We start from the raw sequence: 72,089 nt of genomic DNA on the forward strand, positions 1-72,089 counted from the left end.
AGATCTACGTGAATTAATTGAATATTCGTAAATTTGGAATTGAATTGCTAATAATATTTTAATTGGTAACCAACGGGAATTGACATAATTAATATTTAAACCATTGAGGGAATGCGGATTCAAACTAATAGAAGTGTTTTTTATAATTTGATTGAATAGTTGTTAATAAATTAAGTTTATCTAAACTTGCAAAATTAGATAAAAACCATTACTTTGCTAGAATTTTAGGTTAACTTAATAGTAGGTAGATTAATTAATTAAAATTGTTCCCTGTGTTCGACCCTAACTTACTTAAACTACACTACAATCCGACTAGGTACACTGCCTAAGTGCATATTAGTTAGTTAAGTTAGTTAGGTTAGAAATTTAAAACTAGTATATACTTTTGTACACATCATAATTTAGTAGAAAAATACAAAGAAATAAATAAGACAATTAGATGATTGAATATATAAATAAAAATATTATATAAATATACATTTAAATCCAAAGAAAAAAAAACTCACATCTGTTTACTCTGCTTAAACAAAAAAAAAATTAAATTATATTCGTTTTCTGACTCTTTCTTTATTCCTTTGACACCATTTAACCATAAAAACTTGACGACAATTATTCACTAACCTACAATCATTTTGTTTTGACAAAGACGAATCATAAAGATGTTTCAAGTAAAACATTGATGTTTGGAGACTTACATTCAAGATTGAGTAATACACACAAATCATATATAAAGATCACATTAGAAACTGAATATAAAGAAAGAATAGAAAATTTTCATTTTTGTTGGTTGAAAGAAATAATTATATTACAATTACCATTGATCTAACATAACTCATTTCTCAAACTCTTTGTATTTAGATCGTAAACACTTGAGCTACATGAAAAGTTTTTATAAGAAATACTACTAATATTTAAAGCATAAACGCTTGAACTACATGAAAGCCTTTAAAATCACAATACTTTCAACAACATTACGATTTTTTGTAAGAAAAATATACTCATCTAGTTACATATATGTTGAGAGAATGCAAAAACTTATTGGAAATTTATAAATATTATAAATGCAATTAATTAAGGAAAATAAAATATTATTTGGGTTTCAAATCAATATGGTTTGAGAAAAACAAAATATCTCTAATCATATGATTTTGAATGATCTCATTTATAAGAGATAGATAGATTCGATGGAAGAAAATATGGTGGGGTGCACCTTTGATTTTAATTTTATGGTGGCATATGTAAGTAGAAGCGGTGGGCGGTTAATTCTTAAAAATGGTAAATAAAAAATAAAATTGCAAATTAGGGGTAAAATGGTTATTTGCAGGTTTTTAATGCAAAAGGCTTAAAGGTAACCGGTTAAGACCGTCTTGATGGATTTTAAAACCATAAGGACAAACCACATCAAGTTTTTAGAACTTGGAATCAAAAATACATATATGTCCATGGACCAAAATTATACTTTTACTCTAATAATAATTAAAAATTATTATTAACCGATGGTAAATTTGTAATTCTACCATGGGTTAACAACATAAACTTAACACCATTTACGTGAAAGACGAAATACACAACAAACTAAAGTATAAAGATCGTACGATTCAAAAAAAAAAAAAAAAACTAAACTTTCATATTACCCTAAATTATAGGACGATTTATGTAATCTATTTTCTACTCTTTATAATATAAAGTACAATATGAACATACAAGACCTTACATGAGACAAAGTATCAAGTAGTGGTACCTTGTCTAGTAAAAAATAGTATAACATTACTTTTTAATAATAAACCAAATTCATATCTCACCGAAAATGTGTATAGTGTTCAATAACTTTGAGCAACTAGCTATTTTGGAATAATGTGAAGAAATGGCATTACGATTTTTGATTTTGGATTATATCCCATGATTTACTAAACTTCCAAAACTTCTAATGTAGCTTGAAAATCACTTTCTTTACTAGATACAAAGATTATATCTCCTCGTACATGTTTACATTTTGTTTACATAATAACTATGGGTACATGTTTGCTCAGAAATCGTTAGAACAATAAGAGTCGATATCTCTCTACGAAAAAGAAGAATACAATTTTTCCAAAACTTGGTTGATATTATTATAAACCTTGTTCAAAAATTCTCAATATAAATCAAAGTCTATAGCAAAAAGACATATATATATCTAAGCATTACAAAAGTTGATTGATAAAATACGACAAGAAAATAAAAGCCTTTATGATATAATAATCCGAAACCAAAACCAAAACCAAAACCAAAACCCCTCATCAGCTTTTGAGCGCCACCCAACTGCAAACTTGACATGCACTGACACCAACTTCTGCCGCCCTGCGTGGCTTGTTTTTCCGCCTGCTTCCATTATGTCTAAACCCCGCAGATTTTGTTAACACATCACCATTTTCTTCATCTTTCACCATTTCCATGCTTTCTTCTTCATTCTCTAGAGATTGTTTCTTTCTCTTGCTTCCATTCTCCAATGAAGATTCGACTTTTGTGTCTTTGTTTTCATAATCCATCTTTTCCGCTTCTTCTTCTTCTTCATTATTTTCTTTCTGTGCTTTTGTCGGTCTTCCTCTTCGCTTAACTGGCATCTTTTCTTCTTCCCCACTTCCGTCCTCACGAGCCATGATTGAACTTTTCTTTGCTTTTCCTCTTCCTCTACCCATTTTACAAACACTCAAAATAATCCAACTTGTTCCTCGTAATTTCTGCAACAAAAATATATAAAAGATGACATCCATTAGAAACTAGAAAATATATTGACAGGACAGATAATCTTGTACTGCGTTTGACATGCATTGGACTGATAAAAATAGCCTTGGAAAGGTTGTCCAGTCATGTCTCGTGTAACAAAGATAGACTAAATGTAATAAATTCACATCATGAAAGTACAACTTATGTGACAAGTGACAAGTATATCATATTCTTTCTTGGATTTCATCATAAAGTCTGGATGTTGTACCTTTTTTTTTTTTTTTTTGAAGTATGACAAGCTTAACTAACACAAAAATTACTACTTGAAATCAAGAAATCATTGTAAAAAGGTGACAACAAGGATCAAGGACAAATCTTTAGTAGGACATTAATCATAAAAGTACAAATCTTGATGTTCTTCATTCTAAACCTTTGCCAAAGTTAGAACAACTATAAGTGAACTAAAACTGAGTCAACCCAGTGGCTAGACTCGAGTGGTAATCTGAATCCCGGATTCGGAAAATTTAAGGTCAACAAAGATTCAACCAAGTCGATAAGCAAATGCTAACTCTTCCATAGAAAAGTCAAACATTTGATTGATGAAAAATGAGCTTTGAAATTGATGAGAACTTTATTCGGTGTTACTTTAAACTATAAGGAATTTATTAGACCAAGAACATTTTGGAGATGAGAAACATAAACAAATCTAAGTCAAATCTTAGTACGAGAAGTCTTAAGTTTGAATCTTTTCGAGTAAAAATTTGATTGTCATCGCTATCATTAAAACCCCGTGAAACTATCAAGATTATCACAACTGTAACAGCTAAAATCAAAGAAAACAGAACTGGATTTAACCTAAACACTCCACCTCTAATCAATTAAAACGACACAATCAGAGCGACATGAAAACCATATAAAGATTGAATCTTTAATCAATCTAAGAACATAACAGAAGATAAGAAGGAAAGAGAGAACACATACCAGATGGAGATGAACCGATATGAAACCACCACCATTTGAATCTTTGAACAGACTCCCATTTCTGAAATACGATTTGATTGTATGATTGATTAAAGAAACATTAAAAAACCCATAAAAAAGATGATGGGTTTGCTATGAGGCAGATTTTTTGATGTAGAGAAATGAAGGGTATGTGATAAGTTATGTTATGCGTCAAAGATTAAATGGTCCGATCTGAATATGAAGAACTGGGGAATCAGATCAGAAAAGAATCGAAAAAGATTGAAGATTTAAGAAATGAATCAAGGGTTGTAGGGGGTTTTATCTTCCATTAAGGATTTGAAAGAGAGATAAGAAGCAAAGATAGAAAGGAGGTGTGAGGGAGTTAATAGAAGAAGTGAAGAGAAAGAAGGAAATGTGGGCGTAGAGTAGAAATATAGTAGAAAAATAAACGTATTGCTTTTCTATCTTTCAACATAAATATTTAATTAATATAAAATTGAAAAGCTATAAAAGCTATTAATATTTTATTGTGATTATTAATAAGCAAAATAACTCCTGGTCAAACTGTTAGCAAAAGTAGATGAAATCACTGAATTTTTTTAGGACATGCACTTGCATTCCTCAAAAAATTGATTAGTTTTGTTAGAAAATACCTACATAATAATAATAATAATAATAATAATAATAATAATAATAATAATATGGATAATTTTTGACATTTTGTATCAAATTATAATCTAAAAATTGTGATTTCGACCTTATTATTTTAGGTTCATGAAATCGGATTTAAGATAATTAAAAAAACACATCTGGATTTCAAGCAAAAACCCAAAATCAAAACACATAATACTTTTGCTTTTATCTAATTTTCTCGGAGACAACTATATAGAGTAACTTTATGTCAAGAAGATGTTACTTTGCAAAAACTTAAAAACATGAATTTATACAAAGATAAATAGTTATTTTCAATTTTTTGGCCGCAAAAAGTTGTATTTGTTGGGAACTTACGCAATGGTTAGGTTTTGGCGGGAAAGTAACAAATGGATACATAAACCGTCAATGGATCTACCTCTTGAAACCCTAGCAAGGGCGTTGTTCCTGAACCTCTGTGTTCCCGATGTCACTTTAACGTATACGAGCGTACACTCCGCACTTCCAAACTCATATTGTAGCTAAAGCTGAACTTTGCTTGTCTTCAGTTAATCCCAGTTATACCAAACGATTAATACTAAAATTAACAATATGTTTTGGAATGCAACCCTTAGACAACGGTAAGTAGACACAATTTATTATTCAAATATTAAGTAAGCGTAAAAAGATCAAGAAATTATTATTATTATTATTATTATTATTATTATTATTATTATTCTCAAACTACATGTACATATGAAAAAAAAGAATTTTCACAATTTAAGATAGGTTTTTTTTTTTTTTTTTTTTTTTTTTTTTTTTTTTTTGCTTTGAACTATTAAATTTATAAAATCTAAAATTATTGGATGGAGTTTTCTTGTAAACATCTTATGTATCCCTATAAATATTTGATGAAATGGAAAAATGATATGGATAGATTATTTTTTTACATGGCATAAGAGTACCTTGATTTCTTCTTTCAAACTTCTCAATTTCATCATCCTCCTTCCATCTATATGTTCTCCCTCTTTTCATGGATCTATCCAATACCAATGATCATTTGCCTAATACTGATCAACCTAAAACAACTTTATTCCACCCATCTCTCATCGTTGTCAACATAAATACATCATCCCAATCATCTCTAAATTAGAAAGTTAAATATGCCCTTTGAGTGAACTTTTCACAACCAATACTAGACCATATCAAGCATGAGATAATTTAATCTCTCCCCATGACTCGACTACCAACAAAGCCCTATAGTTATATTAGATGATGTTGTGCTTCAATGTATATATGGAACCATATTTACCGATACATTACATACCATTTTTGAAGCCGATGTTACCGTATAGATCATATGGAATCATCTTAAAGAAAATTCTCAAAATGAAAGTTCCAGGATACCTCATATTGAACGCCAATTTTCGCACAAGAATGAGAGAATGCTCCTAAAACACATTGTTGTGCATGATTTGGTGAGTAAATAGCACAATCATATAAGTCAAAGCTTATCTGTTCCTTTTGTCCTAACAGGAAAAACGATATCTTGGGACCCTCGATGATTTGGTGTTGACTTATAGTGTTGGATCCGACCAAGACTAAATTGATATGTTCGATTAGTAGTTTTTTGTCATTACAAATCGGAAATTGGGAAACAAAGTATTGGATAATGAGATTGATTCTTTCCAATCTTGTTTATCCACATGATATCTTGCAGAATGGAGGATTATATGATCACTTATCTTAGGACACAGAACTGAGAGTTTGACAACAACTTTGAGAGCTATAATTTGCTAATCAGTTTAGAAGTTATACTAGCAACTATAGTTACTAGACTTATCCAAGTGGGAGAATGTTGGATTAGGTGTCTAAGCCCATAACTATAATTGGTATATGCTTGAATTGATAGTAGCACAGTCCTTTTGGGTTGCCCTCATAACTAGCAACTAGACATAATGACTTTTGGAGAAAGATGTTGAATTTATTATTTGATTAAAAAATTGAAATGAATAATTTGTTAATATATTATGAGAATAACATATTAATTAGAAATATCAATATTTAATTAATATTTTAGAAATTATTTGGAATCAATTTTGGGATTATAAGTATTAATTAAAAGTGCAGGGGGGTAAAGTGCAAGTTTTCAATGGTTGAGCAAGAGGTTCTACAACCTTCCTAGGGAAGGAGGTGGATGGTTTCTATATGGATAATCTAAGGTTTCTAGATTATCCCATGTGGATAAATAAGGAGTTGGATAATTACCAATTTGAATTAATAATATTATATTCAAATTAGGGTTATCTAAGGCATCCTATCTGCACTATAAATAGGCCTCTACCCCTTAGGAATTTCGGCCACTGAAAACCTTAGAAGGATAGCCGAAATTCTCAAGCCTCTTCTCCTCTCTCCTCTCTCATCCTATTGCTTGGCGTGAACCACTAGAGGCGTGACACTTGTGACGCTTGTTCTCAAAGTTTCAAGAAGACTTGGATTCATTGTTATTACTATATAACAGTTAAGGTATGTTTTTCTTAACCCTAGTTGTTGATTTTGAAAATATACTAGTAGTCTTAGGGTTTTCCATTTGATGTTCAAAAGTTGTATGTTCAATTAGGAAAAAACATAGATAAAGAATTAGAGTTGCATGCATACATATGTTTTTGTTTGTTATGCTCAAAACCCACTAGTTACACCATTAAAGTTCCAATGTGATGATGGTAAAAAACATGGAATTATTTTTTTAGAATATGTGTTCTTAATACGGTATCTAGCCATTTTCATTTTTAGTGACTAAGTATTTCATCTCAAAACTAAAAAGCCATACTAAAACTTCAAATCCTTGATAAAATGACATTGACTCTCCTCTTACACGCTCACATCCCTCCTTCATTTTTGGCTATTTCCTATTCAAATGGAAACATATACCCATGATATCCTAGCTAAAAATGCATTCATACCTTACTCCACTCATATTTTATCCTAAAACTACACAATTTTAGGTGTTTATGTTTTTCTCATAAACTGAAACATGCCATTCATAAATTACTATTCTATTACACTTTATACCTTCATTGGTTTTCCAATTAATCATAGCCGATATAAATTCGACATGGGTACCAACACCATCATAATTTAATGTCATGTCGTATTTGATGACTAGTTGTTTCCATATGCTAAACACACATCCCTAAAATATAGTCTTCTTAAAGACCAAACCAAAAGTCTTATAATCTACCATTACCCACCACATCATCTTCCCCATGAAGCGTTGAAAATATTATAGCCCACCATTTGTCTATCCTCTACCAACCCTTGCTATTTATGACAAATCATCCCACCACATGTACCTCCAATCCACTTCTAACCCAATTCTGAAGCCTACTCTTTCATAATCCACTTTGCTTATAGAAACAACAAACCAAGGGAAACTTGTAGATTTTATAAACAACCCTAATAAGTGCTTTCACAATCCACTTTGTTCAAAATTTGGATGGATTATTGTCAAAATATAAGGTTGAGGTGACACAATCTCATATGTTTTTTTTCACAAATTATTTGTATTTTCGCATGAGCCCTATATCATTCTTACCTCATATATAAACCCCCTTGTATGATCATAATTTAGCACTTGTCATGCTTGATGAATATGATGCTCTTATTGAATATGATATTTATGAACCAGTACCAAATCATAATAATGTTAATATAAATCGATACAAGTGGATTTTTACTCTTGAATTTTGGCCTAGCGTTACTTTTTAGCTACACAAGGTTTAAATTTTGGTAAACATATTATCCTTATAGGTTGGCGTGGATTATGACAAGATGTTTAGACGAATAGACCTACAAAAATTATAGCATTTCTTAAATTGACTATTTCTAACAAAATACACCAATTTGGCATATCTTTTTTAGTACAAAAATTCATTCTTCTTGACAGTTTGTGTCATTTTAATAAATCTTATATGGGTTAAAACAAGACCCTTAGGCATGGTACCATTAGTTTGGCATATTCGTACCATTGATTGGTTTATTCATAGTAATTTGACAACTCCCTTTTTTATATACCGATGAGGGTCTCAAATAGCATATATTATATACAATTTTTCAAAGAAATATTTGGTCCTTTAAGTAAAATTTTAGGCACCCAAGTTACACAAAACCCTTGTGCCCCCTTTTCCTTTCTCAACAAAAATAAAAAGGAAATATATTTTGATTCATGCCAATATGTCGATGCACAATACTACATCGAAGCATGTGGATAATAATTTCAAGCTTTATGCCAATAAGAGTCCACCAATTAAGGAACTTTAGGTTATAAAGGAGAAGTGAAAGTGCTCTTTAATATTTAACATTACCAATATGATCCCAATGATATCTCTTATGTCGTCCAACATGTATGCATTTTATGTATAATCTTCGAGATTAACATGTATATGCTCTTAGACGGATTTTGCGGTATACTTGGCCTCCACTTAACACCATCTATAATGATGACTATAGTCACTTACAACGACATCTATTGGGGTTGGTACCCAAAGTCCTGACATTCACCTTTAACTATTGTGTTTTCTTAGCAGATAACTTTACCTCTTTATCCTCTAAACACCAACTGACACTCTCATGCTCCAATTTCGATGTGAAATACCACCATGTTGTTAATGTAATCCTTGAAACATGTTGGATTCTTAATATCATCATTGAAAACAATGTCCCATCACCGAGGATACTATTGCGTATTATGACAATGCTATTATACTTTAATTATCTAAGAATCATATCTAGCATCAACGGACAAAACATGTGGATATAGATATCTATTTTGTTAGAAAGACTGTTTCTCGAGGCCATGTTCATGTATATTCCTCCTATGTTACTCGTTTTTTCATATATAATTTTAGCTCGATTTTAGTATGTAAAGTAAGGGCTAAAGAGATTTTAAATAATGAAATAACATTTGCAATGTCTTTTCCAAATTTGTTTTACATCGGTCTAAATTCAGATTATGTTATATCACCCCTCATATTCCCTTCCAAATCTATGTTTAAAATTGGGACATGATTAAACAAAGGATAACTTGTTTGATATCACAAGCGATTTCTATATATAGTCATATAGATACACAATAAATATGGTAGCTCATATAAAGGCACATGGAAAAAAAATATAAGCATACACATTGTAATGATGTCTATTATAAGGTGTTGTTTGTTTTTAGAAAAAACCTTTTCAGACCTGTTATTGCTGCGCAACACACGCACAACACTTTTCATTTCGTAGTTGTTTGTTTTTTAGAAGTACTCGGAGTAAAAAACCTCCACGTGTGTTCTGTTTGGCGCAACACTTGTATTGCATCTTCCAACCTCTTCTTTTTCTTCTTCTTCTTTTTCATGTTGCCGAAATCTTATTTCATATTTTTTTTGTTTATTCTTGTTGTTTTTTTTTTCGTTTTTTTATATTGAATAATAATAATTTATTGATGAAAGGGAAATCTCCAATAAAGTTCTAAAATTTTAGCCCGGTTTATGTTTTAGTCCTAAACTAATTTTTGTTTACGAAAAAGTCCCAAAAACCGGCAAAAGTTTGCATTTTGATCCTTTTTGTCTGGTTGGAACCGGTAATAAATTAATTTAGGACTATTTCATAAATTGACCCAAAATACTGGGACTTTTCTGCAAAAACAAAAAATATTAGGGTTTTTCTGCAAACAAAAACCTTATTATTATTATATTAAAAATATAAATAAGTATACTACTTTTTAAATTTGTTATTATTAATTTATTAATAATACATATAAATACATTTAAATTAAAAAAATATTAAAGACATTTTATAAAGGTGAAGGTTAAGCGGATGGTAATGCTTTAAGCTTTGTAATCATGAATGTCTGTTTGTATATTCTAACTTTGTATATGGTCATTTCACATTTGTTATTATTGTTTTTAATTCAGAATATTAACATTTAACAATTTAAAAGAAGCTACTGGTTTTTCAAATTGTTTACAAATAGTGAGCATGTGATATGCGTGTATGTCTTGTGTGTAAGTATTTTTTAATTACCAACATGTGTGTTGCTTTTTTTCATCACTTTATCCTTGTGGTTTTTTGGAAACATAGCAGATATAATGTGATAAAGCAAAATAAATCATATTACTTTCTATTAAATAAGATATTTTAATTAATATTTTTGAATTTTGATATGGGCCACCAATGTAAATATTTATTGTGAATCTGTTGGATTTGAAAAGAAATCATTCTACTTTAAGAAATTTTATATACAAAGTGAGAAATCCTTTTATCTTAAACTATTTATACATAATTTTATAAATAGGCAACTTCTTTTAAATTGTTAAGTGTTAATATTTTTAATTGAAAACAATAATAAGAAATGTGAAATGATCATATACAAAGTGAGGACATACAAGCAGTGATTTCAATGCTTAAAGCATTACCATCACCACCACCTTCACCTTTAAATAATTTCTTTAATATATTTTTATTTAAGCGTATTTATATGTATTATTAAATATATTAATAAAAATGAATTTAAAAATTAGTATACTTGTTAATAATAATAATAATAATAATAATAATAATAATAATAATAAGGTTTTTGTTTGCAGAAAAATCCTAATATTTTTTTTGCAGAAAAAATCCCAATATTTTAAGTCATTTTGTGAAATAGTCCCAATATTTTAGGTTAGTTTATGAAATAGTCCCAAATTAATTTGTTGCCGGTTCCAACCGGTCAAAAGGGGTCAAAATGCATACTTTTGCCGGTTTTTAGGACTTTTTCGTAAATAAAAATTAGTTTAGGACTAAAACGTAAACCGGACGAAAATTTTAGGACTTTATTGGAGATTATCATTATTTTTTGCTGAAATATAATCACTTTTTGCTAAAATATAATCACTTTTTGCTAAAATATCTTTATTACAGTATTAAATTATCTTTATTTTTTGTTGAATTATAATCACTTTTTGCTAAAATATCTTTATTTTTTGTTGAATTATCATTATTTTTTGCTAAATATCATAAATTCTTGCCAAAATGTCATACATTATTAAATTTTTGGTATTAAAAAATTATTTTTAGTTTATTTTAATTATTTAATATCTGCAGCAGCATGCAGATGTTAAAAAACAAACACACTTCTTATTACAGTATACAACCGTTTGGTCCACCTCTCATACTGCAGAGAGTTGCAGAAGTGGTCCACAGACTTCATGAACTTTTACTTCAGAAAAACAAACAACACCTAAATATCTACTATTTTTTTTGTGTAAATTACCATCAATTTTTATCATATTAATGTTTTCCCTAATCATTTTTCCTCTTAGAAACACGGTTATTTTGATATACAACTTAAATTATGATCTATAAGTTCTTTATAAAATCTTGTTTTTGTGGTGCTCTTTAGAACCTAAAGATGGTTGTTTCCCTTGATCATGTTTGTTGACCGGTCCGGGCACCATCCTTAACCACGTGATGTGTTATTTTATGCACTAATTTTAAATTTATAAATACTAGTATATTCCGTGTTAATTAGTACACACACTAGGGAATGAAACTAATCGTATAATAGTATAGTTGTGGTAAGAAAATGATTGTGAACAAAAGGGGAACGAGAATGATTTACATCAAATAATTCAAACGCTAATTAAATTAATAATAGTACAATAAAAAAAAGAAGAGGGGGGGGGGGGGGGGGGTTAAACTAAATTAAACTTGCTTTAACACTTAATTAATCAAATGAAGTAAAGTACAAAATTAAAACAATAGATAAAAAGTACTTCCACTAGAATATGAATCCCCTTAATTTCTATGTTTGATTTATTAGCAGTTCGATGGATTAATGAGTTGATTACCGAATTGTAATATAAATAGTTATATTGGTTGAATTTCCTAGTATTAATAGTTAATGAACAATTAACACAAAGGTCATGCAAACCCGAAGTGAAATTTCGATGCAACTATTGCTTGAATCTTCAAATCCTTGCTCCAATAAACTCTCTAGCTTCGAAATTGACCTTAAAAGGATTTTTGGAAGTCAAAATCGAGTAAAAATCGCAACTCAAAGCTGCCAATGGCTTCACATCGATTAAGGTTGGAAAAATTGTATTTTTATAGTTTTCACGACACTATGACATGGCACGGTGATTGAGTTCCTTATTGCACACAAACACATAAACTTGCGCATGAAGAAAAACTGAATATTTCGTTTTGCTGAAGGGATGCAACACACCTTCTAAAAGGGCACGACACGTATTTTGCTGATTTTCGTGCTTTTTCACCCCGTTCTCTTTCTTTTGCATCACAATTCAATTTTAACTTTAAATAAACATTTCAAAGCATATTAAGTATAATGTATCTTAAAATATAACATTTTAATCAAATATATTAAGATAATGACCTAAAATATATAGTTAAATAATGTTATACCACCCCTTAAAGAGGCATTACCTTGTTGACCCTCATCATTCGTCGTATCCAGATCAAACTACTTTATACGGGTATGTATTCCACACATTCTAAATCGTATCGAGCTTAGCTTAAATCCTTATTTAGTTACTCATGTGAATACGAGCACCTAAAATGAATAACAACACTAAAACCATTAATAATATATTTTGAATATTTAAAAGTGGAAAATTTTCATTCAACTTATACATTTAATAATTATTGTAATTTTCTAAAGAACGATTTTTTATTAGAGAAGCAAAGTGTTTTTTTGTTGGTATATGCATTTTCGAAGTATTTAATTTAATGTGATTCCATAAGGTACGTAATTTCCAATAAAAAAATTGACCCAAAATCAACATCACAATATATTACAAACTATAATTACAACTTACTCCAATCAATTTTGTAATAACCTTTTCCGTATCTCTAGTCAAACTTGATTCTTTAAGCTCAGATAAAATAAAATAATATGAGTTTAAATTAAAGTTAAACTAATTTGGTAAAGGTTATTCACAATTTACAAGTACAAATAAGTAATAACCCCCTGTTTCAGTTTCAGTGTTTTGAACCGGGTCCGGGAGTAAAAAAAGGCTATCCGCAACACGGTTTATTGTAGCTCGTGATAGCGTGTTGGTGGACCAACCCCATTTTCAAATTCAAAAGCCCCCTTACATTTCCCACCTGTCGGAGACTTCAATTTCCTAAACTACCCCTTCTTTCTTTTCGCTTATGACGTGGTCATTTAAGCAACATCGAGGGTATTTTTGTCTTTTAAAGCAAGTGGAGCCCACAGACCAATGGTGTCTAGCTGTAATCTGAAGATATATTCGTTGCTTGTTTATTGAGGAAGATATATCACCGCCCCTTGATTTATGTATATGTATACAAACTAACGCCCTTCGTATTTCTATAGAATACATTGAGATCCTTTTAATACTCTCAAACACTTTTTTCGTATATATAAATACAAATCATCTTCTTGAAATTTTTATTAAAGAATGTTTATAACATAATTTAATATAAATGAAAAATTACTTGGCAATAAATGTTATACAAGGTTTAATCGGATTTTCTAAGGGGAAACGGGAAATTTTAAATTATATGGATCTAAATTCTTATATGGGTAAATGATACAAAAAACACTATTTTTACACAAAAATTCGATTTTGACACCGTATTATTTTTTGTGTTAATTTTAACACTGTGGTTTTCAATTGTTACAATTCTGACCACTTGACCGGTTAACCAGGTTATATGCTGATGTGGCATGCTGACACTATCTGCTGACGTGTCAAAATTAAAAAAAGTTTTTCTCATAAAAAACACTAAGTTTTCATTTTTTTCGATTTTGATACTAAGTTTAATTTTTTCTTTCAACTTTGACATTATGTTTTTTTCGTTTCAAATCGAACATTATTTTTTTCAATTTTGTTCAATGTTAACAATTTTCTATTTGAAACCGTATAAATATTTTTTAATACATTTAAACCGTATAAATATGTTTTTTTTTTCATTTAAAAACCATAGTTTTGTATAAATACATTTTTTACACTCAAACCATATCTTTATATATAAATATGTATTAGTTATATAAAAATTATATTTTATATTAAATATGCAACTTTAAAATATGTTTGGAGGTGTGTAGTCGATCAAAACTCAGATATCAAGTTTGCAATCCATCAAATTTTTACATCTTATTAGAAGATTATGGTTAGTTTGATTCTCGTGATATAACTAATGCTTTGAATGTAAGAAAAAAAAACACATTGTATTTAAATAAAAATGTGGTTTTTAAACGAAAAACATATGTTTATACGGTTTAAAATGTAATAAAAAAAATATATTTATACGGTTTCAAATGAAAAATAGATAAAATTGAATAAAATTTGATAAATGATGTTCGATTTGGAACAAAAAAAACATAGTGTCAAAATTAAAATAAAAAATTAAACTTAGTGTCAAAATCGAAAAAAAGTGAAAACTTAGTGTTTTTTGTGGAAAAAAAATCAATTTTGACACGTCAGCATGCCACGTCATCAAAACTGACACATCATCATGTCACGTCAGCATGTAACCTGGTTAACCGGTCAAGTGGTCAGAATTGTAACAAATTGGAAAACACAGTGTCAAAATTGACAAAAAAAAACACGGTTTCAAAATCGAATTTCTGTATAAAAAGAGTGTTTTTTGTGCCATTTATCATTCTTATATATACGTGATGTTTGTTCAATATGGTTATAGATGAAATGATATTGTTTTGGAAGTACCAGTTTATACAAAAATCTACAAAATGGTGAGGAAGGATCTCGATGAACAAATATCCATCGAAACATGTTAGGGAAATGAGGCTCCTATAAAGCTTTAGTCATGGTTTTAGGGAAATGAGGCCCCTGTGAAACTTTAGTCATTGGGGCCCTTAAGCTTTTTTTCATACAAAATGACAACTAAGTTTTAAATGTTATTGTGTTCATGGAACATCGTGTTTTTGTTATATAAACAGGTGTCTAATTATTAGATTGGATGAAAATATGTGACAATAGGACATGATCTCATGCAAAAGAAAAGAAAATCATATTTGCTGGGGAGTAGGGTTAAACTAATGCATGGTTTAGACTCAAAATCTTTAGGGTTTAGGTATTATTTATATATTCTTATTTAATTATATTTCGACTAATCAAATAATATATTATCTAACATGGTATTAAAACTCTAGGTTAAAATGCTATTTTTGACCACAACCTGTAACCACTAGCCCTCCACCTCCAACGACCTTCACTAATAATCGTCGGAGGTGCTTTCATTAGGTTCCATATTTTTCTTTTTCTTCTTTCTCATTCTAAATAATAAAACAGTTGTCAGAACCAATCCAGAGCCCGTTTATCGGCAAACAGTTGCGGATGCTTCTGCTTCCTCCTCGGATGGGGCCTGCCTCAGTGCCTCCGAGCTTTCTATCTCTTCCTCGACCGACCTCTTCTTCTTCTTTAGATCTCTTTTTCGAGTAATCATCTTCCAATGATGATGCCTCTCTCCGATGATACCTTCTTTGTTAGACAGCCTCTGATCTGCAATCCCCCCCTCTCTCTCTATCAACACTATAGTCGTCGATCTAGCCGAAATTGGCTCCGTCTGCTGCAACTTGAAACCCTCTTTCTTTCTCGTTTCCTTTCTCAAGAACCCTCTGCATTCGAATCCATGATTGTCGTCGTCGCTTCTACTCTTCTCTTCTTCTACAACGGAACCGCCTCCGACCACTGCTTCTTTTCTCGTTTCCTTCGTAGGACAGTCACTGTTAGCTACCATCTTCAGAGCTCGACCATCGTCATTTTCGTTGTCTTCATGTATTATTCTTTTTTTTTTCCACTTAATCGTTTCATCCTGATAAATTGTGAGGGGATGTTAGTGATTTGGGTTAGGCTAATACTCATAGGGTTTAGGCCCAAGGCCCTTAGGGTTTAGGTATTCTCTATATATATTTTATGTAATTATTGTTTAAGACATCAAGAATTTTATAATATAACAATACCGAGTTTGTAGGAAACAACTCATGGTTCTATATTTTATCATCAATGAATGACAATGAACGACAATGAACGTATGAAAACTATAGTAAGAGAAGGGTACTGACAACAAGAAGAATGAAATACCCACTTATGCTCTTGTAAGTGTCCAAAAGTTTATATTAGAAATTTAGCTGTGAATGTGAGGATACACGTTGAGGAATTTTTTTGAAGAGTAAATAATTGTTTAATAGGAAAACTGTAATCGATGTGGAGCACATATAAGACTTGGTGGAAGTATATATGGATAAATAGGATGTTAGAATTTTGGGTTTTGAATATCAATACAAACACTTGGATAATTCAAGGATCATGTATGAGAAGCACTTCCTAAAATCTGTGATTTCGACCCAATTTGTATGTGGTGTATATCACGAAATCCTGATTTGTCTTAATCCAAGAAATTCAATTTGAATTTACATGCCTAATTCAAATACAAAAATACATAATATCTTGCTTTTGTTGTGTAGAGACAATGGTTGCAAAGAGAAGACACAATTTTCCTGTATATGTTCAAGTCTTCTTTTATATGTAGAAAACGAAAATTTTAAGGGGTAAAACAATGCTTCTTTTAATGGACCCAAACATTGGGTTTTTTTAGAATATTTTATTGGGCCCATTTTCTTATATGGATTATTTTTAGGTGTATGATTTCCCCACACCTCGTAACGGTGCCCCCTTAACCCCGCTAAGGGTGATGCCCCTTAGAACCTCTATATGGTGCTTTCCCTGGACCCCCCCCCCCCCCCCCCCCCCCGTGTTCCCGAGTTCTCTTAAGTTATTCGAGTGTAACGACCCGACTCTTAGGTATTAATTTTAGTCTTAATATTTCATATTGAAAAGTCTACTCGACGAGTTAGATGCCCTGGCGAGTTCATGGAGAAGACCGCGTTCTGAACTCGTTATGGACATTACGAGTTCGTGGTGATGCCTTTTGGGCTCACCAACGCGCATACAATGTTTATGGACTTGATGAACTGGGTCTGCAGACCGATGCTCGATCACCTGTTCATAATATTCATCGACAACATCTTGGTGTATTCCAAGACCCGAGAGTAGCATGAGGAGCATCTGCAGGAGTTATTAGGATTTATGAGGCGGGAACGACTTTATGCCAAGTTCTCGAAGTGCGATTTTTGATTACGAGAGGTCCAGTTCCTAGGAAAACTCGTTAATCAAGAGAGGATTTTGGTCGATCCGGCCAAAATCGAGGTGGTTATGCAGTGGAAGGTTCTGAAAACTCCCTCAGACATCAGGAGATTTTTGGGATTGGCAGGGTACTACCGAAGATTTATACGAGATTTCTCCAAGATTTCAGTACCCCTCTCTCGTCTGACGAGGAAGGGGGTGGATTTCCGGTTGGCCCCGAGCAACAGAGGGCATTTTAGACCCTTTGACAATGGTTATGCGAGGCTCCAATGTTGACTCTTCCGAAGGGAGTTAATGGTTTTGTGGTTTATTGTGATGCGTTCATCACATGTCTAGGAGCAGTCCTCATGCAAAGAGGACGAGTGATAGCCTATGTATCGCGACAGTTGAAGCCGTATGAGACGAGATACCTTACTTATGATCTGGAGTTGGGGAGGCGGTGTTTGCCATCAAGATTTGGAGGCATTATCTCTATAGGGTCCGTTGTACCATCTACACAGACCACAAGAGCCTGAGACACATCATGGATCAGCCGAACCTAAACATAAGGCAGTGCATGTGGCTAGATGTAGTCAAGGACTAAGACTGTGAGATCCTTTACCACCCAGGTAAAGCGAACGTGGTTGCGGATGCTCTAAGCCGTAAGTTAGACAAGTCTTCCACTCCGGCGATATTTATGAGGATATCAGTGGATTCTCCACTTGTGGGCTTGATCAAGGAAGCCCATGCAGAGAGTATGCTCTGTAGAATTGGAAGCTGGAGAGGATTAGGGGTGAGAACACCCGGTTTGTGCAAGATAGTCGGGGATTATTGACCCGATGTGGTCGGGTGTGGGTTCTAATGTCTGGAGGGGCCAGATAAATGGTTATGGAGGAGGCTCATAATTCTGATTTCTCTATTCACCCGGGAGCCACCAAGATGTATCAGGATTTGAGTTTGACCTACTGTTGGCCGTGCATAAAGCGGGAAATCGCTTGATAAGTCGAGAGATGCTTGACCTGCAGGATGGTCAAGGTCGAGCATCAGAGGCCGCATTGCAAGCTGCAGCCTCTAGAGATTCCCATGTGAAAATGTTAACAGATCACAATGGACTTCATTACCAAGTTCTCGAGGACGACAAAGGGATTTGATGCTATATTGAAACACCCCAAAAATACAAGCCAAAATTTCCTTTTCAAAATCATTTATCAAACATAGATATCATTGCCATAGTGTAAAACTATAAAACATGTATCTCAAAAACTTATAAAATCTGATAAACATATAACAGTCTCATAACAAATATCAGAGTGAACTCTCAGGCTAATAAAATGTGGTGTGTGCCATGCCATCAGCTCGAACCATTCTCTTTACTAGCTGAAGTACCTGAAACCAAAATCGAAATTGTAAGCACGAAGCTTAGTGAGTTCCCCCAAACTACCACATACCATACAAAGCACATATAGTAAATACATAACTATAGGACTACTCCCAATTGCATCGGGACGAATCCCGACATCGGCTTACCCGACATCGGACTCCTGTCCGGTATCGGGATCACCCCGACATCCGACCGCATCGGGCATCGGGCTCACCCCGACATCAGGCTTACCCCGACACATACACAACATAACATATATCATAAACACTTAACATAATCACATATACTGCATCGGGCTTACCCGACATCAGACCGATGTCCGGAACATATAACACATAACACATAAACATGCATGAATCACAAAGACATCAAGCATTTATAACTACTTCTTGAGACCACCTCGACATCAGACTGAAGTCTGGAAACATATAAACTGCATCGGGATAACCCCGACATATTATACTACTTAAACGGTCCAATATTGGTGCCTTAGACCCGTTCCTACGGGAGGAAAACTCACCTCGTAAAGCTGACTATGAAATCTCGCGGTGAGGAATATCCGGTAACTGCCTTAACGTCTGTCCGGATATCAAAACACAATAATACATAGTCAATATCTGAAACTCCTTCCTAGGGCAATATATCCATTTTACCCCTAATCAAAGTCAACGCTCTGGTCAAAGTCAAGTTAAGGTCAACCCCAATCAACTTAACTCGTCGAGTCATCTTCCTACTCGATGAGTCTCTGAAATGTTCTAACTTGTGGTCTACTGGGTCAAATCGTCAAGCCCTTCCACTGACTATTCGAGTTCTGTCTGCAATAATCATTGGGACATTTCGACTCTACTCGTCGAGTCCTTTAGCTCCTTGGTCCTACTCTTATTCAACTTACTAAGTCACCCCTCCCTCTCAGCTCAATGGTCTCACTCACAACTAGAAAAGATTGGGGAGACTCGACTCGACTCGTCGAGTCCGAAGAACAACTTGGCGAGTTCCTTGCATGCTCAATCCATACAGTTGATTCTAATGATTCCAATGCTTCTAAATCATAGATCTGGACTCGTTAGACAAGCATTACACGTAAAGTTGCTAAATTTACGTTCATGCATGATGTTACGAAGCTAAAACACTTATTTTAAGCCAAAACAAAGGCCTACACCATATCATGGAGTGATAGCTGGATAAAGGTGGCAACTTTGAGCTTCTAGAGCTCATAAATGAATAGATTTGAAGTCCTTTCATTCCACAAGGTTCAAATCTTGGAATGACCTTGGAAAGGACCCATAAAGTGCAAATAACAAGTCTATAAAAAGATCTAAGTGAATGGAAACCAAGGTACAAGCTTTATACATTCAAAGGTTCTAAAATGCAACACAGCCTCTGGATCTACAACCTCTTCTTGAATCACCAAGGGTTTCCTTCCTTCTTCTAGCTTCAAAACACACAAAATGACAAGGAAAGCTTAAGAACACTCAATAGCTACTTAGGGTTTCGAGGTCAGGGAGTGGAGGTAATGGAGGCTGGGATGGGGGCCTGAAATGATGCTTAAATAGGGTGCAAACCCTAAGAATTAGGGTTTCCTCCTGATGGATCTACTCGCCGAGTCCATGCTTTGACTCTTCGAGTAGACCACTTAAACCTCGCGAGCAAGCTGGCATCTACTCGATGAGTTAGGGCTACCAACTTGTTGAGTAGCTTTTACAAAATGAACATTTAATGGATTAAATATGTACCAGGAACGGGGCGTTACAATTCTCCCCCACTTGTCTTAAACTTCATCCTCAAAGTCTGCTGAACCTAAAAATAACTCCGGGTAATGCTCCCTCATCTCCTCCTCGGGCTCCCATGTCCACTCTTAACCTTTTTGGTGTTGCCACTGCACCTTCACTAACTCCACCCTCTTATTCCTCAGCTTCTTCGTCTTGCGATCTAAAATCTCCACTGGTCTCTCGATGTAGTTCAAGCTGTCGTCAACCTGAATATCCTCAAAGGGTATCACTGCTGGATCATCCACTAAGCACTTCCGCAACTGAGAAACATGGAACGTGCTGTGGATTTGACTGAGCTCTGATACGCAACCCGACCTACCCGGGCCAAAACCCTAAATGGACCAATGAACCTGGGGCCTAGCTTTCCCTGCTTCTGAAACCTGATAACACCCTTCCAGGGTGACACTTTCAGAAGGACCATATCACATACCTGGAACTCCAAGTCCAAACGCTGCTTATTGACGTAACTCTTCTGTCGGATCTGAGCAGTCTGGAGCCTGCTTTAGACTTGCTCAATCCGCACCGTGGTCTTGAGTATTACCTCTATACTCCCTATGAATCTCTGACCGACCTCGCCCCAAAAAATTAGGGTCCTACACTTTCTCCCGTAGAGCATCTCGAAGGGAGGCCGATCTATACTAGAGTGGTAGCTGTTGTTATACGAAAATTACACTAGCAGAAGATACGTATCCCAACTGCCACCGAAATCTAGCACACATGCCTAAAGCATGTCCTCGAGAGTCTGAATCGTCCTCTCGCTCTGCCCATTCTTCTGAGGGTGGAAAGCGGTGCTGAAATGGAGACGAGTACCCATCTCGTCGTGAAACCGTTTCCAAAACCTGGAAGTAAACCGAACATCTCGGTCTGACAGCACTGAGACAGGCACTACATGTCGTGCCACTACCTCTCGCACATAAATCTCGGCTAAAGTCATCTACTCCCTCCGACAGGGTGAGAATCTTCGCCTCGCACAGGCGTTGCCTGAGCGTCTCAAACGCTATCTGCTGCTCAGGACCCCAACGAAACACCACCGACTTCTTGGTCAGTCGGGTCAACGAAACTGCTATCTTGGAGAAGTCCTGGATAAATCTCCTGTAATACCCTGCCAAATACAAGAAGCTCTGAATCTCGGATGTAGACCTCGGGACCTCCCACTGCATCACAACCTCTATCTTGGCCGGATCAACTAATATACCCTTCTGGTTGACAAGGTGCCCCAGAATCTGCACCTCGTGCAATCAGAACTCACACTTGAAGAACTTTGCGAAAAGTCTCTCCCTCCTCAAGGTCTCTAGTACCTCCCTCAGGTGTTCCTCGTGTTGCTCCTCAGTCTTGGAATAAACCAATATGTCATCAATGAATACTATTACAAACCGATCCAACATCGGTCCGCACACGCAATTCATGATATCCATGAACACGGCTGGAGCATTGGTGAGACCAAACGGCATCACCACAAACTCATAATAACCATAACGGGTCCAAAAATCGGTCTTCTACATATCATCATCTTTGACCTGCATCTGGTGATATCCAGACCGTAAATCAATCTTGGAAAACCAAGATGCTCCCTGAAGCTGGTCGAATAAATCATCTATCCTTGGGAGTGGGTAACGGTTCTTCACCGTTATCTTATTCAACTCCCAGTAATCTATGCACATACGGTGCGACCCATCCTTCTTCTTCACAAATAGGATCGGGGCTCCCCATGGCGAACTGCTCGACCTAATGAAACCTTTGTCTATCAGCTCTTGTAGCTGTTTAGACAACTCCTGCATCTCGGGAGGAGCCAACCGATATGGTTCCTTTGCTATCAAAGCCGCACCATGGACCAGGTCAATTTGGAACTCAACTTGTCTCTCCGGAGGTATCCTAGGCAATTCCTCCGGGAATATATTCGGATAATCTCGTACCATCGGTACATCGTCAACTGTCGCCTTACCCTTATCCCGGATATCCATGACATACGCGACATATCCCGCACAACCCTGCTGAATGTGGCATCTCGCTCTTGCTGCAGAACAGAAAACTGGTCCGTGCTGTGACATATCGCCCTGAATCACTAACTCTCCCCCACTGGGGGTGCAAACTCTAACCAACTGCTGCTCACAATCTATCACTGCCCCATTGAGGCTCAGCCAATTCATACCTACTATAACCTTATTCCCTCGCAGGGGAATAGGAACTAAATCCACTGAAAACCGCTCATCAAATAACCGTAAAGTACATCCTTTATGAACTCTCTTGACCCTGACGGTCATGTCATCAACTATCTCAATGTCGAGTGGACAATCAAGCTCCCCTGGAACTCTGCTAAATCGCTTGCTAAGTGCGAGAGACACATATGATCGGGTAGCCCCCGAATCAAACAATACCATAGCTGAAATGTTGTTCACTAAGAACGACCCTATAAACAAACACATAAACATGAGAAATAAACATTATCAAATACAGAGGTAAGAGGAAAATACATACCCGTCACCACGTCAGGATCTGCTCGTGCCTCCTTTGCAGTAAGCTAAAAAGCCCTGCTTCGCGCCGTAGGCGCCTCATCCCAGCCCTGACAGCTGTCTGTCATCCTCAAAGTGGCAGGAGAAGGTGTCACCACCTTCCTTGCTACTGCTAAGCTCGAGCACTGGGACCGCTTGTATCCCCTCTGATTGCACTGGAAGCAAATCAGGTCTGATGCTGGTGTGGTGGTGGTAATAGCCGTGCAATATCGACTTATGTGACTAGTTCAGACGCACTTGTAGCAACCTGAACTCCCTGCCTTGCACGCTCCCTCGTGCATCCTGTCGTATTTGCCACTACGACCGTGGCTCTGTTGGCTCCGAGATCTGTGATCTGATACCTTGTGCTTCTTGCCTGAACCCACTATCTGAACTCCCTCTGGCTTCCTCTTCCTCTCCATCTCTAAATCCAACTCTCTCTTTCTTTCTTTCTCTCTCTCTCTCTCTCTCTCTCGATCCCTCGCTATCATATCTTTCATCGTCTTGCAGCTGGATCGACTCACAAACTGGCGGATATCAGTCTGCAACATCTCATGATATCGAGCCTTTTTCATCTCCTCGTCCGCCACATACTGCAAAACAAGGAGGGCTCTCTCCCTAAACTTGGCGATAATCTCCACCACAGTCTCTGTCATCTGTTGGAGGTCCTGAAACTACCTAGCAAGCTGCTGCACCTCAATAATAGGTGCGAACTCGGCTCTGAACCGGGTCGTAAAATCAACCCATGTCATAGCATCCAACACAGTGTCATCTCCAATAGCTCTTACTGCCCTTCAGAAGATAGGGCGCGAGTCTAACCTTGTCCCCCTTGGGACATCTGCTGGTGCGGAATGCATTGACAACATCTGCCAACCACCTAGTACTAGCAATGGGGTCTCAAGCCCTCTCATAATCAGGAGCTCTACATGTCCTGAACTTTCTGAACGTAAGCATGCGTGACCCCATCATGGTCACCACCTCAGTGCGAAATGCAGCCAACCTCTCATCCATAAGCTCCATAATACCCTCCTTGATCGAACCGAAGATCACAGGAGTCTGCTCAAGTATGTTGCACATGATCTCTGAGGAAATGAACTTCCTAGTTTGCTCATCTAAGTGCTCAACTCCAGAGCATGAACCTGATCCCTCCCGTAGTGGCTATGGTGGTAGGATCCTTGGTGACGCCAACATAATGCTTGTCAAACAACTCAATCAAGGTGGTCTTGATAGATAGAAACACCTCTGGAATCGTCGCCTTGAAGGCCAAAGTCACCTGAGTAGTAATTATATCACAGTCTCCTCATCACTTAAACCTGGCCTCGCTAGACCAACAACACCTGGAATCTCGCACAACCACCATATTGAAAATAAACCAGGAACATGTCATAAAATCACATTATTCCCTAACACATCACTACTCGACTACTCACCCCTTGGAACCCGCGACTTCCTTGACATGCGTATGGGTTCTATGCTTCTAGTAGTACATGCCCATACTATCTTCCATACCTACCCGTATTTGTCTCGAAGGGTCGCCATGAAATTTCGGTAGTACGGGTCCATACTACCTTCCACACCTACACATAAATATTTGAACTTGTGGACTTAGAATGATCCATAATGTGTGAAATGAGATGATGGAGAAACTAGTTTGTTGGATCTCCACACCATGGACACCTTCTTCTTCTTTAAAGCACCACAAAACACCAAAAGAGCTTAAAATGTCAATAATGGAGGCTAGGGTTGGTTTTAGGTCGAAAGGATGTGATGGAGGATGAGAGTGAGCAAACCCTATCCATCACAACCCTTAAATAGGGGCACAAAACTAAAAAATCAGGGTTTTTTTTTCACAATAGACGGCTGCCACGTTTTGGCCAATACCCTGCTACATCGTGACAGCCAAAAGATGGCATGATTCACATTGGGTGAGGCAACATCATGGCCACCCAAAACACCATTTTTAAAATCTTAATTGCCAAAACACCAAGGAAGAATTTTCTTGAAACTGGTGTTACAAGGAATTATCCAAATCGACATCCATGGAAGAATTTGATTTCTGTTTTGGTGGATGAAGCCTAATTTCAATGATTTCGACATCACATAAGATCTAATTGTGATGTCGATGTGGCATATCATGTGTAATCGAATTTCCACATGGAGGAACTCCACCATTAACTCGTAGATCAATGGGTGTATTTCAGCTTTTGTTATTCAATCGATTTGAGTGTTTTTTTTATAATGTGATTGATTGTACCAGAAGTAATATCTTCTGAAAGTCCTTGCCACTCGATTGTCCATACACCACATTGATAACTATGATTATCCGCACGGGCTTCTCCTACTAGTATATTCGATGCTTTTTTAGGAATCGGTAACAATGAATTCTTTGAGGATTTCCCGTTTTTCAATAAAATGAGTGTTTTTCTCATAGCTTCCCTAGCCAGATCTTTGTGATCCTGGCTTCCAAGGTACTTGGTCATGCTGTAATCTGCCAATGGTTTTTCATACAAACTCACGATGAAATTGACCCTTAGAATCCTCTTGACTATGTAAGTTAGACCATCGATTGAAAATTGTTTGTTTAACAAAACTTCAAATTCGTTGGTTTAATTTTTCCTATATACTAATTGGTTTTCACTACTACCTCTTTCTACCATCTCAAGCTATAACCGCTAAGAAAACACATAGATTTTTTTTTTTTTTTTTTTTTTTTTTTTTTTTTTTTTTTTTTTTTTGCAGAAATCACTGAACTCAAAAATCCAAAATCAATGAATACAGTCAATGTTGTTGTTAATCGTTTGATGTTGTTGATTAGATAAACAATTCACATTGCCAATAAGGGCTGAGGCGGTGTACCGAAGACCCCAACAAATGGTGATTTGAATGACCTTCAAAGCATGGCGATTATAGCTACTAACAATCACAGTCATAAAACTAAGAATAATGATGTTGATATACATTTTGATAACAATAATCATCATAATAATGATAATGATGATTATAACTACTGACAATCACAGTCATAAAATTAAGAAACAAACCCAAAAATAACCTTCCTTTGGAAGTTATAAAACTAAACGAGGGTGTGCTTCCAATCCAAATGCATGAGTAAAACTAACGAATGATGAAATCACTTAATCCTTTAATTTCCACCTTAGTGCAGATCTTCATGAGAATAACAATCAAAATTTAAGAGCTGGAGTGAAGGTAGGTGGGTGGCGAACAAAAAACATAATCAATAGTTAAAGCAATTAAAGGAAGATCTCCATTATTTCCATCTTTAAACAAGGATAGTGGCACGATTTGAAGGTTGGAAGGCATCATCGCTGAAGGGAGGCTAGAGGATGGAGGCGGTGGCGAAGGGAGGTGTTGACGTTGGGAGGAGGTCGGGGCATCAGAGGTTTCAAGTGATGGATGTGAGATAAACTGGAGAGCGATTAGGTAAAAATGGGGACGCATCCCCTTTCTCTTATTTTAGACGTGATAACATATATGACCAAATAAGATAGAAAATTTAGATTCGGATATAAAATGAAGAGCTAAACTATAACGTCCCAAAACTCATAGATTTTTTTTTTATTTTTAATTAAACAAAACCATTCATTTCTTTTCTTCAGAAGATCATTAAAGTATCAAGAATGGTTCCAAATAAACATCATAAGTATATAAATCAAAAGTATGAATCTCTAGTGGATGCAATGCAATCATGTCAGAGCCCTCTTATTGCTACAAGATGTACCTGAAACATTTAAACTTAAAATCATAAGCACAAAGCCTAGTGAGTTTCCTAAAATACCACATACCATAAAAATAACGACCTATTTCGGCCTACCCCCTGAACGTTCTATTTCAACCAACGACCAATTTCAACCATGTGAATGCTATGATCCAATCATAGTCTTATAGTCGCTTTTGTTGCTACATCCTTGTTATAGTCCTTCCTGCCATGATCCAATGATGGTCTTTCATGCAAGTCACAAATACAAACAAACATGTAAAGAAACCTAGTGTCCTACATAGTATATTGAGAAGAATAAACTGCTCTATTGAAGTAGACTACACCACGGCTTGAAAAGACTGGTGCTACACACCACTTAGGGAAACACAAGTGGCAAAACCTTAATCTACTATCGAAAATTAACAATTTAACCAAAAGTCAACATGATCATAAGTCAACGGCCAGTCATCGCACCCATGGCCAACCACTGACCGTGTCGTGGCAGCCACACGACAAAATAGACATGCATGAAACCCGCCACCACACCGTGGAGATTGGCCAAAACAACTTAATTGATTAAGCTCCAATTCCGCTAAGCCTAACACTCATACTTCTAGGAGGCTTTTTAGCACTCAAATGGTGCATAAAATCCTTGCTTTGTGTACATGCATGTCACACCCAACGTTAGGTCAAAATGGTGAGAAATATGGTTAAAACCCTATGCATGACATCTAATCAACATAAAATTCATATGATATATATAAGACTCAAGGGAACTCAAGGATCCATAAAGTTGCTACATGTTACATAAACAAACACACTTAACTGAAAAGATTCAGACATGCCTCTTATTATGAGGTAAAAAAACATGCCCTTAGAAGTCTTTGATTCGGTTATGACTCATCTGATATACTTCATACTCGTTAGATTCAGGGTTGTGTCTGATCAGTCAGATCTAACTCAGTCAACAACTATCAAACAATTTTAAATTATATATTATATAATATATTTAATTATTAAATTATTTTATTATAATAATATATAATTTTATATATTAAGGTCATGTTTTAATATTTAAATATATATTATATATATATATATATATATATATATTAAATTATAAATGATTTATATATTTGTTACAAATATAAAACAGATGTTGATAAACCATTTTAAAAAAAATGGTAGAGATTTCATTGGTATTGAAAGTAGGGTAAATGACTTATAAATGTAACTATGTTTTAAAATTGATAAAAAAAACATCATTCAAGTTTGGTTAGTTAAAAAAAACAACATCCAAATAATGTTTTTGTAAAAAAAAAAAACACCAAAAAACTACCTACTTTCTTCAAATGCCATCTTATGGTAACCAATATTTACCGTTAAAATTAATTAAGGGAAAAAAAAACAAGTAAAAATGACTCCGGAGGATAAGCATGTTTCAAAATTGTTCAAAATACATCATCCAAGTTCGGTATGTTAAAAAAGAAAATACTATCCAAGTAAGGTATTTATACAAAAACACTAACATACTATACGTTTTGTTCAAATGTTACATACTGGTAACTGGCTCTTACATGTTAAATTATCACTTGACATAATTATTGGTGACATGACAATAATTTGTGACATTGAACCAAAGGATATATTCATCATTTATAAATCAATTTAGGGATTATTCACGAATGAATGACTTCTTTTTTCCCCATAGTTGCTACTTATTCTATTAATGGATATATTATTCATGAATGATCTCCAACTCAAGCTCACATATTTCAAGGACAGACAAAAATATATGATGATACAAACCCTTATGGATGTAGGTATCTTCTCGAATTTAGACATCAATCACAAACAATAATCCTGGAAAAAAAACGTTTGGGATTTGACCCATTTGAATCGTAACTTTAATTGAAAGCTTTATCATGACATTTTCTTATATTTTTTTTGGTATGTGATTCATTATATATATATATATATATATATATATATATATATATATATATATATGTGTGTGTGTGTGTGTGTGTGTGAGTTTGTGTATGTATGTATGTGTATATGTGTTTGTATATGTATGTGTAAGCTTTGCTGCTATGGGTAATATAATAATCATGAGCAATATACCTTTTTTTAATATATATTCCAATTTATAATGTGACTACAAGAGTTTCTTTAGAATATTTATGCAAATTTGTAGTGTTATGAAATGTACTTCTTGTTTGCATCTGACCTAACTATAGGTCATGACTAAAATGTAATGGATTGTAAATTGTTATGCATCTTCTAGTTTTTGTAAATTCCATTCCATGCCACTAATTAGTATGCCATGTCATCAATAATTAGGCCAAATCATCATGTAACCTACAAGAGCCGGTTATAAGTAGGTAACATTTGAACAAAAACCTATATATATATATATATATATATATATATATATATATATATATATATATATATATATATATATATGATATAGATCAGGTAAGAAATTTTTTTGGTAAGAAGCTAAGAAGTTTTTTTTTTCTACATAGTTTTTTCATGAACAAAAAAAATGAATCACTAGATGATTCATTTGTAAAGTGATTCACAAGAAAAAATTCTCAAAAAAATGTCTTTATGATTCATTTTTAAGTAAATTAAGAAAAAAATTCACTTTTATGATAGTTTTAGTGAATAACAACAAAATCATTATATAAATAAATCATCGAGATGTTTTTTTGAGAATTTTTTCTTGTGAATCATCTTACAAATGAATCATCTAATGATTCATTTTGTTTGTTTGCGAAAAAAAATATGTAGAAAAAAACTTCTTACCTTCCTACCAAAAATTCCCTTCTTATTTGATCTTGATTCTATATATATATATATATATATATATATATATATATATATATATATACACACACACACACACACACACACACACACACACACACACACTAGTTTATAACCCGTGAGAAACACGGTTATAAAATTAATTAAATTTTCATATTAAAAAAATTAAAATTATTAATTAATTATTTTAAATAATTTATTATTTAAGAGATATTTTTTTTGTTATATAAAATTATAATTGTTGATTTAAATAAATAATTGAAGTTATATTACCTTATAATCTGTATTAATTTTATTTTATTTTTCAATCTAATATCTGGAAGTAATATTGGAAACCGTACGTTTATTTTGAAGAATGTCTTTGACGCCTTCGGACAAAAGGATTCCTTTCATATTTCAAAGACGACAATTCCCGTTGGCTGTATGTTTTGCGATGACAATAAATAAAAGTCAAGGACAATCACTATCGAAGGTGGGGTTGTTTTTGAGATAACCAGTATTTACTCATGGGCAGTTGTATGTTGCATTGTCGAGAGTGAAGAGTAAAAATGGATTAAAAATATTAATTTTAGATAAAGATGGTAAACTAACTAATAAGACATCTAATGTTGTATTCAAAGAAGTCTTTAGAAATTTGTAATTTATAAAAATAAATCTCAATATTTCAATGTTTGTTTTTATTATTATACATTATCTTATCTACTTATTCATCATTTTGTTTTTATATATTTAGCAATTTTTATTTAATTAATGTTTAATGTTTATAACATTATTGTCATTATCATTTTATAAATATGTACATTTTTATTTTATTTATTTATATTTCGAAATACTTTTTTTATTCTTTATATATTTTTGTCTTTATGTTAAATTAATACTAAAAAACATATAATGTTTAACAAAATATATTATTTTTTTTAAAAAAAACCCATGTATTACACGGGTCTCACACCTAGTTTAATATAATTAGAGTGGAAAATTTAAAATTTAAAATTTAAAATTTAATAGATAAGCAATTATTAATTAGTGTAATTATAGTGGAAATTTAAATTTTGAAATTTAAATTGGATAATAATAGGTTGACAAATGACATAATTGGTGATATATAACATTAATGATGAGCTCTATTTATATGACACTTGTCAATAGGATATTAAACTTATTCTTTTATTAAAATAGGGATATATATATATATATATATATATATATATATATATATATTGTTGTTTTTTGTAAAAAAAAAAAAAAACTTTATTTGGATGATGTATTTTTTAACAAACCAAACTTAGTGTTTTTTGAATGATTTTAAAATATAATTACTATCTTGAATCATGTCCCCTTAATTAATTGTTAGGGGTAAATACCGGTTACCATTAGGTGACTTCTTTTTTTTTTTTTGGTACAAATGCATTCGCCAAACAATCAAACCATTCTTGAAATTCGCCTCCATTGCTTTGAAACACTTTCAGAGATTTACTCATCTCCTTAGAGTTTTTATCATATCCAAAAGTTGAGAAAAAGATAATATTTTTCTAGAAATAATTGTTCTTTGAGTTTGGTATAAAGTCTTCACCTTCGTTCTAAGAATCAAATTCTTTAATTCTAATCGGCTTTCGTTTATGATATCACAAAGACTTTTCCCCGGATGTTTATACGTTTAGCAAAGCTTTTGACGGTCTTTAATGTGCAAGAATCAAGAACAACAAAGTGGGTATGAATTACATTTGCAATATCATTTTGATCCATGTCAATTTCAAGAAGAAAATGATGACCATTCTTCAGATTTGACTGAAATCTTTAAATTTCAGTTTGTGGGAACTGTGTATACATCGAGAAATAGTACTAGCACCCGATTCCTGAAGTAGAATTGTGGGATTCTTATCTAATAACTTGATTAAACCCTCATTGCTTAAAATGAACTTCCTTAATTTATAAGTATACACAGTCTCAAGAATATCACACAATTTATACGAATTTTCCTCCAAGATATTGTCCTCAAACTAATTGTTTACAATCCCGACATTCATTAACACATCTAAAACCTTCATAAAATCTTCATTTAATAAGATATGTGGGCATGAAGCCACAAGCTTACTGACACTAGATTGAGCAAAATACTTAGCTTGAAGACAGTTAAGCCTTGATAGCAAAAAACCATGATCATATCTAAAAACTTCATGAACATCTATATAAATCTTTCCGATGTGACTGTGTTTTGGACCTCTAATACATTGGATATGCTCATATGAATGATTATTACAAGATGCATACATTGCTGCGAATTGGACCATATTGTTTGTCTTTATATAGAATTCTTCCTCATACGACATTGTTTGTGTCACAATATTTTTTAACAATGTGAGAACAAGTTTTTGAGGTCCTTTTTGCATATAAAAGAGGACCATAAACGGCTGCCCATCTGGATTCTAGAAACATGCATGCAGGCCCATCTAGAAACATGTTGAACTTCACGTATGCCTGTATTTTTTTTTCACATCCTTCTCCAAAATGTTGAAAATTTTCCAATATTAAATTTCCCTACTTCATGGCAGAACTAATGTGGGAAGTTGAATCAACTCCTAAATTCAAAAAGAAATCGTTGCTTTTCATCATAAAGATAATTGCTTAGTAGAACAAACTGTGACCATATTTTTATTAAGTTTTATATGACTCTCACGTGGAGATTCCAAAACTATTTATAGTGGATGAATCTCGATCGGTTTGATTTTGATATAGGATCATATATAACTTCGGTCGTTAAGCAAAGAAATCAGTCCTACCCTCTTCGTTTTCTGCCATTTTCTTTTCTTTTAGGCTTTTTACTTCATGTAATGAATTGCACAAGTTTTATTGATTGTCAGATTTTATTTCTACACAAGATAACAGTATAATTATCCAGTACAAACAGCACGCGATTTACATTCAGATGTTAACGTTCATTCACAAAAGACTCATCCCTTAATCCCTTAATAAAAGCCGCAACAGTTGCTTCTTAATCATGTAAATGGGAAATCATGCATTTGCCACAACTCATAAACACACATGGACATTTGATCAAAAATGTTTGAGCTTTCTTGATGAAAATCTAGCTGGCTAGCTAGCTTATCTTGGATGGGAAAAGGGTATCCGTAGAATCATTATCCAAATTTAAAATATCATCATCATCATTTAGATTCGTGGAGTTGTGATCATCATGTGAAGATGTGATGTCCGAGTTCTGGGACTTATTAGCTTTCTGTTGCTGATGCTGATTAAACATATTCTGAAGTTGCTTTGCTTGTTCTTCTATTCTCAACTGTAAATTCCTTTGAATCTGAGATTGGAAGCAGTTTTGTGGTCAAACAGACTGATTTTTAACTTCAAAATTGACATCTATTCTTTAAAACTTGTATCAAGAACGTGAGAATGAAACCAAAATTGTCACCATGACACTATAATTCATTAATTAAGTAATGGATTTATTTTAAGATACGGAGTGATCATAGATTCGTACCTCTAGCCGCTCATGAAGTTGTCTCTGGACAGCAAGTTGCATTTGCAGTGCATCCTTATATTGCATGCCACTGATGAACGAGTCCAGAGTTTCAGATAAACGTTAGAGAAGAAACGAAAAATTACTCAATTTTTAAGACAAAGATTGTAAAAATTACGTTATATTTTCAATTTGCGATATCGCATCCATGCTAGTTCTCTTCTCGGTATGATATATCGAATGTATGGGATGTTCGATAGCTCTTTTCTTAGTTTGACTTTGATCCTCTTGGAGTACTTGGTTCTTCTGATTTTCCAAGAGAATAATTGTAAAATGTCTAGGTTCAATGCCTTTTGCTTTCCTTCTTTGAAAAGTTTTTTGTCCTCCACCATTGATCAACATGTACAATGATAACATGACAAAGGGAATTAAAACGGCTAAGGTTTTTTATTAAAAGGAAAGATAAATTACAACGGAAAAAAAGTAAATTATATGACAGTTTAAGCTAATTTGCATTTTTGGTTTTTAATTTTTTTTTTTTAAAACTTGAATCGTCCATGTAATTTGGTTTTGTTACACACTTGGTCCCTACTAGACCTAAAAAAACTATATTACCCTCATTTTTTTTCTTAATCATAAATCTACTAAAATAATTATCATATCAAATTACCACTCCTTTAATCCCTTCCCCCTCTACCACCTTCCCTCCCATGTTGTTCCTCTCACCCGAGTAAACTACTACTGCTCACTACCTTCTGTTACCGAAAAAACCCAATGATCGGTAAGTGGAATGAAACCAAAATCGCATTATCAATAAACCGAAAAAACATCATTGATTGATCATTAATTGGAATCAAACCTAGAAATCACACAATCGAATCCAAAACTTAGTAACAAAATCATTCAAATTATGAAATCAAAACCATAAGTCAAACATAGAAATCAACCCCATAAATTTAGTCAAACCTGAAATCAAAATCACAAACCAAACACTGCAAATCAAACCAGAAAATTTATTCAAACCAAAAATTACAACCTATCACTAGAGCTTTTAGGAGACATTGTAAGAAAATCATTGTTTTTTGAAGACTCTGATGGGAGAGATGGTATCGTCGGAAACTATGGCTTTGATTCTCAAGCAAATTGTTGAAGACCCTTATTGTTGAGATGGCTTTAAAGATTTTACATGCTGATAAGGTTTAGTCAAAGGAGTTTGACGATGGACTTTCTGGTGGAGAGAAAGCAAATGATGTCCATGGTTTAGGTATTGTAACATCCCAAAAATAAGACCCAAAAATTTTATTTTTAAATTAATAAAATAATATCCCCAAAACATCGTCATAAATCCCAAGTGAAACAAATGTATCAATACATCATAAAATATCAGAGTTTCATGAAAATACGGAACAATATCGTGTGTGCACTGCAATCACCATGAACTCTTCCCCTTTGCACCAGAAGTACCTGAAACATAAACTGAAAACCGTAAGTACGAAACTTAGTGAGTTTATCCTAAATACCACATATCACACATATCAACATATAACGGCCCCACCTGATGAGTGTAGAGGGCCCCGCCCTAACTTGCATAATGGGTCCCGCCCACTTAGTATAACGGGCCTTGTCTTAACTCTCACAACAGGCCCAACCCAACATACAAATATACAAGTATAACAAGTAATAGCATACATAATACCCATTGGACCCGCCCACTAAGCATACAAACATATATACATGTAAGAGTCACACAGACATCTAACACCCTAGCATAATAAACCATGGGTTGGCTTCGGTGCCTTCAACATGCTAAACACGGTGAGGAAGACTCACCTCAAGCTACTGAATCACTGGAATAAATCTCTGGTTGCTGATCTGGTAAATCCATATGCTATGAATATCAACAATATCCAATTTGTTAATTGGATCTCAACCCATAATCATAGGTCAAATCTATTGGCCCAAACCAATGTCCAATGTATTTACTAAGAGAGTCCAAAATCTAATTGACAATCCAAGGCTCAATCTTCCAAATTAGGCCCAAGACCCACCATGGGCCTAAAATCCAATGAAGCCTAACAAGCTAGTCCAAGTCCAACACAAAAGTATGGTAGTCCAAAAACTCCCCAAGCAATGGAAGCCCAAAAAATGATCCAATACCGAAAACGTCTAATCCAAGCCCATCTGTTGAGTACGCGCGGCGTACTCATCTCGTATGCTAAGCGTACTTCACCTAGGGTTAGTACACACAGCATACCAGTTGGGTACGCCCAACGTATTCCCTAGTGTGCCACCCCCACTCCATTAGGCACTTAAAGGTTTAGCTCCTACTCCATACTCTCAGACCTTGTCACAAAAGATGACTTATCACGTAAATTTGGCAACTTTATGTACATGCATGGCTTAATAGGGCTCTAGAGCTCAAAAGAGCTAAACAAAGGGTCTTAACACATGCATGAGTTAATATACACCATAAAGTTTGCATTTTTATGCATAAAGGACCCCTAAAATGTCCATATCTAAAAGGTTAAGCTTCTAAAATGGTCTTATCTCACAAGTACCAACCAAAGGAACCAAATAGCCATAAACAAACATGTAACACCCCAAAATGCAAGCCAAAAAATTAATTTTTAAATACGTCCTTATAAAACCAACAGTGTAATAAAACATTTGTAATATCATTTCATGTCAAAACCAAAGTAGAAATAATCAAACATGTTATCATAAAACAATATCAGAGTGTAATCCCAAAGATCTCATGTGTGGAAAACCATAGTGTGATGCGCTGCGATCAAGCCGGCTCCTTTCCTTTAAACACAAAGTACCTGAAACCAAAACTGAAAACCGTAAGCATGAAGCTTAGTGAGTTCCCCCATCATACCACATACCATATAATCACATAACATACATATATTGTCAGGCATATCTGGGTGCCCGACCTACCCCTTCGGTCCTCTCGATCGGATACTGACTAGCATATCTGGGTGCTGGTCTCCCCTTCGGTCCTCTCGACTGGATACTGACTAGCATATCTGGTTGCTGGTCTCCCCTTCGATCCTCTCGACCGGATACTGACTAGCATATCTGGGTGCTGGTCTCCCCTTCGGTCCTCTCGACCGGATACTGACTAGCATATCTGGGTGCTGGTCTCCCCTTCAGTCCTCTCGACCGGATGCTGGGGACTATTTCACCCCTTACCACTACCACATAACACGTATCACATAATCTATTTAACATGGCTGGGCATGACTGCCCCTTCGGCCCTATCGACCAGTAACCTGGGGACTATCTCCCATACTATGACTAGCACATAGCATCATATCATATAAACACATAAATATAACACAGATAGTAGCAACCCTAGATGAATATCACAGAGACAATCATCTAATCATAAAATTCCTACTAGTGGGCCGATATTGTGGCCATAGACCCACTGCTACTAGAAGGTAGCTCACCTCACACTGCTGAAGTCCCGAAGACAAAATCCCACACTTGCTGAAGTCCCGCAAACTCGACCCCAGCTGTTGGTTGACAGATTCCCGAACTGTCAACACCAAAATAACACCCAATTAATAATTGGGTCCTAATACATAACCATAAGTACATTCTTTGGGTAATTACTATATTACCCCTAGCTTGGCTTATTCAAGCCCAAGGCCCAAACCATAGGCCCAAAGTCAATTAGGAATCAAAGCCCAACACATGGCCCAATTTTCCAAATTGGGCCTAGGCCTATACATGATCTCATTCTAAGGCCCAACATCATATAATCATTAAGGCCCAAACTATGGCCCGATTTTCCAAATTAGGCCCAAACCCCTTACATGGGCCTTACCTTAGGCCCATTAGATTATTCTAGTCCATTTGCTTGACTTTGGATGGCCCATTAATAACGCAATCATCAAGGTCCAATAGAAGGCCCAACAATACACCCATGTGAACTTAGGGTTTCACTTAAATGATGATTAGGGTTAAGTGTTTCTCACTTAACCCATTAAGGACTTAATCCATTAAGTCTATCATTCTTCTAAATAAGTCATATGGTGTGATTGGGCTTAATCACACAATTCCATTATTCCAATGGCACACAAGTGGGTCTCAATAAGTCCAAGCCCATAAATCCAATATTAGGGTTTTCTAAACCCTAATTAGGGTTTCCAACCCATCTTAGCCCAATAGGCCCATTAGTTAAGTCCTTGGATCCATTAGGGTCCATTAAGCCCATTAGACACATGTTTGAGCTTTTATGCCCATTAAGCCTCATTGGGCCCATTAGGGTTTCAAGGCCCATTAGGGTTTTAGTCCCTTGACCAAACATCCCCAAACTAGCAATCCTAACACGACTAAGCACACCGCCACCCGACACGGTGGCCGGTGGCGGCAGGAGGCGGCAGCCACCACCCTAAGGTGGTGTTTTTCAAGTTCTTTTAGTATTGCAAGCTGTGATTTACATTTTACAATGTTAAATATCAAAATAAACACACACTAAACAAATAAACACACACACAACCACCTTGTGGTGGCCAGCGGCGGCAGATGGTGGCATCCACCACCCTATGGTGGTGGTGATGCCTTTTCCGAGGACTCCTGCCATACACCCACGCACACATCGACTAAAACATGAACTTCTTCATTCCTTTACTCGGAGAGGGAAGCCAACCACCCACTTTATGGCATAAGCCGGCAGCAACAAGGTAATGGCCTCTATGGCGGCTGCCATGGTGGTTTCCACGCTTTTCTGGCCAACAACAAGCAGGCATACATGCACAGAGACGAGCTAAGCAAGGAAACGCACCCCAAATCGACATGTGATAACCCACACGAACTCGACAGCCCTTTGGGGTTGTGACCATGACCAGAGCAATAGAAGCGAGCCCTTGGCGGCGGATGGAGCAAAAGGAAAAGAAAAGAACGACGACAACGTAATGAGTTTCGAAACGGGCAGCGGTCACAGGCCATCTCCGGCCATACACGACATAACCGATGGTAACAGGTGGTGGAATGGTGGCCTTCGTCGACGAAGTAGTAGGCAGAGACGAGAGCTATCGAACTCGGTGATGCCATCGGCGGTTGAGGGGCTTCTATGGTGATGGCGGTGATCGGAAATGAAGGAGGAGAGTAGCGGCCTTGCTGATCGGGAAAACGGGGAAGTGAAAAGGGATGGTGGTGACCGCATTTGATTCTAGGTTTAGGGTTGCAAGTGACGGGAAAAGCAAGGACTTTATACCCGATTCCCAAACATTTTCCCATAATAACATGACTAGTCCCTCCTTGTAATATTTTTTCAAAACAAATCCCACATTTTCCAACTAGACCCCGCCATCAGAAAATCTTTCCAATCAAGTCCAAAATGTTACCATTTCTACCCTGGCTTTAAGAATCTTTTCCAAATCTAATCCATAATTTACACAACAACCCCTCACTCAACGAGTCCTTTCAACATAGTTCCAGAATTTACTCTTTTAACCTCAGTCACTCCAGATCCTTTCAAATTAAACCCAAATAATTTCCATGGAGCCCCTATCTCCATATATATATATATATATATATATATATATATATATATATATATATATATATATATATATATATATATATATACAAACTGAGTCTGAAACTTACACTTTTAATTCCCGACTTCCAAAATTGTGACAGTTAACTCCTCGAGACCATCACCTTGCAATATAATTATTAATTTTAGGGCTACTATTCATTCATTGATTTGTTTATTTATTTTATTAAATAAACAGGGTGTTACAAAACCCAATAGTAGATCTATACAAGGAGTTAACAAGTTATGGACTTTATACGTCAAAAGTCACGAAAAGAAGAAGCTAAATTTGGATCTCTAAGCTCTTCTCCAAATAAGGAGTCTTTAATCCGCTTCTGCCACTTCAAAATACACAAAAACACACCAATATGCTTCACAAGATCTCGAAAGCACCAAAACAAAGGCTAGGAACGAAATTAGGGTTTTGAAGATATGGAGGCTGGTCTAAAATGTCCAGTAGGTAGGTTTAAGAAGGTTAAATAGGGGACAAACCCTAAAAATTAAGGTTTGTCCCAAGCCAACGTACGCCCAGTGTAACCCCACATATGCTCATCGTATGTGGGTGATACCCGCAATCATGGTATAGCTAGTACGTTAAGCGTACTTATAGAGTATGCCCTGTGTACTAGCCAGAGGACCAATATTGCAAATATTTTGTTCAGTAAAGGGTAAAAGGAAACTTACAAGGTCTGAATGTTACAGGTATGGTTTAGGGATTTTTAGTCAGTGTATAGTTAAGAAAACCCAAATCGAATGAAGAGGAAGAAAACACTAGTGAAGGGGTCAAAATATAGTATATTTTTACCATTCCTTTGACAGCTTTAGTGAAGGCAGGTATGGAGGCAATCTGTGGGTTTCATAGGCTTATCAGCGATGACGAGATGTTAATGAAAGAGCAAGATGCATGGTCAAGGTAGAATAAAGTCGTGGCTTTTTGCTCTGATTACTAGTAACAGATCTAACGGTGGTGGTGGTGAAGGTCTGGAGGACACCAAAAGAAGCTTTAGGTGGAGTAGGTTTCTTTAATTTCAATTGGAATATGAGAGAAAGAGAATAAGATGGGCAGGAGAAAGGGTGGGTGCGGTGGGAAGAATAAAACTCAGGTGATGGAGGCTTATATTTATTAAATGATTTCTTTTAATGAGTTAAAAAAATATTAAAGTAATTGAAATAATCAGTAAGGGCATATTAATCATTTTAAGTCGAGTAAGGACCAAGCGTGTAACAAAACCAAAATATAGGGATGATCCAAGTTAAAACAAATCAGTTAGGGACCAAAAACGTAAATAACTCTAAACCATAAGGACCATTCGTGCAATTTACTAAAAAAGGAAAGACAAATATAAATTAAGAAAGTTATGTAGGTTAATTAATCTAGCTAAATGGCTAAAAAAGCTGAATACAAAAATAATATAATATCTTCATTATGCTAATTAACACCACAAACTATCAAAGTAGGGATATATCTATTTATCTCTTATAAAAGAGGTTATTCAAAATCACATGGTTAGAGATAATTTGTTTTTTCAAACCATATTGATTTGAAACTTAAATGACCTTTTATATCTCTTAATTAGTAGCATTAATTTTTTGCATTCTCTTATTATATAAGTACCTATATTAATATACTTTTCTTATGGGTAGACGTTAGGTGAAACAGGGAGGTCGATCGACGTTTTCAGAGTGAAATCGGAGATTGGAGAGCCGAACAGGAGAGAATCACAGAAGAGTGAAGTGTGGATAGAGTTTTTAGGTTTAATGGTGGTGGCGATGGCTTAGGGTTTTCAAAGAAAAAGAAGGGAGATAATAAGAAGAGAGTGTAGAAGTAAGGTTATAATTTTAGAGGATTTCATTTTCCTCCTTTAAAAACGTGTGTTTGAGTAAAAATTATAAAGCGGCATTTCTAGAGGACACAAATTTAAGATAAGCACCCTCCGTGTTTGTATTTTTTTGGACTAAAAACCAAAGATTATCAAGAGATAATTGAATAGAGCGTGTGAGGAATGAATGGGGGGTGATGAGCTATTTATAGGGCCAAAAAAGCCATATGTGTGTTGCGCACAAACAGGGTGCGCATCACGCCCTATCTTGGTTAGCAAGGGTACCCTCTCAGCGTGACATGTGTCAGGTAGTGGTTGGTGAGACGAGGCTACATACGTGCCGACATGCATGCGTGCTAAATGTTAGATTTTCAAAATTGCTAACTTCTTCATTAGAGATCCATTTTTTACGTTCTTTATATCCACGGAACGCTCCCGACGAGATCTACAACATTTGTTTAGACTCTGTCGACTAATTTGACTTTATTTGTTTTACATATACCCACTGTTAAAGCCTGTAGAAAATGAATAACTCTCTCATCCGACGTTCGTTTTTTACTGTCTTTATATTGTTGAACTCCTATTAACGATATCTTCAATTCGTGTTTAGATTGTTTCGGCTAAAAATCAACGATCTAAAATTCGATTTTTGAGTTGTATACACATGCTATTGGTTTAACGACTACTACAACTTTTGTTTAGATCATTAAGACTAAAAAGTAACCTACCAATTTTTTTTACGATGCGTGTTGTCGTATCGGGTCGAATCGCGAAACTTCAAATTATCGTAACTTCTTTGCTTTAAGTCCGATTTAGACGTTCTTATATCTCCGGAATCATTGTCATGACTACTTCATCTTTCATCAACGATATTCTGCCTAATTATTATTCTATTTCAGACGAGTATTTTATTACGATATTATATCGCTATAAGCACGTATACTACAAGTAATTACACATAGAACACATAATACTCATATAATTTTATTTATTTATTTCATATAAATATTACTATTGTTGAACCAATTATTACATCATATTGTTAATGCCTAACGAAAAATACAAGTGTTAAAAAGAAAGTCTTATTTTATTTTGTATATCATTAAACCTTTGATGGATCTATGTGGACATTGTTTCCCTAGCCGTGTCACCAAAAAGCTACGGTTACTAAGTCAAAGTCCATACATATATAATTTTCATATAATCTTTTATTCTACGAAGTTCCAATATTTGTTTCAAATGTCGATTTGGATGTCATATATGAAGCACGAAAAACTATAAATTTTTATAAATTTACTTTTTTAGTAAAAACTAATGTTTAAGTTAAAAAAAAACAAGCAAATGGTTGTAATTTATTTTTCTTTTTCTTTTTTTGAATTTGAATGTTTTTTAGAGCATGAAACAAGGATATATATATATATATATATATATATATATATATATATATATATATATATATATATATATATATATATATATATATATATATAGAGAGAGAGAGAGAGAGAGAGAGAGAGAGAGAGAGAGAGAGATAGAGAGAGAGAGAGAGAGTGAGAGAGACAAGATCAAATAAGAAGGAAATTTTTGGTAGGAAAATAAGAAGTTTTTTTTCTACATATTTTTTTTCACGAACTAACAAAATGAATCATTATATATATGTTTAAGTTTATTTGAAACCATGCTAATTTTGTGAAATCGTGAGAACAAATCTAAAAATAATTTTAAAATACAAAATAAAAGGAAAAATCCAAAAAAAAAAATTAATTATTATTTTCAGAACTTTAATTATCTAAAAACATTTAAAAAAATAATAATTATTATTACCGTTTGTTTTTTAAATACGTGAAATATTCTAATAGAATATTACACTGTAAATATTATAATGTCGTTTTTAGAATGTTAGAATATTCTATTAGAATTGTCAGATAGCTAGAATATTCTAATATTCTACGAGAATATGTAAAAAATGTTTTTTTTTTTTTTTTTTTAATTTTTTTAATTTATTTTTGGAAAATATAAATTATGAAAATAATATTTGAAAAAAAAATTTCAAAAATTTTCAATTATTTTGCATTTTAAAAATATTTTTTATCTAATAAATGAGTGGCTAGGATTCCGTTAAAGGAAAAGTCAGTTGCTAGAAGTGAAGTGTTGTCTGAATTTCGAGTCATCTCTTTAACAAGTGAGTGCATAGTTACTTTGATCTTACACATAGATATGAAGTATTTAAGATAATTACATGCTATACGTGCCTATCATCTATGTTCATGATATATATGCTAGATGAACAATCTAAACATGTTTTATTCAATTTAATATATATATATATATATATATATATATATATATATATATATGTGTGTGTGTGTGTGTGTGTGTGTGTGTGTGTTTATACCTGTAAATATATTGGGTAGAGATGGATAGAAGAAAGAAAAAATAGATGAGAGAGGCCTCGAATTTTTGGTACGACAAGTACTTAATGTTGAGTCGTCTAGCGGAGTATAGATGACGACCACAAACTATTCTAGAGAGCCCAGCGTACGGCGAGGCCTCAGCCTCTTATAAATAGGATGCGAGGGTTCCGACATATTTGCTCAATTCTTCTCTTTTTCATGCCGAAGCTCTGCCCACGAGGAGTTCAATTTTTGTGAAGATCTTCCAGATCTGCCAAAGAATACTACTTCTACAAGTCGTAGTGTTGTCCGATCATCTTCTGAGCAAGTGAGTGTGTGGTTACTTTCTTCCAACACAATATTATGAAGTATTTTATGTAAAATACGTGCTATGTGTATATATTTTGTTGTTATATGTGTGAATGTATATTCACTCTCTTTTATCTCATAGATCTGATTTATTCTCTATGAAATACGTGTTATGTGTGTGTGCCTCACCTGTTATGTGGAATATGTATTGATTAAAGCATGCTATACAGGTTTTTAAACTATGTATAAAAATGTATATTTTTATCTACTAATATGTTGGGTAGAACATGGGTAGATAGTTGGTGTGTAATAAACATATGAGAGGCCTCAATGTTGTTTTGATTCAGTCATCTAGCGGAGTTTAGATGACGACCACGGACTTTTCTAGATAGTCTTGTGGAACACTAGCAGACTCGCCACCTGTAGGTGTTAATGAACTTGGGTGTTCATTCGCTGTACTCCATCCCCCTCATGGTTGCCTTATTTGACTTATATTACTGAGGAACCCCCGAAGCATGTGTTGTCGCCCAGATAAAATATTCTTAGACTAGGTCCCTTTTTGTTAGTTGTTTTAGGGATGTAAAGTGAGAATATCGGGAATGGGTAATTGGGTCATTGTTGGTTGGTGGAATTAAATATAATTATTTATTGTGGGTTGAAAAGCCTATATGCTCACCAGGCTCCCAAGCCTGACCCACTCAGTTTTATTTGTATTACAGGAAGTGGCGCGAGGGAATAAGATGGATGACTCATCAAGTTGTTTTGTTTACAAGTCTGTATGTGTATATATTTGTTGAATGACTTGTAATGTTATCGTTTATGCTTTATGGTCTGTATCAGAACATGACATCCCGAGTTTTGATTATATAATGAAAATACATTTCTTTTATGAAATGCTTTGGTAAATATTATTTTATCACGTTTTGTTTTTGGGAACAAATTCCGCAACTCTTTCAAATCAAAAAGATTTACTCTGAAATTATTTTAAAAGCATAAATGAAAATCGGTCTTTTCTGGCCGAGATTTTGGGGATGTCACAGTTGGTATCAGAGCATTAGTTTAAGCGAACTAGGAATTTGTAGGATTTCTAGACTTAAACTTAGAATGCTAAGCGAAGTTTTGAGATATGTGTCTGTTATGTTTTAGACACGAGCACTAGTTTATTTTAGGAAAATTGCCTAAAATGCTTTTATGTGCTAAATGTTGTAATGTTGCCATATATGATATTATTTGTTCAGATCTATGGTCTGTTTCCGACCGGATCTAGAAACCTTATGTGTGTAGGATTCTAAGCGTACGTCTACGATATTAGAACTAGCATGTAAACGTTTCAGAGTGATAAGGATGATTTGAATATCTATCGTGAATGAGGATCTAATTTCACCTTATTTGGTGTGTAGATCAAAAATGGTGAGAACGAGAAGTGGAGTTGGAAATGCTGATGAAAACAGGAATCAACCGCCAGTGATTGAACAATTACCTGTTGTAGTTGCAGCACCGGAGCCAATAACAATGGCTAGTGTACAAATGATGATTCAAACAATGTTGGATCGTCAAATGGAGGAGACTAGGCGGTTGCATCAACAGAATTGTGAAGAACTGTCAATTTATGTGGAGGAGCCCGAATTAAATGAAGGGCACTCGGAAGGTGGAAACTTCAGTGGGTCTGTTGGTCAAGCCAACCCACCGATAGATAGGCAGAACAACCAGGATAGAAGGAATGATGGAATGGGATGCATGTACAAGGATTTTCTGACTTGCAAACCATCGACCTTCAATGGAAAGGAGGACCCGATCGGAGTGATGGATTGGATCTCCAAAATGGAGTTAGCCTTCATAACTTGTGGCTGCAGAGGCAAGTTGCACACTACCTATGCGGTGCGTTAGTTCCGAGGTGGAGCTTTTCGTTCGTGGAACACTCTAGGGAAGACTTTAAGCCCTAATGAGCCACTACAATTGACATGGGCTGAATTCTTGGTGCAGTTCAAGCACAAGTTCTGCTCGGCTCAAAATCTGTTGGAATTAGAGAACAAGTTTCTAACATTGACGAAAAGCAGCATGTCAGTTGATGAATACACTAATAACTTTACAGATAAGATGGAGTTTTCTTTCGCATCGTTCCAGATGAGTTGACAAAGGTTGACCTGTATGCAAAGGGACTCTCATGGGAGTCCGCAGTTCCAGTTCGTCAGGAACCTACTCTAGAGGTAGCTATTTGGGCTGCCAAGTCTGTTGAGAACATGATTAAGGGGAGAACCACCGACAAGGTTGAGGTTGGTGAGAAAAGAAAGTTTGAGGGAACATCTGGTTCCGGTAAGAGAAGCAAATTTACGAAATCTGATTCGAAAAAGTTTGGAGGAAAAGGAGGCGAAGCGAAATGGTGTGATAAGTGTAAGAAAAAGCACTTTGGGAAGTGTAGTGAGGATGTAACCTGCTACAAGTGTGGAAAAATTGGGCATTTTTCCAATGAGTGTCCGTCCAAAAAAAGGATATGTTTTGGTTGCAATGAAGAGGGGCACATTTTGAGAGACTGTTCGAAGAAGAAGGAGGCAGCTAAGCCCAACATTCCACCAAAGCCGAAGGCGAGAGCCTTCCAAATGACACTTGAGGCTACTAAAGATGAAGCTGATGTCGCTTCAGGTACCTTTTTTGTAAACAAATTACCTGCTCAAATTTTGTTTGATTCTGGAGCCAACTACTCCTTTATTTCGCATGAGTTTGGTAGAAACTAGCTTTGCCTATTGATAGACTAGATAATGCTTTATTAGTCGAAGTTGCTAGTGGTAAGTTTGTACCTGTTAGCCATCGTATGAAAAACATCTTAGTCGACCTTAATGGGAATAAGTTTCACGAGGAATTATTGCCTATCGAACTTAATGGTTTCGACATCGTGTTGGGAATGGATTGGCTTAGTGCCAATGATGCCGAAATTTTAAGCAAGAAGAAGATAGTTAAAGTAAACCCGCCTGGGAAAGATTCGTTTATGGTGTATGGGGACAAACGCAGAGTAAATTCTGGAATCATTTCTCTAATGAAAGCCAGAAAGTGTTTGACCAAGGGATGTACATCATACTTAGCATTCGTGATTGATGCTAAGAAGGAAAAGAAGGTGATGCAGAGTATTCCAGTGGTGTGTGATTATCCGGAAGTATTTCCCGAAGATCTTCCTGGAATACGGCCTGATTGACAAGTGGAATTATGTATTGACTTGTTACGAGGAACCACGCTAATTGGAAAAGCACCTTACCGATTAACACCGACGGAGATGAAGGAGCTGATGATTCAACTTCAGGAGTTATTGGACAAAGGTTTCATTAGCCATTGTTCATCACACTGAGGAGCATTCATGGATTTAATAAATAGGGTTTGTAATCCGTTCCTTGATAAATCTGTGATGGTATTCATAGAAGACATTCTGATTTACTCGAAAAGCCAAGAGGAGCATGGCAGACACTTGCGAGAAGTGTTAGAAGTCTTGAAGAAGGAGAAGCTGTATGCAAAGGTCTCCAAGTGTGATTTTTGGATTCGTAAAGTCCAATTCTTGGGTCACGAGGTCAACCAAGAATGGATAATGGTTGGTCCAATAAAGATTGAAGCTGTAATGAAGTGGGAACAACCGAAAAGTCCCACGGAGATCCGAAGCTTTTTAGGATTAGCCGGATATTACCGAAGGTTTATCCAAGGTTTTTCGTTGATTGCTACTCCATTAACAGTTTTGACCCACAAAGGAGCTACTTATGCTTGGAATGATAAGCATAAAGAAGCATTTGAGAAGCTAAAGACGAAGTTATGCAAGGCACCAATACTTTCTTTACCCGATGGAGTTGAAGACTTCGCTGTTTATAGCGATGCGTCTTGGGTTGGATTGGGTTGTGTTTTGACCCAAAGAGAAAAGGTGATAGCATATGCGTCTCGACAGATGAAGGAGCATGAAAAGAATTACCCGACTCATGATTTGGAGTTGGCAGCGATAGTTTTCGCTCTGAAAATATGGAGGCATTACGTCTATGGCACAAAGTGTAAAATTTTCACTGATCATAAGAGTCTCCAATATCTCTTTAATCAGAAAGAATTGAATATGAGGCAACGACGCTAGCTAGTGTTACTTAAGGACTACGACTATGAGATACTTTACCACCCTGATAAAGCTAATGTTGTTGCTGATGCTCTCAGTCGGAAAGTCAATCTTGAAAGGAAGAGTACAAGAGCGTTGAGAATAGAAGTTGTCTCGACAATTGTGGAGAGTATAAAGAAATATCAAGAGGAAGCTTCGGAGAAGAATGCCTGAAAGGAGGAACGTTTGGGAAAAACGTTGGTGTTTGGTACAAACGGTCATGGACTGAAGGTATTCCAAGATCGTATTTGGGTACCTAAGTCAGGAGGAATTAGAGATCTTCTGATGGAAGAAGCTCACAAAACCATGTACTCGATTCATCCTGGTAGCACTAAAATGTATAGAGACCTGAAACCCAACTACTGGTGGCCAACGATGAAGCTTGATGTTGCAAAGTATGTGGCCGAGTGTGTGACTTGTGCGAGAGTCAAGACACAACATCAGAAACCATATGGGAGTTTAGAACCTTTACCTGTGCCTATGCAATGGATTTTGTCACTAAACTACCTAGAACGAAAAGTGGTCACGACATGATTTGGGTTAGTCGTTGATCGGTTCACTAAGAGTGCGCATTTCATAGCAGCCAAGGAGAAATGGTCTATGGATAAGCTTGTGAATTCTTATGTGAAAGAAATTGTGAGGCTTCACGGTGTTCCATTAACGATTGTATCGGATCGTGATAGCAGTTTCACCTCAAGGTTTTGGAAAAGTCTACAAGAGGAAATGAGTACCAAGTTGTGTTTAAGTACAGCTTACCATCCACAAACTGATGGTCAGAGTGAAAGAACAATACAAACACTTGAAGATATGCCGAGAGAATGTACACTGGAATTCCTAGGTAACTGGGATGAACATTTACCTTTGGTAGAATTGTCCTACAATAATAGTTTCCACTAGAGCATAAAGATGGCACCTTATCGGGCTGCTCAATAGGCATCGTAAGTTCCTCTCGAGTTTGTTGAAGTAAACGCCTTGTTTACTTCATTTGACGATCTAACATCGCCTGGATCATCGCTTTCACTCCGGCCATCGTTATTGGCTCAGCAACGGCTAACACAACCGGTATCTACTCAATCACCGGGGGCTGATCTCAGTTCCCATTTGCATTCACGTTTCCGCTACGGGTCCTTAGCTTCGTGATCTATACACCAAACAAGGTGAATCTAGATCTTTATTTAGGATTGACGTTTAAATCATCCTTCTCACCCCGAAACGTTTATATGCTAGTTCTAATATCGGAGTTAAACGCTTAGAATCCTAAACACACAAGGTTTCCGGATCCGGTCGGAAATAGACCATAGATCCGAATAAATAACAGCATATCAAGCACAAGCATTTAGCACATAAAAGCAATTTAGGCACAATCCCTAAAATAATCTAGTGCTCACACCTCACAATCATCGCTTAGCATTCTAAGTTTAAGTGTAGAAATAAATCCATATTCTTAGTTCGCTTAAACTAATGCTCTGATACCAACTGTGACATCCCCATTTTTCACGGCCAGAAAAGACCAGTTTTGTTTATGCTTTGTAAAAATCAGAGTACATCTTTTCTTAAAAATATTGCAGAATTTGTTCCCAGAAAAACACGATAAATAAGTTATAAAAACATTTTCGAAGAAACGTAGTTTATTTATGTTAAAACGTTTGGGATGTCATCGTCAATACGGAAACATAAGCATAAATGGAACTTACATTTATTTACACTAGTGATCTACATCTCTTTAATCTCTCAGTGTAATGTGACTTCATATCAACACCTGTGATGTAAATAAACTGAGTGGGTCAGGTTGGGAAACCTGGTGAGTACATAGGGATTTCAATTCCCACAATGTTATATCTTATATATAGTATAAAACTCACAAAATATACATTTTCACCATATATATAAAACAAATCTTATCCCACCCCGTCAATCCTCACAACGAGACTATCCATACTCTCGGACCTAAGATTAGTCATTTTACGTAATCCATACTCCTGGATCAGAAATGAACGACTTTACCTAATCCATACTCTCGGACTAGGGATGAATGTCTAATCCATACTCTCGAATTAATGACAAAGAATTATATCTAATCCATACTCTCAGACTAGGGACAGATGACTATGTCTTAATCCATACTCCCGGACTAAGGACGGATGATTATGTCTTAATCTATACTCCCGGACTAAGTACAACTGACTATGTCTTAATACATACCCTTGAATTAATGACAGTTGACTATGTCCAATCCATACTCTCGGACTAGGGACAATGACTGTGTCTAATCCATGCTCTCGGATAAATGACATATACTAAATTTCTATTCTCTGAGTATAACTCACTTGTACTCGTAAGAAATACTACCCAATATTCCTCATAATTAATTTAGGTCTACTCTTTATCCTAAATTATCAAATATAATCAGGTATGTTCTTTAACACGTATTTCAGGCAACATCAATTAACTCGCACATAAACATATAATTAATACTTCAATCAATACTTGTATTAAAATCATGTTCATGAAAGAGACTATGTACTCACTTGAAAGGTGGTGACTCAGCACTCAGACATCGCTTCGATACTCTTAAAACGATTTTCCTTCGATAAAACCTAGTACCAATACCACTAGGGTTTAGTCTAACGATAACCGCGACAATTTAATCAGTCTGACTATTATTATTATTATATAAGCGTTAATAACACTCAATATAACTCATAATAATAGCCCAAATAATTATTTTAAGGACCTAATAACATTCCTATAATTATTTGAAAGCTATATTAAAAATTGCGTAAGCGTAACACACTTACAACGAATTTTATCGAAAACCGGAACTTAATTGGAGCAACATTTCGAAATCGAAGGCTCTTTTTCTCGGGACTCCGGGAGCCTCGGGGCTTCCTTAGGGTGCTTGGGGCCTTATCTAGGGTTTAGGAGGGGTTTGGAACCCTAGAGAGAGAAAGAAGTTAGAGAGAGAAAGAGAATTGGTGTGAAAATGTTGGAGATCCTTGCCCCTTTTTATACCCAGCGAGGCCTTGGAGTACGCTAGGCGTAGTCCTTGGCTACGCTGGGCGTAGTGCTCGGATAAGCATGCCACCTCGGACCAGCTGTCTTGCACTCCATCGGACGGATAAGAACCGAAGTACGCGGGGCGTACTCCGGACGCTAGGCATCTCTTCGCTACGCTGGGCGTAACCCTCGCACCAGGGGTCACCATCTGAAGCGATTTCATCCGACGGCTGGGAGTTCGGCCACGTCATCATTTCATGCATCAGCTTCGCAAGTTCACTATGCAACTTTAAAAATTCGTAACTTTCGCGTACAAGCTCCGTTTTCGACGTTTTTTATATCCACGCGAAGGTGGGAATGTACTCTACAACTTTCTTTCAGACACCGTCGGCTAATTTTGACTCGATTTTAAATTTTATATTATTAACATGCCGGGACAGGATTGGTCCGTTAAATCCTCATAACTTCTTCCTCCGACGTCCATTTTCGCCCATCATTTTCTCGTTACGCTACTTTTAACGACATCTTCAATTCTCGTTTAGCTCGTGTCGGCTAAAACCGCTCGATCTAGTATTCAAATTTCGGGCTATACACTGCTAACTTGAAACTTCAAAAAATCATAACTTCTTCATACGAAGTCAGATTTGGGCGTTCTTTTTATCGATGTTCTTATTTTAACATATTCTATGACTTTCATTTAGATCGCTAAGGCTAAATCCCGCTCTATCGTAAATTCACTATTTACACTTCCCGGTATCGTGTCGGTTCCGTCGCGAAGCTTCAACGAGTCATAACTTCTTCGTTATAACTCGGATTTCGGTGTTCTTTATATGTACGGGAACCTTGTAACATATATTACAACTTGGTTAAGGTTATTTGTTCTAATTAATATTTTTCCGAAAATTCATTTGCGACCCTTATTGCCTCTAATTTGACTAGCCCGGATCTACGGGCGTTACGCCTCTAGACACTATCAGCATTGTTTCTTCCAAAAACTTCTTCCAAAAACTTCTTCCAAATCTATTCCATCTACCTCCTCACTTTCTTCAATCTTCGATAGGCTTCCATTACCACCACCCTCCTATTGTCGTCGCTATCGCCATCCTGCCGACATTGTCCCCTCCATCGCCACCAGACATCGCACACCATAAACAAGAAAAGCCCCCATTTGATTCTTGTCGTTACCTTCAGGCGTCGTCTGCAGCCCTGCTTCTACCTAGAAACCCAAACTCTATCCCGCTGCCACCATTGGACACTATAAACTTCAATCCCTAACCCGAGAGTGTCCCCTCCATAGCCACCAGACATCCCACACCATAAACAAGAAAAATACCTAACTCTTCTAGCTGTGACTGAGGAATTCTCTTTGACCTACATCGAAACCTATAAACCCTCCTTCTATTGACACGCCTTTTACATTTTCCCCCGTCTCAGCTGACTGCTCCTGAATTAAGGAACTCCGATGGCCGACACATTTCCTCCGCGCTCTTCATGGTACTACTTCATCATCATATGTCGTTTCTTTTCTGTCTATCTACTTTTATCTTTTTCTTAATGTAAAATTCCGTTCATTCGTGTATTTGATTCGTTATATAACCTGAAACAGCTTGTGATGCCAGCAATGGAATTGGATTCGGAAGCGTTTGTGGAGGTGGATCCGAGCGGCAGGTACGGACGCTATAGGTTTCGATGCAGGCCTTGAAGAAGTGATCATGGAAAATATTGAAAGGCTTAGATTATCTACACATGCATGAACCCTGTATCATTCACACAGATCTCAATTGCAGCAACGTCTTCATCAATGGCAATATCAGCGAGGTACAAATATTGATCTAATAAAGGATTGGTTTTAAACATTTTAAATAATAAATATATAATTAATTAATGAATAGATATATACATATTAGGTAAAAATTGGCAATTTGTGTTTTGCTGCAATAGTTGGTAAGAGCCATTATGCACATTCAATACTGGGGACACCTGAATTCATGGCTCCTGAGCTGTACGAGGAGGATTACACGGAACTGGTCGATTTGGGTTTGAGATGGTGACTCTTGAACCGCTTTACAGCGAATGTGATAATATTTCTAGAATTTACAAGAAGGTGACATTGAGAAAAAGCCCTTCATCGAGGCGTTGAGCCAACTATTTTTCTCTACAGGTGAGTTTACCATTACCATACAATGCATCAAAAGTTAATGCATAGTTGATTCTGCTTTTTTTCTTTCTTCAGAACCAGATAATTTCTGCCTCATTCATGTTAGCCTTGTACCAGTTCTTGGTGTTGTTGGGGAACAGGTAATGAATATGCTACTATTGATGTTTGAAATTTGAAGAAAGAAATATACTTTATGATCATCCTATTGTTTTTTTTTCTTCAGAAAACTAAGCCTACACATCACAATGTCCGGGAACTGCGAGCTTTAGGCCTAACCCCTCACTTTTTAGCATGTCGTTCAGCTCAGGTATGATTTATGAATGAGTGTGTTGTGGTTAAGAGTTAAGACTTACGCAATAAAAGTATTGGTTTACCTTGCAGCCATTGTTGGAAAACACAAAGCAGAAACTCTCACAATTTTGTCATGTACCTGTAAGTTTCTAGTTAATAGGTTGTCCTTGGCTTTGTGCTATTCATTTCTGATTGATTGATTGATTTTATCAACAAACAGGCTACCAACATTCTTAATATACATGAAACAGCCAGAACTACTACGGTGAGCACATATTTATTGTCAATAGTACGTGTAGAAGGAATCTGATAATATTTATTATCTCTTTCTCTCTCTCTGTGTGTGTGTGTGTGCTTTAGTTTAGCAAGAACGCTAAATTTACAAGAGTGGACTAACAGGGCATAAACTTTTGACAACCTCACCAATTATGTTGGTATCATTTTCCTCCTTTACTACTTACTACTGTAGTTCAGTTCCTACTTGTCTGCCTGAAAGAAGATTAAACTTCGTGTTGCAGGTGAAGATTACAATGGTTGGGAAATATGTTGGCGTAACTGACTCCTATTTGTCTGTTGTTAAGGTACAATTAGAGTTATAGTTTTGCAATAACGTTACAGTATGTTTGTTTTAGTTTTACTAAACTTGAACTTGAACTTGAAATCAAGTGCAGGCACATGATTTTGCATCTTCATGGACTATATGGTTTATCATTTGGGTATTGTCTCATAATCTCATTATGTCTTTTCCCCTTTACTTAATCATTTCCTTTGTTCAAAAAAGGTCTAATTACCCTTTGATTCCTCTCTGGATCCCCCATTTGTAACTTTATTTCCTTTGTGATTAATATATTTGTTTCTAATTCCAAACCAGGTTGATGAAGATGACTATTATCATTGGAGATTCAAGAAAGGGAATATCTTGAAATTTTCGCATGATTATGTTGCCACAAAATCACAATTAGCTTAATGAATTAGTGAGTGAAAATTTTCTTATTTATTTGTTGTAATTTAACATTGGGTTAAATGCATAATTATGTAACAACATTAACCAAATGAGGACAAATTCATGCATTAAGTGGAAACAAAAGTTTCCATCTTTTTAATATAATCGAGAGTCTGAGACTAGATGATCAGACAAGGCCTAAAGGGTAATCTTGTCATATCAAAATTAAAGCTTTTTATTTTCTTTTCCATGTATTGAATTTAGCTGATGTCATGGTTGGATCACGAACTCTGATCGGAGGAATTTTTAGATGCTCAGGCCTTAAGTGCTTTGAAAGTAATAAATATTTGGATTACACTCTCACTCCTATATAGGTAATTCATAAAGTGTTGTTTGGATAAAATTATATTTGAGGACAAATTTGGAAAAAAAAGTTAGGAGATAACAAATTTTTATGCAACTTGTTTCAAAAGGAGCGTCTTCAAAGGCTTCAAGAAAGATTGAACCTACCATTTGATGAAGAAAGCCTTGAACATCAAGTATATTTCAACACTACTTTAGATTTTTGTTTATAATAATGAATAATCATTACTTTGGAAAATAGTTAACATAAATAATAATTTATGTTGTCAACAGAAAGTTCTTATAGATTTGTGGTATTTAGCATATCCAGATGTTAAACTTCAATGTTTGACCTCAGAGCATTGGAAGGATATGGGGTGGCAAAGAGTCAATCCATCAACCGACTTTAGGTTCAATTGCATTTTTTTATTTAATTATTTGAATTTCTTGATAAATACAAATATCTATTTTGTTCATGATAACATATTAGTTATGAATGTAGAAAAAAAATATAAATTGTTTGTTGGTATGATTACAAATAGACGGGTAAAAAGGTCATTTACTCAAACATTACATTCGGTCCAAAAAAGAAACAGACTATTCTATATTCTATCAAATCTCCTATTTTTATACAAAATGTTTTTCTGATGGAGTTTTTTTTTTCTATAGGGGTTGCGGTTTTATTTCACTAGAGAATTTACTGTTTTTAGCTAAAAAATTTCCGGTAAAGTTTTCTTAAATGCTGCAAATAATGAGGTATCAGATTACTTTACTATTTGTTGTATTTTTTAAGTTTTGTTTTATTTTCTATATATTGATCAATTACTAATTGGTATATACATGTTCAAAATGAATTCTGCTTTTCGTAGGTTATTATTTAAAGAATCTGGTGAACGAGTAACATGGGAATACCCTATTGCCTCAAGCTCTTGGAAGCCACTATCATTTCTACTGTCCTTGGTTCAGGCTTTTGCCAAAAAGAAGGGTAGCTTACTTTTCTCCTTTGCCATTTATACCTTTCTTGTTTATTTATTTAATAAACTTAGTTTTGAAGTCCTGGTAATATCTTTTTTTTATTTCATTTATTATCGAGTTATTTTTTTACATTAAGAATTATTTTGTTTTGTTTGGTATGATGGAATCAGAAGAATGGAATGGAATTGAGCATTCCCAAAGGCATTTGAATTTTGATTCCTTCCATTTTGTTAATTTTCATTCCGTCATGGATTGGAATGAAAATTGTAATATAACCTTTTTTTATTTAAATTTTTTTAGTCTTTCATGATATTAATTAAATGGTACTAACAAATGGCCGCAATGAATAGCTCACGTCTAAAGGAAACTAATCATCACATTAAAACTATCTTCCGAAAGAAACTTTTTGCCGCCCGACGCTTTGCGCGGGTAAACGGCTAGTACTTATAAATATATATTTGGTAGCGAAGGGTGATGAGAGAAAGGTGATGATAGAAAGGTGATGATAGATAGGTGATGATAATAGGTGATGTGAAATGAGAGGAGATGCCATAACCTTGACCTGCGATGTTACCATGTTGTGATGTAGTCATCTACCAGAGTATAGATGGCGACCACTGACTAATCTAAACAAGTCATGTGGAAACAACAGCAGGCTCATAACCTGTAGGTGATGAATGACGAGTTCAGGTGATGTTGTAACTACGTATTCATATGATGATACTCTAACCCTTACTAGACACGTATTGAGGGAGTAATCCTCGAATCAATACTGTTTATGCGATATAGGCGATGATCCTTAGGAAAAGTCCTTAGGAACAATTATATAAGAAAATATGATGTAAGGAGATGAGAGGTAAATACGATATAGGAGATGAACCTTAGGATAAATCTTTAGGGAGGATTAAATGAAGAAAATAGGGATGGGTAATTGAGTTAATTGTTGACATGAATTATGTGAAGAAACAAATTAACTATATTATTATGGGTTAAAAACCCAATGTACTCACCAGGTTTCCCAACCTAACACACTCAGTTTATTTATATCGTAGGTGTCGATTTGAAAATACATTACACTTATATATTAAAGGATATGTAAAGCATTAGTGTAAGGTCTGTTTATGCTTATGTTTCTGTATTAAGAATGACATCCCAAAGTTTTAATATAAACAAAATACATTTCTTCGGAAATTCTTTGATAATATATTTATCATATTTTCTGGGGACAAATTCCACAATATTACTCTTTAAAATGAATACTCTGATTTTTAAATAAGCATAAATAAAAATTTTCAAATGATCGTGAATTTGGGGATGTCACATTGTTTATCCCAAAGATGATCCTTATGATAGGTACCTTGAATTAGATGCTTTAGGGACAGAAAGTGAGGATAATAGGAACGTGTAATCAGGTTGAATGATTTGATGAAAACATATATAATTAAAAGAATTTAATTATTATGGTTTGAAAGCCCTATGAGCTCACCAGGATCCCAAGCCTCACCCACTAAGTTTCTTGTATTACAGGTAGTGGCACGAGAGCATAGGCATGATGATAGATGAGAGATTTATGGATTATAAGCCAATAGAACAAGAGATGTATGTAAGGCTTGTATTATTTCTGTTTATGCTTATGTATAGTATTGACTGACGATGACATCCGAAAGTTTTTAATATAAATAAATTGCATTTATTCAGAAATGTTTTGATAATATCATTGTCATGTTTTTGGGAAAAAAGTCCACAATATTATTCTTCAAAAAAGGATTCTCTGATTTTAAATAAGCATAAACAAATTAGTGTTTTTTACGGCAAATTGGGGATGTCACAGTTGGTATCAGAGCATTACTTTAAGCAAACTAGGAATTTGTGGTATTTCTAGACCTAATCTTAGAATGCTAACTGATGATTGTAAGATGAGTGCATGCTATATTTAGGAAGTATGTATGAATAGACACGAGCATTAGCTTATTTTAGGAAATATGCCTAATTTTCTTTTATGTGCTAAATGATTTGTGTTATTGCTATAAGATGCCTTATATGCTTTTAGATGCAATTCTTTGATCGGATCTATGGTCTATTGCCGATCAGATTTGGAAATTATATTTGTTCAGGTTTTTGAATGTTTAATTACGATATTAGAATTGACATATAATTTTTCGGAGTAATAAGAAGATTTATACGTCTATCGTAAATAAAGCCTTCCCTATCTCAGTTCTTGTCACTTTACAATGAACGTGTACTTTGGTATATAAAACGTCATGGTCAGAACACACATCGGATTAGGAAATGTTAATGGAAACCAACGGTCTGATCCCTACATCCGGTCAGTAAGGAACTTGGAGACCCAAGTTAGGGAAAAAGGTCTAGAGAGAGCGGAGGTAGGAGAGAAGAGAAAGTTTGAGGGATCATCAAATTCCATCAAGAAGAGAAAATTTCAAAACCTGGTCCCAAAAAGTTTGAAGGTGGAGGATAATCAAAATGGTGCGAGAAGTGCAAGAAGAAGCACTCTAGGAAATGTGGCGAAGAGTTGACCTATTACAAGTTTAGTAGGACTGGTCATTATGCCAACGAGTGTACATCCAACAAAAAGGTATGTTACAGATGTAATGGAGAAGGACATATTGCAAAGGACTATGCAAAGAAGAAGGAGGTTGCAAAGACTACTGTGCCGCCAAGGCCAAAGGTGAGAGCATTCATATGAATCTAGAAGCAGTAAGGGAGGAAGTAGATGTTGCTTCAGATACCTTTCTAGTAAATGAATTTCCAACCAATATATTGTTTGAATCTAGAGCTAACTCCTTTATATTGCATAAATTTGGTAGAAGACTAACATTTCCTGTAGATAAAATAGATAATACTCTAGTAGTAGAGGTCGCTTGTGGCAAATCCGTACCTCTTAGTGATTGCATAAAGAACATCATCATCAACCTGAATGTGAATAAATTCCATGAGGAATTGTTGCATATTGAGTTAAATGGATTTGAAATAGTATTGGCAATGGGTTCGATTAATGCGGATGTTGTCAAGATACTATGAAGAAAGTGATAGGTTTTATACAAACAATCCTATGTGTGCAAGCAACCCTAGATTTGGATCTATGTTTTGCTATTAGATAGACAACATAATGAACACAAGAATAAAACCCTAAAGAACAATGCTATTTTCGAAATTAATATACAAGGTTAGATTACATACCTCTTGTTGTTATATTGCAATAACAACTTAAATCTTCAAACCCTAAGTCTTGAAAGCAAGCACCATAAGTGTAGTGCCTCTAATGGCTCACAAACACCACAAGCAATTGGAGAGGCTATAGAGAGAGAAGGGAGGAGGTGGAAATCGTCCTTGGGACTTCTTAGAAGCATGTACACGAATTCCCAAGGCTTAGGGGTCTTTATATAGGGTTTAGATTAGGGTTTCAGTCCATATCCTTATCCAGTTACTTGCCCACCAAGCAACCACAAGATAAGCCTTGAAAACCCTTATCTCTTGGACCTTGGACGATTTTAAGGATATCCTTATCCTTGAATTCATCCATCCTTAAACAAGGATAACCATTGCCCTATTTTGCAACTATCACATAATTACAATTCAGCCCCTCTATTTTAATTAATTACACTTGATCACAAAATTAATTCCTAATTAATTATTGACCAATATTAATTAAACAAATATGATATATCCTTTAATATATAACTCTTATAACATAGTAATAAATCATAATAACCTCTTTCTCTATTTATTTCTCCAGTCAAGTTGCTTTGGTGAAGGCAACCCAAAAGGACCATGCACATCCGGGTCAAGTACTTGCCTAATATGGTTGCAGCCTTAGACACTATTCCAACAGTCTCCCACTTGGATAAGTCTAGTAACTATATGCACAAGTACAATCCGGTTTGCAATCGTAGCTCTCAAAGACGCTGTTAAACTCTGATCTAATCAATCTTGTCCTTTAGATAAGGGATCGTACAGTCCTCTGTTAGATATCATGCTGACAATTTTATGGAATAATTAGTCTAGCATTTGGTTTCTCGATCTCCGATTTATTTGACATAGAACTTAATCGAACACATCAATTCAGTTCTGACCGGGCCTAACACATAAGTCAAATCAAATCATCGAGCGACCGAGATATCGCTTTTACCCTCTTAGGATAAAAGTTACAGATAAACTTCGACTTATATGCATTTACTTATTCATTAATCAACTATACACAACAATGCGTTTTATAACACCGAGTTACTGATGCGTTTCCGCATTATCAATGTACAGTCAATTAACAAATAACAAACCATATATCTAGGTTTTAAGACTATATGATATTATTGTCTTGCGATCACCTTTTATATCACATTCCATAAGGTGATTCCAGCAAGTGCGGGTTTGTTCCAATGCTCAAAACAAGTTCATAAGCACTCATGAACATTGCAGCAATCTTTTGCTATGTCTAATACCATTTAGACAATCTACACACCAATTCATGACAATCTTCATTCATATCTAATTCCGACATATGAACGATTGTGGACAATTTAAATAATTCGATTATTCTTAATAAACTCACTTATTCTGGAAGTCAAAACATGCAAAGTGAAACAATAGTTAAACAATTAACATGAGACAGTAACATTACTCATAAATAAAACTCCTTTATTTAATCATCAAATGTTAATTACATTTATCTATTACACGTTTCTACTGCTATCTAATCTATGCTAATATCATCCTTCAGCCCAATACTCCTAGCATGCTGCAAGTGTTTAACCCTACTCAGTCCCTTCGTAAGCGGATCTGTTGGGTTATCTTCTGATGATATCCTCTTCACTACGAGTTGTCCTTCTTCTACACGATGTCTGATGAAGTGATATTTTCTGTCGATATGCCGAGATCTACCATGATCCCTCGGTTCCTTAGTCAAGGCAACCGCTCCTTCATTATCACAGAAAATCTCCATGTGCTCCTTTATGGTAGGTACGACTCCAAGATCACCAATGAAGTTATTTAACCATATTGCCTCTTTCGACGCTTCGCTCGCTGCAATGTACTCTGATTCGCACGTTGAATCAGCTACGGTTTCTTGCTTGGAACTTTTCCAAGTTACTGCTCCTCCATTCAGGGTAAAGACCCAGCCCGACTGCGAACGGTAGTTGTCCCTGTCGGTTTGAAAGTTGGCATCACTATACCCTCGCACCTTAAAGTCATCACTCCCTCCGAGGACTAAAAACCATTCCTTCATCCTCCGAAGGTACTTAAGGATATTCTTCACCGCAATCCAATGAGCTCTGCTAGGGTTCCCTTGATATCTACTAACCATGCTCAAAGAAAAGGCTACATCATGGCGAGTACAAGATAGCGTACATGATTAATCCAACTGCGGAAGCGTATGGAACTCGGCTCATTTCAGCTATCTCAACTTTGGTACTCGGACTTTGAGTCTTACTCAACTTGGCATTACTTTGTATCGGTAACTCTCCCTTCTTTGAGTTTTCCATACTAAAACGTTTTAGTACCTTCTCTAAGTAAGTGTTCTGACTAAGTCCTATTAGTCTTACTTCTTTCTCTTACTATCCTTATTCCCAAAATATAGGAAGCCTCTCCGAGGTCCTTCATAGCGAAGCACTTCCCGAGTCAGGACTTAACTTCCTGCAGAGTCGGGACGTTGTTTCCTATGAGTAATATGTCATCGACATATAGAACGAGGAAGCTTACTATACTTCCACTGGCTTTGACATATACACATGATTCATCTTCGCTTCGTACAAATCCAAACTCTTTGACTTTCTCATCGAAACAAATATTCCATCTGTGAGACGCTTGCTTAAGTCTATAAATGGACTTATCAAGCTTACACACTCTATTCGGATGCTTCGGATCCACAAACCCCTCCGGCTGAGCCGTGTAAGAATCCTCAGCCAACTTCCCTTTAAGGAAAGCGGTCTTGACATCCATTTGCCAAATCTCATAATCATGAAATGTGGCAATAGCTAGCATCACTCTAATAGACTTTATCTTCGCAACTGGTGAGAAGGTCTCATCATAGTCAACTCCGGGAGTTTGAGTAAATCCCTTCGCAACCAATCGCGCATTATACATGTGTAAGTTTCCATCCATGTCGGTCTTCTTCTTAAAGATCCATTTGCACCCAACGGTCTTACGTCCGGGTACATTATCAACCAAATTCCAAACTTGGTTATCATACATGGATTGGATCTTGCTGTCCATTGCCTCTTTCCATTTTGCAGACTTCGGGCCTGCCATGGATTCCTTATAGCTATTAGGTTCATCAAGGTTTATTAGTGTACTATCACTAATATACGTGTCCCCTTCAGTAGTAATATGAAAACCATATAACTGGGGTTGAACTCTAACTCTTTCGGAACGTCTAAGAGGTAATGATATGTCAATCGGTTCAACCGGAGTTTCCTCCTCGGGTTGAGTGCCAGCGGTAGAGGTTCCTTCATCTATCAGCTCTTGAATCTCTTCAAGCTCGATTTGCCTCCCACTGTCTCCTTGGCCTATGAGTTCTCGTTCTCAGAAAACTCCTCTCCTCGCAACAAAGACAACATTGTCCTTCGGTCTATAGAAGAGATATCCAAAGGATTTCTGCGGGTAGCCGATGAAAATACCTCGCTCACTACGAGGTTCAAGCTTGTCATGAGTATCTCGTCTTACGAAAGCCTCGCAACCCCAAACCTTGATATGTGATAACGAAGGAGCTTTCCCCATCCACATCTAGTGAGGTGTTTTGGTAACCATCTTAGTAGGGACTCGGTTAAGGATATGGGCAGTAGTCTCTAAGGCATACCCACAAAAAGATATAGATAGCGAAGCACGACTCATCATAGAGCGAACTGTCCAACAAGGTTCGATTACGCCTTTCTGCCACACCATTCAGCTGCGGTGTCCTAGGTGGCATCAATTGTGAAACTATTCCACACTCCTTGAGATAATCGTGGAATTCAAGACTTAGGTACTCTCCTCCTCGATCGGATCGAAGCATCTTGATTTTCCTGCCCAATTGATTCTCCACTTCATTCTTGAACTCTTTGAATTTTTCAAATGTTTCTTACTTTTGCTTGATTAAATAGATATACCCATATCTACTATAGTCATCGGTAAAAGTCACGTAGAAGCGGTTTCCATCCTTAGTGGTAGATCTAAACGGTCCACACACATCGATATGTATGAGGTCCAATAGACCCTCACCCCTTTCGCACGTACCAGCGAAGGGTGACTTAGTCATCTTTCCAAGTAAACAAGACTCGCATGTGTCATCTTCCCTAAGGTCGAATGACTCCAACACTCCATCCTTTTGGAGTTGGGCTATGCGTTTCTTGTTGACATGTCCAAGATGACAATGCCACAAGGATGACTTATCCATACTATTGGAAGAATCTATGCATAAAACATCATTTCCTAAGTTATCAACAATCATAACAGTTTCATAAATTCCATTACATGGTATTGCTTTAAAATAAAAGACACCATATAGATAAGCCAAAATAGAACCATTCTCATTATTAAAAGAAAATCTAAAACCTTGTCTAAACAAACCATGAAATGAAATGATGTTTCTAGCCATTTATGGCGAATAGAAACAATTGTTCAAATCTAAAGATAAACCATTCCTAAGCACTAAAGAATACACTCCAATCTTGGTCACAGGCGACGATCTTCTGTTCCCCATGATTAGATTTATTCTTCCATGCTCCACATCCCTATTTCTTCTTAGTCCCTGCAATTCAGAACAAATGCGGTGACCACACCCGGTATCGAGGACCCATGAAATAGCATGAGATGAATCACTAGATTTAATTGTATATATACCTGCGAAAGACGGCTTGATCTTTCCTTCCTTGATAGCTTGCAGGTACTCTGGGCAGCTTCTCTTCAAATGGCCTATTTTGTGGCAATGGTGGCACTCTGCCTCCTTTGGGTTAGAAGTAGGCTTAACGGGATCAACTTTTGTCCCACTAGAAAAGGAACCATCTCGGGCCTTTCCCTTGCGGTGGCTCTTAGACAGAGCCTTCCTCTTCTTGCCTCTTCCTTGCCCAATAGCCAAAACAGGAGCAGCGGGTGGATTGGGAGTTGGTGCAACAGACTTGTCCTTGAAGTTGCTTTCAGCGACCCTCAAGAGACCTTGGAGCTTGATTAGGGTGACCTCTTCTTTTTTCATGTGGTAGGTCATCCTAAATTGATTGTAACTTGGAGGAAAAGAGTGAAGCACCGTGTCGATTGCCAAGTCTTCCCCAAAGTCAACATTTAACTTGCGAAGACGGTCGACATACCTTTGCATCTTTTGCAGGTGCACGGTTAGAGATTCTCCATGACCCATTTTAGTGGAAATCATGTTAGTGAAAATCTCATAACGCTCTTGTCTCGCATTTTGATGGTATCTCTCCAACAAGTCTTGGTGCATTTCATACGGATACATGTCCTCGTAGGAATTTTGGAATTCAGAGTTCATAGTGGCTATCATGATGCAATGAACCTTCATTGCATCACGCTCATGAGTTTCAAAGGTGGTGATTTCAGTTGGAGTAGCGATTTCAGGATTGATCTTCTCGAGCTTCTCATCGAGGACATACGCCTTGTCCTCGTAGCGAGAGATCGTGCGAATGTATCTTATCCATTCGCTAAAGTTCGTTCCATCGAAAGTCACCTTTTGGCAAAGGCTCATCAATGTGAACGAGCTAGCAACAGCGTTGTTTGCGTTCGTCATCTAGAAGGACAAAGAGAAATTAGAATATGAATCCCTAATTATCACCCAATAAGAAAAATTATGGCTAGGATCCAACAATGATATTTACACATTAGAAAGGGATACCGTAATCCAACATGCAAACAATTTGAAGGTAAGTGAATGACGATTCACTAATTCTCCATCATGAACATAACTTTAAGTTCTAAATGCACTGAGAATTCCTAGGTTTGGATGAGATTCATTGAAACCTTTCAATGGCATGTTTAAATCTCAATATGCCCCTCTCGTTTGTGACTGGGATACCGAGGATCACAAAGTGGGTGTGAATTACCATGCAAATTCACATGGTGCCTTCATTGTAACAATCACCTATTCGATGTGCCGGTAAACCACACACGCTCTATCGAACTATGATAAACAATGAATCACCATTTTCCACCTTCGCTTAGAACCAATTAGTGTGCCGGTAAACCACACACGCTCCACTAACTTCTTAGCAAGGTGCAAAGTGTAATTTCATGGGATTGCATCAATTCACTTTTCCTAAAGTAACTAGGATTGGGAAAATTTTAAAAAAACATGTAGTTACTTTGTATTTCATATTATACTTTTAATGAGAGGATGAGGTTGCCCTATCCTACCTGTTCGGCTAACGACCCTCCACCGATCAAGCAAGCAGTGGGTGTGAGTGTACACCTATTAAGCGCCATTTTATAAACAGCAACCTTATACCCACCTTATAGACCGACTTCGTGAATGAGGCCTAGTAACGGTAAGACTGGCATATTAATTATACATATATATATATATATATATATATATATATATATATATATATATATATATTAAACTTGTAATAATATAATAGTATAGGGTGTATTTTAAACATTTCAAAAATACCAGGTTTTTAATCTCCAATTTAATTTTTTTTTTTGAAATTTAATACCATTTAAATTAAAATTTTAAATATTAAAACTCTTGATTTAATAATTATCACAAATTAAACTATTAATTTAAATTATTAAATCATAAGGGATTATCTAAATCATGAGGATAATTACCATTTAAACAATTAACTTATCCTAATCCCTTTTGTCCCTCTAAATTTCAAAAATAATGGGATGGGATAATTCAAAATCTTTAATTACCATATTTAACCATTAAAAGATAATTACAAGATATGGTATTATCCAAATCCCTAAAATTTAGGATCTTATCTTGGGGAAGGAGGCAAATCTCGAAATCTAAGGGTTTGCAAACCCTAGATTTCGAAATCTTGGATTAAAAGGAAAGGATTCAAAAACCCTTTCAAGATTTTCGCAAATTAGGGTTAGGAAACCCTAATCTCAAAATCTATGGCCTCCTAGGGTTTATTGGCTATAAACTTTAATTTTTCAAGTTCATAAAATTGAATAATACTAATTGAAAACAAGTTAACCAAAGTCTCTGATACCACTGATGGGTTTTATACAAACAATCCTATGTGTACAAACAATCTTATGACCGGTGTCGGACCCCCATATGTTGGGGAGAAGTGGGGCAACGGGTAATGGGTAGTACGGAGACCGTGCTTCAGATGACAGAGCAGATACAGCAGGTCAGGCAGAGATTGTTGACCGCTCAGAGTCGCCAGAAAAGTTATGCGGACAGACGTTGGTCCGAGCTCGAGTTTCAGGTTAGTGACCTCGTACTCTTAAAGGCCTCTCCTATGAAAGGAGTGCTCTGATTCAGGAAAAGGGGCAAGTTGGGGCCTCGATATATTGGACCTTTCAGGGTAGTCGCGAGGGTAGGTAGGGTAGCCTACCGTTTGGATCTATCTGCGGAGTTGGGGCAGATTCACGACACTTTTCATGTGTCGCAATTGAGAAAGTGTATAGCCGACGAGTCGGCAGTGGTACCATTAGAGGACATTCAGGTGGATGCAGGACTGAACTATGTGGAGAGACCAGTATCAGTTAGGGATCGGAAGGTCAAGGTTCTGAGGAACAAGGAAGTGCCTTTGATGCAAGTGCAGTGGCAGCACAGGAAGGGGTCAGAGCTAACTTGGGAACCGGAGCGCGAGATGCATGAGCAGCATCCTGAATTGTTTATAGAATGAGACTTCGAGGACGAAGTCTGATTCTAGTGGGGGAGAATTGTAACATCCGGAATCCCAGTTATATTATTTAATATTTATTTTTTTTGAATTATGAGAAGGAACTCGACGAGTTGATGCGTAGACTCGCCGAGTAGGGTCGTGATTATTCATCCGGGTTCGCATTGGACTCGGCAAGTCCATGAGTGGACTCAGCGAGTCCACGCTGTTTAATGAAACCCTAATCCTCCAGGGTTGGAGCCTATTTAAGGGTACTCTTAGCCTCCCATTGCGGCTACTAGTCCCTTGAGAGTACCTTTAGTGATCTATATCGTTTGGAAGGAGGGAGAAGCCTTTATTGATCTTTCTATCCTTGGCTTGGCAAAAAGAAGGTGATCAAGAGAAAGAGGAGGCTGAAAGAGGTGTGATTCAAGTGGTTTCAGAGTCCAGAGATTCCAAATTGAGGTATTCATTCGAACCTTCTTCAGTTTTAGTATTGAACTTAGAGATTAGGGTTTTCTAACCTCTTGTGAGGATGTTTATGTGGAGCAATTGGTCCCTTATCGAGTCTATGCTTTGGATCTGGACTCAAAGAGGTTTAGAGACTTCAATCCAGTATACTTTATGGGTCCTTGAGGGGTGATTGGACTTAGGTTGCCATTTTTGGGACTAAATCTCCATTTGATGCCATTATGTATGTTTATAAGCATCAAGTTTTGAACTTTACATGATTATATTGATTGGGATGGTCAGATCTATGGAATTGAGGCACAGATCTGACCTCATGAGGTCAAAAGAATCTGTGCATGGCATGTACTCCCCGAGTTGTTCTTGGGACTCGGCGAGTTGAGTCAAGGTAGCCCCGCGATTCATGCCAGGGGACTCGTCGAGTAAAGGGAGGGACTCGACGTGTTAAATGGGACTAAGGAGTTAAGTGGAGACAGGTGGACTCGCCGAGTTGCCCAAGTGCACTCGCGGAGTCGGGTCAAAGTTTGACCGTTGACTTTGGTTGACTTTTAGGGTTTGATCAGCAGCGAGGCCTTTGAGTCAGAAGAGGGGTAAAATGGTCTTTTACCCTTATAAAGATGTTAAGAAAGGTTAGAGTATAATTATATTTATGGGAATATTTGCCTTATGTGTTTAGGCGGAGGCTAGATCGCATTCCTACCGAGTCAGTGATTTACCGAGATATCAGAAGTGAGTCTTCTCACTATACTGTACCCGGAAGGGTATCTATGTGTGACCGGAAGGTCGGATATGTTATGAGTTGTATGCATTGTATGTGATTAAGTTAACCGTTTGTATGTGCTATGTATTCTATGCTTGATATGGGCCGGAAGGCATTATGTTATGGGCCGGAAGGCATTGTGAGGTGGACCGAAAGGTCGATGCGGGTATGACCGAAAGGTTCACCGGGTCGGGACGGAAGTCCCCTGAGACACATCGACCGGAAGGTCATGGCCTTGAAATGCGTATGTGCGTAAGTAGTATTTTGGGGAACTCACTAAGCATTTATGCTTATAGTTGTTGTGTTATGTGTTTCAGGTACTAGCGAGGACCGTGGGAAGGCACCGGCGTGATCTGTACACACTGACGGAAGATTTATTTTATGATCTTGGGATTTGATATGTTTTCTAACCTCTTGTGAGGATGTTTATGTGGAGCAATTAGTCCCTTATCGAGTCTATGCTTTGGATCTAGACTCAAAGAGGTTCAGAGACTTCAATCCAGTATGCTTTGTGGGTCCTTGAGGGGTGATTGGACTTAGGTTGCCATTTTTGGGACTAAATCTCCATTTGATGCCATTATGTATGTTTATAAGCATCAAGTTTCGAACTTTACATGATTATATTGATTGGGAAGGTCAGATCTATGGAATTGAGGCACAGAGCTGACCTCATGAGGTCAAAAGAATCTGTGCATGGCATGTACTCCCCGAGTTGTTCTTGGGACTCGGCGAGTTGAGTCAAGGTAGCCCCGCGATTCATGCCAGGGGACTCGTCGAGTAAAGGGAGGGACTCGACGTGTTGAATGGGACTAAGGTGTTAAGTGGAGACAGGTGGACGCGCCGAGTCGAGTCAAAGTTTGACCGTTGACTTTGGTTGACTTTCAGGGTTTGATCAGCAGCGAGGCCTTTGAGTCAGAAGAGGGGTAAAATGGACTTTTACCCTTTTAAAAGATGTTAAGAAAGCTTAGAGTATAATTATATTTATGGGAATATTTGCCTTATGTGTTTAGGCGAAGGCTAAATCGCATTCATCCCGAGTCAGTGATTTACCGAGATATCAGAAGTGAGTCTTCTCACTATACTGTACCCGGAAGGGTATCTATGTGTGACCGGAAGGTCGGATATGTTATGAGTTGTATGCATTGTATGTGATTAAGTTAACCGTTTGTATGTGCTATGTATTCTATGCTTGATATGGGCCGGAAGGCATTATGTTATGGGCCGGAAGGCATTGTGAGGTGGACCGAAAGGTCGATGCGGGTATGACCGGAAGGTTCACCGGGTCGGGACGGAAGTCCCCTGAGACACATCGACCGGAAGGTCATGGCCTGGAAATGCGTATGTGCGTAAGTAGTATTTTGGGGAACTCACTAAGCATTTATGCTTCTAGTTGTTGTGTTATGTGTTTCAGGTACTAGCGAGGACCGTGGGAAGGCACCGGCGTGATCTGTACACACTGACGGAAGATTTATTTTATGATCTTGGGATTTGATATGTTTTCTAACCTCTTGTGAGGATGTTTATGTGGAGCAATTGGTCCCTTATCGAGTCTATGCTTTGGATCTGGACTCAAAGAGGTTCAGAGACTTCAATCCAGTATGCTTTGTGGGTCCTTGAGGGGTGATTGGACTTAGGTTGCCATTTTTGGGACTAAATCTCCATTTGATGCCATTATATATGTTTATAAGCATCAAGTTTCGAACTTTACATGATTATATAGATTGGGAAGGTCAGATCTATGTAATTGAGGCACAGATCTGACCTCATGAGGTCAAAAGAATCTGTGCATGGCATGTACTCGCCGAGTTGTTCTTGGGACTCGGCGAGTTGAGTCAAGGTAGCCCCGCGATTCATGCCAGGGGACTCGTCGAGTAAAGGGAGGGACTCGACGTGTTGAATGGGACTAAGGAGTTAAGTGGAGACAGGTGGACTCGCCGAGTCGGGTCAAAGTTTGACCGTTGACTTTGGTTGACTTTTAGGGTTTGATCAGCAGCGAGGCCTTTGAGTCAGAAGAGGGGTAAAATGATCTTTTACCCTTTTAAAGATGTTAAGAAAGGTTAGAGTATAATTATATTTATGGGAATATTTGCCTTATGTGTTTAGGCGGAGGCTAGATCGCATTCCTACCGAGCCAGTGATTTACCGAGATATCAGAAGTGAGTCTTCTCACTATACTGTACCCGGAAGGGTATCTATGTGTGACCGGAAGGTCGGATATGTTATGAGTTGTATGCATTGTATGTGATTAAGTTAACCGTTTGTATGTGCTATGTATTCTATGCTTGATATGGCCGGAAGGCATTATGTTATGGGCCGGAAGGCATTGTGAGGTGGACCGGAAGGTCGACGCGGGTATGATCGGAAGGTTTACCGGGTCGGGATGGAAGTCCCCTGAGACACATCGACCGGAAGGTCATGGCCTGGAAATGCGTGTGTGCGTAAGTAGTATTTTGGGGAACTTACTAAGCATTTATGCTTATAGTTGTTGTGTTATGTGTTTCAGGTACTAGCGAGGACCGTGGGAAGGCACCGACGTGATCTGTACACACTGACGGAAGATTTATTTTATAATCTTGGGATTTGATATGTTTTGTAATATGATATGATACAATGGATTTTTATGGCTTGATTCGGATGAAACATGTTTTAAGAAATGAAAATTTTGTTTTGAAAATTCACGTTGTTACAAGTTGGTATCGGAGCCTTGGTTTGAGGGATTCGGGTGCACCTTCGGGCGTAAAAGCATGAAATTTTATAAGAGATTTTGTGATAACAAAAGAAGAAGTAGTGTGTACGGTCAGCCAACGCCCGAACGGTAAAATCCCCGAAATACCCTTACAATATGTGTTATGAGATATGCTATGATATGTTATGCATGATAGAGTAGACTAGGTATTCATATTAGGACTAGAGTGGCCTGATTTGTGATGCCTTAGTCTAGGGGAATCCTGCTGCTATGAGATTCCTTGAGAGCAAGTAGGTAGCCTATGCATAGCAAGAATAGAGTACTCGCGTTCCGGGGTCCAAGGAGGAGGACTTGGGGTGAATGTTGATGCGGTGTAATTAGTAGTATAGGGCCCGTACTACTGAAGACACCGGATCAGTGGACAACCCAAGTAAGAATCCTTTGGGTATCGGAGGCCGAGTAGGGTTGCGTTATCGAGTGCGAGTATGCTCGATCGAGTCTATGACATTTTTATGTTGTATTTCAGAGGCAGTATGGTTGGGACACGCCACAGACCTGGGACGAGCGGTGTGAGTGACGATGAGCTTCATCAGATGATCCACGATAAGGTGGCTGCAGCAATCCGGGCCGAGATTCCGGAGATGTTTGGGTCTATCAAGACCACGCTGTTGGAGACTTTTGATGAGCGGTACGCCGCGGTGACTGAGGCCGCAGTCGCTGCAGCTACAACAGCTGTGGCTGCTGCTAGACCTCAGGGAGGTGACTCGTTGTTTCGGGAGTTCAGCAACATGAAGCCACCCAAGTTTGATAGGACGCAGGACCCGATCGCTGCGATGAGATGGATTGCTGACATTGAGGGATGCTTCTATACGTGTTCATGTCCGGAGCATCTGAGGGTACGGTTCACTTTGAACCAGCTCCGCCTAGGAGCGAAGGATTGGTGGAAGTTCGTGATGGCGAACTTCACTCTTGTAGAGATTTCAGCAGCGACTTGGGAGAGGTTTACCACCATGTTCAGATACGAGTATGTTCCCCCGGTGGAGAGGGAACGGCTGATTCAGGAGTTCTTGACCCTCAAGCAGGGTAATGATTCAGTTGCTGTGGTTACCCGAAAGTTTCATGAGAGGGAGATGTTTTGCCCTGCGCAGGTGTCTACTGAGCAGGCACAGATGAGCCGATATTAGGGTATTCTGAGGAGGGACATTCGGGAGTTCGTGTCGAACTCGACGTACCGGACATTTGCTGAGCTCCAGGCAAATGCCCGAAAGAGGGAGATTGAGTTAGAGACTCAGGCCAGGGAGGAGGACGAGTCTTAGAGGATGGATCGGAGGCCGGCTCAGTCTCAGCCGGCAGCCAAGCGGACCAAGTCCGCCTATTCGAGGATGGGAGACCATAAGGGCCGCACTTGCGGAAAGTGCGGCAAGGGTCATGAGGGGGGCTATCGATCAGGTGCTTGCTACAAATGTGGCAAGGAGGGGCATATCGCTAGGGATTGCCCCAAGGGATTTATGGTTTGCTTCCATTGCAACCAGACCGGCCATCGGAAGGCCGAGTGTCCTCAGCTTCATCAGGGATCAGCACAGGGATCTGCACCTGCTGCTAGCGTTACCGAGACTCGAACGGCAAAGGCCGAGGCTCCGAAGGCTCGTGGGAGATCTTTTCAGTTGACTGCAGAGGAGGTCCACGCGGCACCCGATGTCGTGGCTGGTATGTACTCTTTCGTGTCTTTACTTTCATGTTGAGATATTGTGCTTATATTATGATATGCGTAGGTACTTTTCTTGTGAGTTCTGTACCTACTTTGGTATTATTTGAATCGGGTGCGAGTCGGTCTTTTGTATCTTTGGCTTTTAGTCAGCACATCAGTATTGATTGGGAGGTGATGAGTCGACTCCTGAGGGTTTCCATAGCTGATGAGAAAGCGGTATATGCCACCGAGGTGATTCGAGGATGTGTGCTCGAGATTTTTGGTGTCAAGTTCCCTATAGATCTAGTTCCTATCACGATGGGAGATGTCTGTGTCATCGTGGGCATGGACTGGTTGAGTAAGTTTGGAGCGGTTATTGACTGCGAGAGGCAGCTGGTGACCATACGAGACCCTAGTGGGGGAGTGCTTACTGTGTATGGCGAAGGGACCCGGTGTGGGTCAGCATTTTGTTCGGTTGCCAGGGCGAGACAGAGTTTGCAGTAGGGCTACAGTGGATTCATAACCTATGTGATGGACATACGAGTGGCCGCGGGGAGTCCAAGTTCAGTTGACGAGGTTCCGGTAGTGTGCGAGTTTCCGGATGTTTTTCCCGAGGAACTGCCGAGCGTGCCTCCAGAAAGACAAGTGGAGTTTCGTATTGATTTGGTTCCAGGAGCAGCACCTATCGCCAAGGCGC

The 72,089-nt window shown here is 36.7% G+C and overlaps 1 protein-coding gene and 1 long non-coding RNA gene across 2 annotated transcripts; both read right to left on the reverse strand.

The window, feature by feature from the left end:
• Positions 1 to 2,151: 2,151 nt before the first annotated feature.
• Positions 2,152 to 4,084, reverse strand: LOC145048087 (uncharacterized). The gene is made up of 2 exons (XM_078996502.1): positions 3,685 to 4,084; positions 2,152 to 2,717 (listed from the first exon to the last, which is right to left on the reverse strand). The coding sequence occupies exon 2, from the start codon at positions 2,673 to 2,675 to the stop codon at positions 2,277 to 2,279; it is 399 nt and encodes a 132-aa protein (XP_078852628.1). The 5' UTR covers positions 2,676 to 2,717; positions 3,685 to 4,084; the 3' UTR covers positions 2,152 to 2,276.
• Positions 4,085 to 32,432: 28,348 nt separating this feature from the next.
• Positions 32,433 to 33,427, reverse strand: LOC145048089 (uncharacterized). Its single transcript, XR_013682705.1, has 3 exons — positions 33,296 to 33,427; positions 33,139 to 33,208; positions 32,433 to 32,958 (listed from the first exon to the last, which is right to left on the reverse strand). It is a non-coding gene; the product is annotated as an uncharacterized LOC145048089 (long non-coding RNA).
• Positions 33,428 to 72,089: the final 38,662 nt, after the last annotated feature.

Source organism: Lactuca saligna, chromosome 5, assembly GCF_052625555.1.
Source record: "Lactuca saligna cultivar CGN05327 chromosome 5, ASM5262555v1, whole genome shotgun sequence".
Lineage (NCBI taxonomy): Eukaryota > Viridiplantae > Streptophyta > Magnoliopsida > Asterales > Asteraceae > Lactuca > Lactuca saligna.

Bases quoted from the DNA above. Each gene is read 5' to 3' on its own strand.
- LOC145048087 (XM_078996502.1), bottom strand. From the start codon at position 2,675: ATGGGTAGAGGAAGAGGAAAAGCAAAGAAAAGTTCAATCATGGCTCGT.